This window comes from Melitaea cinxia, chromosome 17, assembly GCF_905220565.1.
Source record: "Melitaea cinxia chromosome 17, ilMelCinx1.1, whole genome shotgun sequence".
In the NCBI taxonomy this organism is placed as follows: Eukaryota; Metazoa; Arthropoda; class Insecta; order Lepidoptera; family Nymphalidae; genus Melitaea; species Melitaea cinxia.
The window spans coordinates 7,058,598-7,130,686 of record NC_059410.1 but is presented as its reverse complement, the minus strand read 5'-3'; the positions used below and the strand labels follow the sequence as shown (position 1 = coordinate 7,130,686).

The window sequence follows — 72,089 nt, the reverse complement described above, 5'->3', positions numbered from 1 at the left end:
TAAGTTGGTGTGCGGACACGCCACGGCAATTAGAGAACAGATGTTTTTTGAACATAAGTTAAATTAATTTAGTCTTAATTACTTAAAACAGAAGCCAATATTTTTTTTACAGCTAGGTACGGATGCTATCTAAAATATATAAAAAAGTGCATGATTGAATATGATGATATTACGGTTTAAACAAGCCCGGACACGAAAAATTTGCTAATCGGAGAATGGCCGTTTTTATTTTGTTGATACGATGATTTCGAGCAATCCATTCCTAAAAATATTTAATTAATTTTGAGATAAATATATTAAATATGGGCAACAATACTTTTATCCAGAACAGAGTTTCAGTTAGATGTACACAGCTTTGTAACATACCAAAATAACAATACGTATTCTAAGTAAAATAATTGAAATAACTAAAGTTCTAAATTACGACCATTTCCTGCCATTAGATAAAATCAATTATGCGATGACCACATAATGGATGTATGACAGATAAAGCCAATATTATTAAACCTTTTGGCTTAGCGGTTTTCGGTTCGTGATTTTAATATAATTGATTCTGTTATTTTATATTTCAATAATATTATCTTTTTAATAAACGAAACTTATTAGTATTCTTAAAATCCTTCGACAGCCGTTTCGGCTTTGTAGTTCAATTCAAATTTTATTTGCTGTGATGCTGGTGTTGCGAGCCTACATAGCCCGTTTTTGTTGACCCAAGGGAAATTCGTTATTCTTCTCTGGGCTGGAGAGTATGTCAGACTTGTACCAACTAAAACCCCTGGGGTGTTCCTTCGATACGCCTGGGCGAAATCACGGGGAGGTGGTTGCACTTCCGTAATTCCGCCAGCGTTTGCCCTTAGAGCCCGTTGAGATTAGCAATTCCTGAGAAGTTTCCTTGAACACAAAGCTGCCTCCCTCTTCGATATCGTGAGCGAGTTAGAGTCTTGTTTTTGCTCCCGTTCTACCGCTTCCTTCTGCAGCAATATGGATTTATAGAAGGCGAAAACTACATTCCATTTTCTTCACTGTCGACTATGGCCCTAATTAAAGCCGACAGCAAGACCGGTCCAGCAACTGCCGATAAACTCGCCCCATACTGGACGCATGTATTTGCGCGCATGTGCTCTGCCGTATCCTTGGCGCCGACATTGCAATGGGACACTCCAACGTCGGTTTTCGCCCCGGTACTCAGCACAGATAGCAGACGAAGCAGCCATGCCCGATAAAAATCTGTGCCGAGTGAAAAGACACCGCACCGTGTCTCCTTTCAACCCAGCTAAGCAGGCAGGGGCGAATCTCCGTCACCAGCTCCCGGCTGGCATCTTAATTTTCTAGGATGGCCGACCATTTCCGGAAAATATCGCGAGCCACTCTCTTCCATCGCACGATTTATTGTGGAAGAGGCGATTCATGCCGGCGACCTTTGTGAGGACTTTTACCTCCAATTCCCACGGAGGACTGCTGGCAAGAAGACACTGCACGAGCATACTGCACGGTGTAAGTACACCTTGCGGTACGCTCGTGTAGTTTACAGAGCGACAGCACGTTGCGGCCGTTTTAGCAATAGCACATTTCTGGCAAAATCGGTGTGCCATAGAGTGCCATTGAACGCACAACTGCAGCTTAAAAGTGTCTACATTTGTCGCCGAGCTTCCATAGCCTGCGGTAACCATCAGCTATACCGGACTACTTGACCCTAGTGGTTAGAAATCTCGTAATTAAAACGCCTTGTACTTATTACTTGTACTTATACCTTTCTAATAGGTTTCCAACAACTTTTTATATTAATAGTCCTATAAAATATAGCTTATGATGTTAGTATGTACTGTGTGGCTACGGTACTAAAGAATTTAGCCACCACCTCCCTTCCCATGAGTGTCGTAAGAGGCAACTAAGGGACATCACAGTTTCACTACCACCTTGGAACTTAAAAAGCCGACCGGTGGCGGGATAACCATCAAACTGCTGGCTTTGAAATACACAAGCCGAAAACGGGCAGCAGCGTCTTCGGTGCGACAAAGCCAGTACTGCGGTCACCAACCCACCTGCCCAGCGTGGTGACTATGGGCAAAACACATGAGTTCACGTTATTTTTGGCGTAAACTTGTGGAGGCCTATGTCCAGCAGTGGACTGTATAGGCTGTAATGATGATGTATTATATTTATTGTTAAGTGTTAGAGTTTTGCTAATGATAATTTATACTGTAAACACATATAAACAATCCTTTTGTAAATTATTATAATAAAATAAAAAAGCCTGTAACTTTAATTTCAAGCATTATAATAACAAAAATACATTAATGCTAATTTTAATTATGGATTAAACTCTGCAAAAAATGTTTTTTTTATGAAGAAAATTGGGGAATTAATAATAATAGCGTCTGCGATTTTTTTCTCTTTTCGTTTACGTTTTGCAGAGTTATTTTGTTACTTCATAGAAGTATATTTTTCAACGAAAAATATTAAAACCCTATTAAATTGTAACATTATAATTAAATCGAGAGACAAACAAATCAGACTTAGCATTCAAGAAACTCATTATAGTTTAACGTTATAGAATAAACAATTGTGTTTGCTCGCAAACGAAAAAACCGACTCCAATTACATAGACAAGTTAGGCAACGTAAGTAGACGAAACAAATTAACAAATGCACTCGTCATCACTACGATTTTCGAGAGTTTCCCCCGATTTCTCTGATATTCCATCATCAGATCCTAGTTTCCTTATCATGGTACGGGGTGGGATATCTCCTTTCCAACAAAAAAAGAATTATCAAAATCGTTTCATAAACGACGAAGTTATCCTCGAACATACATAAAATATATACGGTGGAATTGAGCCACCTCCTCCCTTTTTGAAGTCGGTTAAAAAGACAACATCGAATCGTCATACAACCTAATAATTATTATTATCTAATTTTTAAATATTAACTGACATTTAACAAGTTACAGGAGTAGAGGTGCAGGAGAGGCTGAATACATTTAAATCTAATTAGGAATATATTTAAATACTAAATTAATGGAAATCCTCATGTCAATGAACCTTCAACATACATTCATGAAATAAAAATATAAAAATGTAAGCCACTAATACACATTTTACATGTATTTACATAAAAGTAAGGTATGACCCGGTATGACTGATCACGGAAGTGATGCGTATATACAGGGTGTCCCAGAAAGAATGGATAACCCTGAAGCGCCTAATAGTACGGCTATCAAGCGCTCTAATAAAAATACACAAAACAAAAAATTCCAAGTGGTGCCAAAAATATGAGGTTTTTAAAAAAAAATACATATTTATTGACCTTACTCTACTTTCATGTACACCACGGCCGCAAATTAATGAAATTTGTTGTGTTTTTGGTGTTATCTTTTTCCTCATAGACTATACTATTAGAAATGCAGTAAAAAGTATGAGTATCTATTGTACTTTTTCGGAAAAAAAATATCAACTTCAATTTTTAGCATAAAATTTGATAAGAAAATAATTTTGATAAAGTTTGAGAGCCCTTCGTGAAAAAAAAAAGTATGAAGACCTAAGCGGCCAACTATTTCAAAAATATGCGCAGTTAATACAGATTACAAAATGGTATAATACATGATTTTATTTAACGTTAAGATGCAAAAAGAGTAAACTCGACTGAAGAAAGAAAAAAATAATGTTGTCTTAAATTGTTAAAATAAAAGCGTTAAGTTGTACATAAATCAATCTTTATTTTATAAAAGGTGTTCGAATTGTCTGCCACCGACTCTGAAACAAGCTCGACATCTTCTAATAAATGCTCTTCTAAGAAGTCGTGCGTAGCGCCGTTCAGTTATTATTGAAGCGGCTTCCTGCACACGACATCGTAATTCCTCCAAACTTGAAATAGGCTTGAAGTACACCTGTTCTTTTAGACAGCCCCAGTAAAAAAAATCTAGTGGATTTAAGTCCGGGGATCGCGAAGGCCACAAAATGGGACCCAAACGACCAATCCATCTATTTGGATACGTGGCATTTAAATACACACGGACGTTTGCAGCATAATGTGCAGGACAACCATCATTTTGTAGCCAGTGGGATTGTCTCACTTCCTCAGGCACGTCTTCCTTTTTTTTTTTATGTCACTAGGTCGGCAAACAAGCGTACGGCTCACCTGATGGTAAGCGATCACCGTAGCTTATAGACGCCTGCAATACCAGAAGCATCGCAAGCGCGTTACCGACCCAATCCCCAATCCCCCCAGGAGCTCTGGTCACCTTACTCACCAACAGGAACATAATACTGCTTGAAAACAGTATTATTTTGCTGTGATCTTCTGTAAGGTCGAGGTACTACCCCAGTCGGGCTGCTCCATATTTTGAGCAGGAAATTCCTGCTGTGCCCTACCTCAGTTAATCCTTCCTACCTTACCTTCCTTCAGGCGTCGTCTTTTTACTGGGGCTGTCTAAAAGAACAGGTGTACTTCAAGCCTATTTCAAGTTTGGAGGAATTACGATGTCGTGTGCAGGAAGCCGCTTCAATAATAACTGAACGGCGCTACGCACGACTTCTTAGAAGAGCATTTATTAGAAGATGTCGAGCTTGTATCAGAGTCGGTGGCAGACAATTCGAACACCTTTTATAAAATAAAGATTGATTTATGTACAACTTAACGCTTTTATTTTAACAATTTAAGACAACATTATTTTTTTCTTTCTTCAGTCGAGTTTACTCTTTTTGCATCTTAACGTTAAATAAAATCATGTATTATACCATTTTGTAATCTGTATTAACTGCGTATATTTTGAAATAGTTGGCCGCTTAGGTCTTCATACTTTTTTTTTTCACGAAGGGCTCTCAAACTTTGTCAAAATTATTTTCTTATCAAATTTTATGCTAAAAATTGAAGTTGATATTTTTTTTCCGAAAAAGTACAATAGATACTCATACTCTTTACTGCATTTCTAATAGTATAGTCTATGAGGAAAAAGATAACACCAAAAACACAACAAATTTCATTAATTTGCGGCCGTGGTATACATGAAAGTAGAGTAAGGTCAATAAATATGTATTTTTTTTAAAAAACCTCATATTTTTGGCACCACTTGGAATTTTTTGTTTTGTGTATTTTTATTAGAGCGCTTGATAGCCGTACTATTAGGCGCTTCAGGGTTATCCATTCTTTCTGGGACACCCTGTATAATAGAATATACTTAATTGCACACCACTCAAACAAAAATTTAGAATACTTTCTAGAACTATTTGAAGTTAGTTTTAGAAAATTTCTTTTTATTCATAAATGTATAGATTTATTTTTAGCGTTAACAGTATTTTTTACTTCTCTCACCTTCTCTCACCTCTCTCAATTCCTATTTATTACTAGTGACTGGCAACTGGGGGTATAGAGATATATTTTTCATAATAAGCTGCAACTAATTTCCCGCTATATTAAATGTACCGAAAATTGTAACTTAACGTGACCACAGGACAAAAACGACTTTCGATTGAAAAAAGAACCATCAAAATCGGTAAATATACGTAGTAAAAACTAAAAAGTTACGAGGTAAAACACATTAAAACACATATTGAGATCCTCCTTTTTCTTGAAGTTGGCTAAAATTAAAAGGCTAACTATATATTATATGTTTTGTTCAGCTAAGTTTTAATATAATTTTCTGATCTGGTTAAATTCGTGCATTTTGATTTCTGATTCCGTGACTTTTGCGCCAAAGCTTCGGTTTATTTACGTTGCTACGATACAATCTAATATATAAATTTTAGTTTTAGGATTTAATATTTGAAAATGGAGTGAAAATCATTTTTAAATAATTTTTAAAGAATGAAAGGGAAAATTTGTAACGCAAATACTTTTCATTTAAAATCGTGTCTGTCACTTCAATTGAATAAATAATTGAATTAATAAAGAAAGTGACACATTAATTAACTTTGAAACATTTAATATTTTTCACAGCAGATTTATCTCAAAAATTTTAGTCTAATTCTTATTAGCTTTCACTATAAATTCATATTTAATTTATTATAGAATTACTGCGAACGAATACTCACGAAAATAATTAAACTAGACTGAATTGAACATTGCGAAAAAATCAAACTAAAGCTTTAAATAGAAACAAAGTTAATTTAAGTGAATGAAGCTTACATGTACATATATCCTATAAAATTGTCGATTACATTGCTTTTTAGACACGATGGAAGTTTGACGTTTTTTAAAACCATGTGGTTTTTAACCAAGCGGTAATCACACATATATTTGAAAAAAAAACATAGCCCATATTTTAAGGCAATTTTTAATTTTTTATTCTCAATGAAAAAAATAAAAATAATATACAAGCTTAAATCGTAAATCCACTTCTGGGAATCCACTCGTTAGTCTTAAAGGATGACAATCTACGGGCTCTTATTCGTGTACTTCATAAATTGTACAGAACTACTTGACTACTAGGCCTATGCCTCTTTTGGATTGGCTAATAATTTTTCTACCATGAGAAACAATCGTTATCAGGGTTTGAAACCGACGGCGTTACTTGGTCTCTGAGGCACGTTGGGCTGACCTACAAGGACCTACAAGGATATGCAAGAAAAAAAGGTTTTCTTTTTATATAACTTGATCAGCAAATAAGCGTACGGCTCACCTGATGGTAAATGCAATCGCATCGCAAGCCATTTCCCAATCCTATCTCCGTTTCCCCCAGGAGCTCTAGTCATCTTACTCAGCAACAGGAACACAACACTGCAAAAAAAAATATTTAGCTGCGATCTTTTGTAAGGTCAAGGTACTACCCCCGTCGGGCTGCTCCATATTTTGAGCAGAAAATTTCCTGCTGTGCCCTAACTCAGTTAGACGACCCCTATTGTTTCACCCGCTGCTGTCACATTAAAGTATGCGCATCACTTTTAGCGCGTCATTTGGCTTTATACTTCCCAAAATTCTTCAGTAAGAATGATTAAGCAAACAAATATATATATATATATATCACTCATCACTTCAGCCTATCGCAGTCTTCAACCTGTGTATGTCAAAGCCAGTAGTTGGATGTTTATTCCGCCATCGGTCGGCTTTTAAGTTCAAAGGTAATAGTGGACTGTGTTTATCCCTTAGTCGCCTCTTACGTCAGCCACGGGAAGAGAGACGGTGGCTATATTCTTTACTGCCATATAGTATCGTATAGTATCCACGCAGCTTATATATATATATATATATACTATAAATGTACTATTATATATTTATACATAATACAATAGTATATTTTCATTCCATTTTTTTTCAAACAAGAACGAAACTCTGTAAATAATATAAGATACACACGAACCTTTTCTACTTGCATATTATGTTTTATATTATTTTATATTATTGAAGATTACCAACTAACGCTGCGTAGACATGTGGGGTGTTAGCTAATAATAGAGCTACAGGTGTTCACATCGATCGATAAGCACTATAATAAAAAGATACATAAATACATACACAATGGTTACATTCTATGGCCACATTTATTGCTATTTAAGTGAAAAACATTTTATAACAAAAAAAATAGTACTTAAACTGGTTACATATTGTGTACTAGTTGTTGCTCGCAACTTCGGACGCGTCAATTTCTGTTATTATGATCGTAATTAAGAAGATTTAAAAGTACTTCTGCGTTAATGATATTTTTAGTTTTATTTTTTTGTGGCAGAAAATATTCTGATTGTCCCTGCAACCCAATCTTGACAACGGGAAATATAGTTGGCCGTATGAAAAGCAGTCTTGACGTAAATTGATTCCTACATATTTAAATGTTTGCTCCTGTGCTTTATTTATGGTTACAGCAAAAGATAACTTAACGGGAAATTGGATTATTTTAAAATTAAAAGGTAAATCATTTGGAATCATTGGGATGCGAGGTATAAGCATTGTTTGACCAACTGCTGGACCAGTCAAAACTATTGCTACGATCACGTTGTTGCGCAGAAATTTGACTTAAAGTCGGGTCCCGTTACATAAATTTGGTGCTTTAAGATTTAAGTAAAATTATTGGGGCACCTATTTTTAACTTGAGAGAATGTGGGGGAAGGCCACTCGCTTTCAAAGAATTAAGAAACTCCTGTGGATGGAGTTAATTATGTCGTTAATTTCGTCAACGCTACTGTTTCTCGCCGCCAATATTGCCCTTTGACACGTACATTGATAATCTTTATTTTCTATTTCGACGATATCAGGGTAAACTAATCCTAAATCGCGATCAATTTCAATTTTATTTTCAAAACTAAACTACTAACTTTGAGGGAAAAATTGTGATACCTCCCCCGAAATGTGCTCTCTCGTTGATAGTTTTAAGGTATGAAAAAACTTCCCTAATGGGGAACTTTTAAGACAAGACTTTACAATGTCTGCTCTAGTTCCCCTTACTATTAGCGGTAAAGTTTGTCGAAAATCCCCTGCAAACATAACAGGAATCCCACCCATGATTTTATCACAGCTTCTAATATCTCTAAGATCTTCTCTATATAGAGCCTCTACATGAACTCTATGGATCATGGTACATTCGTCCTAGACTATCGAAGTGACATCTGATCATCATCTTTGACTGCGACACAGTTTTATACTAATGCAGTTATTATCGTTACAAATAGTTTTTGTTATGTACCAAATATTTGAAATAAATAAATATTATTATTAATAATATTATTATTACATAATAAATATTATCATTATTATTATTATTATTATTATCTTGCAACACTTTTCCCAATCTCTCTATCTCTCTGTAAAGAAACAGAGGCAGTTTATAAGTGGAATAAGCTGTTCGTCCACCTGCTAATAAAGTTGTAGCCATTCCTGACGATGTTACTGCCAATACTATTTTTCTCTGAGACCTTACTTTTGCTATCAATATCATATTCTTAATCAACAATACATTTATTTGGATAGGCGTTAATAATATGTTGATAAAATTCTTTGGCAAATAATTGGCATTAATGCATTAATTTCGACCAAACTGATTACCATAAAAAGGTTATATGAGTCAATCTTAAAAAATAGATATACTATCGAGGACATTTTTTTAGATCATTTAAAGAGGATAATTCTTTCACATATATTTTTTGGGGAACTTGAACCGTTGCAGCGCACGCAACAGAAGCCTTCAAATACGAATAATTTTCCCCGTTTTTTGCAACATTTTTTACTGATTCTTCGCTTCTATTGTTCGAAGCGTGATATTATATAGCCTTTAAGCTATTTAACATCATGCTATTATAATCTCTTTATCGAGGAAGGCTATCTAACACAAAAATAATTTCGAGTTTCGAGTAGTAATTCAGTAGTTCCTGAGATTAGCGCGTTCAAACTAACAAACAAACTCTTCAGCTTTATAATGTTAGTTTAGATTAAATACTTGTGATGAATAACGTATTTATTTAGATAAGGATTAATATCATGATTATAAAAACACCTTCGCAAATAGTGCAATATTTTAGAACAAATTTGGTTAGTATAAAAAAGGTTATAGTGAGCCAACTTTTAAAGAGAAATAATTCTGTCATACACGATTTTTGCGAAACTTTAACTGTTTTCGCAGCGCACGCAGCGGAAGCTCTCAAAAGAAAAAAAAAACCCCCGATTTTGAAACATTCTTCATTGGTGCTCCGCTCCTATTGGGCTTAGCGTAAAGATATATAGCCTTTAACCTTTGTCGATAAATGAGCTATCTAACACTAAAACAATTTTTTGAATCGGACCAGTAGTTGAGGAATGGTCTAATTTTGGTATGTAAAATGTTTTGGTGATAGAAATTCGTTGTAGTTAAAGTGTAAAACAAATCGTAATGTATCTGTGAACTGCTGGACAATTTTTGTATTTTTACCCACATAATATGTTGATAGTTTCTCATGTAAGTGACTGTGTGTTTTCAATGAGAAAATAAATATTCTTTCTTTAAACCTAGCTTCTGAGATTAGCGCGTTCAAACAAACAAACAAACAAACAAACAAACAAATAAACTCTTCAGCTTTAATATTAGTATAGATGTATGGTTCCGATGTAAAATGTAACTATGCAAATGTCCTGCATTTGGTCCTTGTTACAATTTCGGAAGAATCTACAATTTACATTTTAAATAAAGAGGATTCTTTTATAAGATAATAAGTTCAACCCCTAATCTATTTTCAATTTTTTTTACTTATTTTACTTTGCTTGAATAAAATAATAACTTAAAAGTCATGGATGAATCACGTAAGTACTAGGTACTGAGTAGACAGAAGTATCTAAGATTACCTTCCACGATTCAGTAAAGAAAATTTGAACACTATTAAGATAATCCTTAAACTAGTAATACAAAGTAAATAAACGAAAAATACTCATTAGGTATGTAGACAAAAAAATGGGAAACATGAAACGCAGTAGCTTTCAATGAAAAAAAGAATCATCAAAGTTGGAACACTCAGTATAAATTAGTAAAAGTGTAATATAGTATAAAGTGTAATATAACGTAGGTAGAATAAGTAATACACACTTATGCCTATCGCAGTCCACCCAGTCCTCCCCAAGCTCGCGCCAGACATTATGACGTGAACTTGGGGATGTGTGTTGCCCATAGTAACTACGCTGGGTTGGTGAATGCAGGGCTGTTTTGTAACACCGAAGGCGCTGCTGCTCATCTTCAGCCTATGCACTTAAAAGCCAGCAGTTGGATGATCATCCCATCATCAGTCGGCTTTATAAGCTCCAATGTTATCCCTTAGTCGCCTCTTACGACACCCACGGGAAGAAAAGGGGGAAGAGAAATCAAAGTCCTCACGGTGGTCGTAGTGACTAGACACACTGACACCTGTGTCTATTACACCGACGACAAGGACGACGCAATCGGCCACTTCGTCAGATGGGCGGTGGAGGCAAACCGTAGGCAAATTCTCGAGCACAGCCTCAAAATGGCGATTCATAATAGGGATGCGAACGTTATTGAGGATGTGCTCGCGAAGCTGGCGGCGGGGACTGTTTTAGAAAAATGAGAGTGGCCGTCGACAATGCAGTAAATTAACATTGTAGAGTTACACATGTAATGTATAAAGCATGTAGTGTGTTATAAAATAGTAATGCATAGAGCATGTAGCATAAAAAAAACCATTGTCCTAAATAATTCTTAATTATTAACCTACATAAATATATATGTATATATAGGTATATAAATCTGTCACAGTCAGTTTTGGGCTTACCATCGAATTAGAGAAAACAAGATTTAGTTCGCAATTTGAAGCATGCAATGTTGAAATTAATACGCCTCAACGGTTTGAAAATTAAAATGTAAATAAAAAAAAACATGGGCACTTAAGAGCCAATTGGATGTTAAAACTTATAAACCTATATAAAAATAAGAAAAAAATAAAAGTCACCCAGTTAAAAGTTCTGAGGAACACATAAAAACACTTATAATGATGAAGAGTAGAATAACTTTTAAAAAACGTCGATATATCAATTTTTCGATATTTTATCTAATTTTTATTTATAAAAAAGAACTTTTAGCGTGCCCTTTTAGATTTTCCTGGTTTTCGCGTGGCCTTTTTTACCGCGGGACTGTGGGCGGTGCCCACACAGCCCACGATTTACGCCGCCTTTGCTTCAAAGCAGTTTTGCTGTTACGATTTGCGTTAATATTGTAAAAACTTAAATACAACTAAAAATATTACAAAAATATAGTAATGAAACAAAGAGTATGAATACAAATACAAAAAGTTGACGAATTAGTACCTTACTTATGGAAAAAATCTAAATAAAGTATTTCGTTAGTGTGTGCGTCTGTTTTTAATTTGAAGATTCAATTTCAAAATAAAAATAATTAAATAATTAATAAGTATGAAAAATTAAATATAAATATTTTTTCTAAATATGTTTGAAATTAGAGTAAATAATTAATTTAATAGTATTGATTAATCAATATTAACTAATTTATTGACAATCTTTTTACAGAAAGACAAACGAGAATAAATATATTATTACTTTCCAGTTCTGGAAGATTCGACTTGTATAGTATTTTTATTTTAACCATTTATTAACATCGCCCACGAGTGCAACCCACAAGGTCTATTCTACGTTTTTACTATTAACTTTAAGTAGGTAGATCTTAGACAAATCAAGTCTTGTTAATTAAGTAAATTCGTAATTGAATTACTTTTTGACGTAACCTTCTATAATGACACAGGAAAATGAAACATTTTATGCTTTAATGAAAACCTATACAAAGCATTCTTAAATATTGGCTGTCTAATTAAAAATGAATTTTTAAAACAAGTGGACAAATACTAATACTAATACGTGCAAGCGCACATTATTTCACAGTTTTTTTTTAATGTCAATTATGAAAATTAATTATTTACAAAAATATATAAAATTTCTTTTTTTACAAATGAAAAAGTAAGAAATTATTGTAAAGCTTTTGCGCAGTATTCTTAACATTTATAAATAAGTACATAAGCATCCAGATATTATGTATCTTAATTAATTTTTAGACATAGGGATACATAAAGTTAATATTTGCTTAAGACAACCGAGATTTCGTACACATAGATCTTTAGATTATATTACTTAAAAGGTAATTTAACCCATTTCAAGTTCCACAAAGTTAATCTTACGTTTGTTTCAGTAATTGGAGTAAATTATCTTTTAAGGACGGCTACAGACAGATTAATTATAATTCAAACATTTGGAAGAAAAAAAAACTATTTAATGACAAATATTTTACACACAGGTCACAATTGTTTGTCGTGGTCTAGTAATTCCTGTTTCCAAAACCGATCCCATGCGATGTCTTTCCGTTTAGCTCTAGAAACAGTTTCATTACAGCTATTCAAATTCAGGTGCGTTAAATATACCACTTCCTTATTAATTAAATTAGTTACAGGTTATTTTTCAGTTACAGTCAACTGAATCAGTGGGTACTGGCAGTATATAAATGTTCGATAGCCCCTACGTTGTTTCCTCACTCACAGTCCTACGGAACTGAAATTGGAATTTGAACTCATTCATTTCATTATTATCACTTACAAATAAAAAAAATGCAAGCAATATGTTATGTAAATCTATATAATACTATTAAACGAGCAATTCTTGTATATATATATTATTTTATTCAAGCAAAGTAACTAATTTAAATCACATAACTAAATTTTGAAAATGGATTAGGGGTTGAAGTAATTATGTTATAAAAGAATCCTCTTTATTTAAAATGTAAATTAAAGATTCTTCCGAAATTGTAACAAGGACCAAATGCAGTACATTTGCATAGTTACATTTTAGATCGGAACCATACATACACAATATGTGACCAATTTAAGTAGTATTATTTTTTTTTTTTGTTATAACATGTTTTTTACTTAAATAGCAATAAATTTGGTCATAGAATGTAACCATTGTGTGTATATATTATAGAATCTGAATCTCGGAAACGGCTCCAAAGATTTTCATGAAATTTTGTTTGCAGGGGATTTCGGGGAAGATAAATATAAATCTAGCTAGAATTCATTTTTAGAAAATGTCGTTTTATCCCAGTTTTTAGACAATGAAAAAATGTCTACAATATCGTTAGAATACAAAGGTACATTTTGCACTTGTCAACAAAGATGTAACAGGTCAAGTGGGAAATCGGCCACGACCACGAAAAGACCACGGTTCAAATCCTCAAATTTCCAGATCGATTATTATTCTTTTTTTTCTAATTGCACTCATTATTTTGTACTTAAATAGCCACTTATTATTTTTTATTATTATGTCGGTTTAATCGAAAAATATTATTCATATTTTATCATTATTATTTTTTAATTATTTTTTTATTTTTGATTCTTTTATTTATTTATATTTTTTATTACTGTCGGTAAAAAAAATATTATTCATATTTTATAATAATATAATTCGTATTTAAATATAATTTCCAAAAAACACGATTTACTAAAAATACCGAGCTAAGATCGGTCACCCAGGTACCAATAGATTAATTAAGAAGACTACGCCCATTCATTTACAAGATTTTTTCCTAAGGTATATAAACTTCATTTAGTGTTAATATCGCACTTCTGAACAAGATAATTTTCCCCTTTTAAGGATCAAAAGAAAGACTTTTCAAGTATGTGTCATCACTGTTAATTGGAAGATATAAATAAATTAGAATTTCTCTCTCGAATGCAGGTTTACCGCGCGATGTTTTTCTTCGCTAACGCTGGTATATCCAACTCTCGAAAGCACACCGGAGGCACTGGAAAAATCATAAATTACTTTTGAATTTAACTTCAACGTCGAATAACTTTGAAACGAGTGAATTGAATTAAAAAAATATAAGTAACCTTTTTTGTAGAGTATTAAATTGCCTTTGAAAATGAGTGTTATGAGCCGTAAAAATATTGATATTTCTGATAGTTACAAAAATCCAAAATCGAAACGCAAAATTGAAAAAATAAATCAATGTTTAAGGCAGATTACAAGGAAACGGCTTGTTTTACATTATTTTACTAAGAACGAATTTTTCTAGCAAATTTAATTTCATTTAAGAATACGCATCGTTCAAAGGCCACGGGCGAAAATGGGCCTGAACTTTACTGTCCGTTACATCATTGAAATATTTATCAATATTCGTTTCAAGTTTTTTCATTACCAATGGCGAAACGATTCGTTATTTTACCATGGGATAGTAAATTGATTAATAAATTGAAACACTTTTGTTTTCCTGTGTCCTAGTATATTTTTCTGTCCTATAGACACTTCAAATGTTGCTAGCTGAGAAAAACGAATTATTGGATTGCTGATTCGTTTCATTTGTCTTTATTTTTAAGGTTTTTTATTATGTACTTATGTTGCATAATAAGAGTATGCAATGCTATCGTGATTTGCAATGGTTATAATAGTTTTATCTAAAAAAGAGATTAGTATAAAAAACGACTACCTTTATTTTTTAAGGTGGCAATCAAAGGTGTAAAAACATTAAGTCAGGTGTAAGTCAAGTGTCAAAGCCATTCACTCGTTTTGTTCTCAGCTTGTGGCAGTGAATATTTTTGTGTTTTGTGCATTTCGTTTGATCTTTTGGTTTTCTTTCACGACTTTCGCTACGTTTAACAACAACAGCACAACAACAACACACAACGACGTTTTTTACATATTAGTTGACAATTCTCGAAGAGGAAGGAACGCCATCCGAGTTTATTATTGTAATTGTGTCTTAGGTAGACGAACAGTAGGTTGCTGTTGCCATTAATGTCCGTAATATGGTATCTAGGCTGGGCAAGACATCAAGAAAATCTGATACCACCTGCACAATTTTTTGATAACGTTCTAATAATTTATGATGATGAATAAATAAATGTTAAAATAATTAACCATTTTTTATTTAACTATCCCTTTATTATTGACAAATGAAAAATAACAAATACATAGATTCAATTGTAATAAACATGCTTTATCATTGAACCGTAGGTGTCCATAATCGTGTAATTGTACTTTAAATAACACAAGTACTGAGTGAATATAACGATTTGAGGTTATTTTTTTACTAAACAAAGTCATCTTGTAACTTTTTTCTCCCATGAAGGATTTATGCAAAATGTTCTGTATTTGATAAAGGACTATAGTTTCTATAGAATAACACTAAAATTATCAATGTAACGTTCAGGCCCAACTTTCTATGGACGTTCGCCCGCCTCCTTTTTCACATTTGCTATTGACGAGTTTTGAGTACAAAAATGCGATTACTGTTACAAAACCAATAGTCGTAAGGATACACCCTTTAATATAAACCTTATTATTAAGGGCTCACACTATATATATTGTAAAGAAAACACTACACTCATATTATATTTCGTGGTTTTCTTAAGTTAGAACCTTTTTGATTATTTTATTGTCAGGATAGAATAATGTGACGTCTGTCGTGATGACGAAAATATCTTATATTCAGATTGTAAGAAAATCAGTTTTAAGTAAAGGCTTTAAATGTTGTTTTCCTTGTTTGAGGTAAGTGAATATTATAATTATATTGTAGTTTAAATTCTAAAAATTGTAAGAACGTAATAATATGAATAAATTTCTTGTTTTAGAGAAACGCAAATATCGTCTTTATTTTGCAAATAAGAAGAACTCTTATCAAATAATAACATTTAGGTACCTACGTCTCTTGAGGAAGACATCACATTCATATTACTTCCGCTGCAGTGAGCTGGGTTAGTCTTGAAGAGAGCCTGGTTTAAATCATATCTCCAATAGTCAAGTTAAATAATAATTTATTGTCAGTGTTCACGCTCTCATACACTACCAAAAAATACTGTTTACAGATCCACAATTTTTAAGCTACGTGCTAATAAGAGTAAAGGTTAATTTATTATTATATTTTTTAACCGACTTCAAAAAAAGGAGGAGGTTACACCGACGGTCGCGGATTCTATTCCAGCTCGGAGTGTATATTTATGTTTTTATAAATATTTATTTTTGGTCTAGTTGTTAGTCCTTGTGGTTCTCCCAACCTAGCCTCGGAGAACACGCTAGGCTGTCAGTCCCGGTCGTTATTACGTACACCTGATAGCGAACTTTACTCATAGTATGTCGACGCGTTAGCGCAGCGGTCACAGCACCGGCTGTTGCGCTGGCGTTAGTGGGTTCAATCTCCGCGCACGACAGACATTTGTATTGGCCATATAGATGTTTGTCATGATCGGGTGTTTGTGCTTGTGTTTTGTGTATGTTTCCGAACCCCCGACATAAGAGAAAAAACATCCTTCTTAGGTTTACCCATCACTAAAAATTGTAAAATAAAATATTTTTTAATAAAAAAACCGACTTCAAAAAGGAAACTAAAAAGTGAAAAATAAATTTACTTAGTACAAAGTAATTCGTATTTTGATTTAGTTAATCAGAAATGATTAAATAAATATTTTATAATTTTGAAGTTGGTGCCAAGTAAATACTACAACAACCTGGCTACAATAACAAATACAAACAACACACACACAACAAACAAGTACAAAAAATATTATTAGATATGTCAAAACAATAACAGAATAATAACAGTATTCAACCTAATAGTCAATGAAACAAATTATGAAAGAAAACTGAATACAACTTATGAGTATATACTAGAGTAGTTATTGTTCGTAGTTCGTTTCGTAGAAATTTCTTCTGTTTATGGGGACCAGAAACACAAATAATACACAAGTACAAATGCTCAAACATCGACAAACATCTGTATGACCAATACCGCGTGTGCGGGGATCGAACCTGCGGCCACCAGTGCAGCAATCAGACGAAATAAATGTTTATTACCTTAAAGTAATTGTGCGTAACCGTTGTGGCGATGTGGTGACAAAAGTTATTTAAAGCGTCGACATTTTTGCTTCTTATCCCACCTGGAGCGGATACTTGTGTATTTACGAAACAATTTAATACAGTCTAGTTACAATTCTACTAGACTTGTTAGAGCAGTTTGTAGTAACTCTGCTTTCTACTACAAGGATAGTGGGTTAGATTCTCGTCCCGATTCCTTCAGGTAATATCATTACATAGTATAAAAACAAAGTAGCGTCTGTATGCTGAGATCTATGCATAGTTTTCTTTAGTAAATAAAGTTATTCCATAGGAAGGTTTATATGTATAAAATATGCATAATAGAGGAACACTGATAGTTTATGCAACCGTGCGAAGCCGGGGTCGGTCGCTAGTATATTTATATAATTACGTATTATCTAATTACAAAAAAAAAATAACTGTTACCTACAACACAAAAAAATAAATTGTCTAACGTAAATACACACGACTGTGTATGTATGTTAAGCATATTTGTTTATTATTTGTTAGTAATAAACTTCCCTACAAATTATCGCAGGCGTTTTCGCCGTATACTTGTAGAGGAAAATGTTCCACGCCCTCGGGGAGAAACTAGATGCCGAAAAAAATACACGATTTATAAACAAGAGAAAATAAGTTACAAGAGACAAAGGACAGTTTGTGGTTTTTTTCCTTCAAAGTTGTATTAAATTTTCGCCCTTTTTATATGTAGATATTTAATGACATGAAAATAATAACATTGGAAGGAACTTCGTTTAGAAATATAGATATAATTATATGTAAATGCCCTTTTTTAGTGACAGCTGCTAAGCATTTGAAATTATTTTATGAACAACGCCCTTTACAGTAATTGAAGCAAAACATTTCTCTGTTTGATTTACTAATTGTCTGATACACAAAAAAAAAAAAAAACTATTTAAAATAAAATCCTTAATAAACTAGTTCATAGGTTTATAAAATAAAGACAAAACCAGACCTGAATTTTAAGAAAACTATTTCGATTCGCTATTGAAAGTAATGATGTGATCATTATAATGCAAAAAGTATATATTAATTAATTAAAAATATAAAATAAACACAAAAGCTTATAAAAATTATAAGTTTTGAATGCATAATCTGCGATTTGATTTACAATTATACTTGTCATTTTGACAAGACACAAAATAAACACAATCTTTACGTTTTGAAGGATGGTTTCCATAACCGAATTTCTAATTATACTTTTTTTTTTAAATTGAGATACGTACAATTTTTATACTACAAAGTATTATAATTTGTATGTATAACGCTACCCCTGGTACCACTATCACACCTCAGAACCCCATGGTTATGGAGATATCCATGGTTAAAGTTTTGAGGTTAGAAGAAGAATTTCGAAAGTTAGAGGAACGCTTGGCTCCAGCGCTGCGGGAAGTGCAGCCCTTCCGCCCTTGCGTGCGAAAGCACGCTCACTCATGCTCCGTTCCGCAGCGGAGGCTGGTCGCCGAGGGCGACCAGCCTTAGCCGCTCCTCTACGCATTCGTTCGCGCGCTTTCGCGCGGCGGGCGAGGGCTGCCCTCCCTCCGCGCCTCCGCGGCATAAAAAAAACACTCTAGGGGTAGGACAGACCAAGACCACGTGGACAGTGGGGTGCTCCGATTCGGTTTTGGGTATTTTTCGAATTTCTAAACCTATATTCTAGCACGCAATGTTACTAATTTTATTAGAATATTATGTCTGACGCGTTATTTTGTTTAAAAGTGTCGATTTGTCACACAATGCAAACAGTACGAGCTCAAAGGTATTATAATAGCTTTAAATTCTTCTTCTAACCTCAAAACTTTAACCATGGATATCTCCATAGCCATGGGGTTTTGAGGTGTGACAGTGTTACCTTGTATAGATTCCCGTACACCCTCCGCCCTCCACACCCAAAAACCCCATAATTCGGTTTTTCTAATTCGGTTTTTACTAGTCTAGATCTTAGCCAACTTTGATATAGATTTATTGTTATTATTTCTTTTTATGCTTATTTATAACACAATATAAAAGATATTCCATCACCTTTCTACCATCGAACCGCAAGGCATTGCATGAATCTGCACCGCTACGTAGTAGAAGTCCCGCGATCTCGCAAGTTCTCTAAGCGCTTTGCTTCCTCGTTCCTAATAAGCACCGCGTAAATTTGGAAAGCCCTTCTGGCTTCCGTTTTTCCAACTAATTATAACTTAGGTATCTTTAAATCAAGAGTGAATAGGCATCTTCTAGGCAAGCGCGCACCACCATCTAAGGCTGCATCTTCACTTACCATCAGATGAGATCGCAGTCAAGAGCTAGTATATATATATATATATATATATATATATATATGTGTGTGTAATTTATTTTAAAATAAATTCAAAAAACAATTTTAAGAATGATATGCCAGAATGTATATATATATATATATATATATATATATACATTCTGGCATATCATTCTTAAAATTGTTTTTTGAATTTATTTTAAAATAAATTACATCCACGAGATCTAAATTACCCATGCCTTTTGTTGTGACATCATGATAACATACAACACATTGTTCTGCTTACCATAGAGGCATTTTTTTTTCGTATAGTTCTTAATAATAATGACCTTTTCTATTTTATCACATCTCTAAAAAGAAAATAAAACAAAAACAAAGAAAATACACTGCATTTACGGTTAAAGAACTAAATCTTCAGGAGTGAAATTGCGAGCCGTTAATTAAATTTCCTCGTTAACTTTGTCACAATTACTTTATCACTTTTTTACAACTAAACTCACTGGAACAACCATAAAATTAGCGATAAGATGTCACTGATTTATCTTTGAAAACATTATTTGCACAAAGCTAACATAAAAAATATATAAACCTAGTAAAAGCGTAATGTCTAAACTAATGAACAGTGAATTTAGGTTCATACTCATATGAGGTGGTTGGTTATGTGACCGCATAACAATTAACAAAACAAGGTAGAACGAAGTTAAAAAGATAAATAAAAAAGAGAATAAGACTAACTTCTTAAAAGTAGTTACTTATAACTACTTTTTTTTTTAAGTATATTATTATTATATTTAGTGATATTTAGTACTTTAATTGTCTAATACAGCTTATCCAAAAATAAATGATACATTTCGTCATTTCAAATTAATAAAACATCTCATTCCACCTACTATCTAAACTATTTATAATATTTTTTCTTTTTTGTATTTCCACAAATAGATTCATCCCACTACCATTGTAAATGATAATAATTTAAATCAAAAATATAGACAAAAACAACAAATACCCTTTACTTTTTAAGCGTTAAAATTGAAACAAATAATTTCCAAATAAAGCAAATAATTCTCTTTTAATAGACATAAATGTTTGCGCAATAAATAAATTTTCCCCATAATATAAATTCACAGGCGTAAGACTGTTTTAAATTTATCGACTTCATATTTCGCAATATTACATTTTATAGTTAATTAAATCGTTTGCCAATCTGAATACGGATTTTATTGTTAAATTAATATAAACATTAAACGTGTAAATAATTTATCAAATTCAATAACAGTGGCTCCATTTCAATTGAGAAAATTGCTGTAAAAATATTAGATTCAACTTTGCAATCACGTATACTATTATCTCAATTTAGTTCAACTACGAGAACCGAAAATAGGAACAGTGCAGTATAAATCTTTAGCATTGCAACAATTACAGCCAGCGCTTTAAAGATAGCATGACTTGCATTTTCAAAATTCAAAAGGTATCGTTGGAAATGGTAAATAGAATATCGTATTGAATTCGAAATAGAAACATCGAAGTGATCCTTGAGATAGTAGTATCGTTTTATGAAACAATTTTCTTGTATACACAACCATAACAATTTCATGATAAAAACGATGTGTATTGCAAACTGTTTTTGTTTACTTTTAATGAGATTTTTATATTATAGGAATATAAATTTTGTTTTTACTATTTCCATAGCATAATCTAAGTAGCTATAATATATAGGACTATCACAACTGTTAGGTAATATTCATCAAACATAAATGTTTAGGATAGTTGGATGTATAACTTGCCTATCAAAATCTGCTTATTCGCTTAACCTAAAGATTGAAAGTAGAGGGAGAAAAACTTTAGATTTATATTTTTGTTACAGAATAAAACTTTAACGTTTAAAATAAAATCAATATATCATTATGCATAATATTACGTGAAGCAAAAGGAGTCCTTGTTACGAAAATTGCGCAGACGGAGGAGTATGAAATTTCGCACACTTATATATAGTTTTATAGGATAACATACATGAGTTCACGCCATTTTTAGCGCGACGTAGCCATGTGTACATATACCAAATTAACTTTTTTTACAATTTTTGTCTGTCTGTCTGTCTGTTTGTTCCACCTTATCTCTGAAACAACTGGGCCGATTTTGACGGGACTTTCACTGGCAGATAGCTGATGTAATTATGAGTAACTTAGGCTACTTTTATTTTAGAAATTTATTTATTTAGTAACTCTGCGAACTGATCAATTTTTTTTTAATTCCACGTGGACGAAGTCGCTGGAACAGCTAGTCAATAATAATGTTTTGTGCAATAATGCACTAATGAGTAATTAAAATTATTTTAAAAACTGTTCTACAAATATAATGTATTATAAACTTACCCATATCAAGTAACTAATGTTACATAAATATTTAAATAAAACTGTTAATAAAGTATACACACTGTCTTTTATTCTCACGACCCCACTTCACCAAACCCTGAAAAAGAATGTCTCTCTCTTTTCTCTTCACAAGTTTTTATAACTATTAAACAAATTAAAATGATCGTCATTAATGGATGGTAAAGCTTAGTGAACATAACTAGACGTTAACAGTTTTTCAAAAGAAACCCAATAATACCTGTAGCGTAAACGAAATATTAAATTAAAACAACAATTAGAAAGCAGAATAAATACTTTGAGATTTGTAAATTCTTCATATATCTAAATATATTCGTATAACGAACGTTAATGTATATTCGGGTCGCAGTATTAATTTTTTCGCCTGTCAACTACACTAAAACTACAACTTCAAGGTTATAGTAGTGAATTTCATAGCATCACAGCAGCTTCATACTTACATATATTTTCAAGTAGTTGAATTCCGTATTCCTACAAATGTATTTATTTAAATGTAAAACTGGAAGTAAAACAACGATGTTACCTCATTAAACTTTCATAATAACAGTAACACGATGCAGAACAAAATAAGTCGCTCCATGCATTATTATCAATTGTTCGCTGTAGCTTTCGCAAAAATTCATTTCTGTATTTCACATGCTACAGTTAAAATGAATACTTAAAATAAATTTTTATTTATCAGAATAGTATACCTTTCAAAAAAGTCAAAATTAACTTTCATTTTCAATGTTATGTTAATACGAGTATAACTGAATGCGCATCTTCGCTCGCGATTCCCGTTATATTTATTAGTGTTCGGTATAACGTAAAGCATTCAATTTAAGGTTTTGCGTAATTAAACAGTATTTTCTTAACAATTATGTAAAACCTTAAATACAAACAATTTGAATGGATTAAATTTATACTGAATCTTTTGACGGTTTTTCGTAGCATTCTTACTATCAAAAGTTAAATTCACATTGAGGTATTTTAAAAATATTAGGGTTCGTTATCGATAAAATAAACACCACATTACCACATAGTTTAATAACTCATATAAATATACAATAGCAAATTATAAAGTCTATAGATTGCTTAACATTTAAATTTAAATTATGCTTACATTTCCGGGTAAACCCAATATTTGACCAAAGTGATTTATCTCAAATAGGGTTTAGTTGGCAACATAATATTATATAACTTTTAAACACACATTATCCTTCATGAAAATTAATATATATCATCTCGTTTATGTAAAGTATGCGATGAAAAACTCTTACGCTATTCTCATACCCGGTTTAGGATCTACTTAGTCATATAAAACTCATAAGGATCCTCCACAAAGATGCTATTAGCATAATGAATGTAGTAAAGGATCGGTATTATCCACACAATGCTATGTTAATCTTACCTAAACCCGTGTCAGCGATTTTGGGGACATTCGATTCTTTGACCTAATTTCTTTACTTTTTATACATCCGAGTAATTTTGTAAGAAATTTTTTAAAATTCGGAATAAAGAAAGTAAAAATTTCCCGTCAACTACGTAAAAAGACACTTGAAATTTTCATAGTGAGGTTTCAAAAACATACGAGGACATTCTGTTTTAACGGTTTATTATTTACTTATTTGTGAAATAATTTATTATTATCAATATAAGTTGCGCTTAACTCTACCTAATAAATAAAGTCTTAAGTTAGTATTAATTAATGCTGACAGAGACAATCAACAAACAAATTAATATGTGTATAATACCGGCATACAAAATTTAATCAAATCAATTCCGTGGATCATAATGTAGAAAAGATTTCTAAAATAAAGTATAATTTTTAAATGATATATTTGTGATACACGTATTTTTAAAATTCCAGTGGCAATGGGAAAAAATATCTTAAAACATTTTGGTAATTATGCTTGCCCATCGTTTGATCTAAAAACTATACTATTTATTATAAAACCAAAACATTAAAAACGTGTTTAATTTTTTCTAAAGGAAATTTCCGTCCATTATCTACTTAATATCTTATAATTATTTTTTTAAACCACTGACTGATACGTAATTTTCCCGTACTAAATATAATCCAACTATTTTTAATAATAAATATACACATGAATATGAATATTATGAATTTCTGATTTTTTTTTAAAAGATCCTTCCATGATGCACTTAATTTTTAACATCTTAATAGTATTAACAATCGTGAAACTTGGTTATTCTAACACTGAATTACATTAACATTTCATTTCCACATATCATTAATTAAGCACTTTACGCATTTGTATACATTGATTTAAGCAATATATGTATATTAAATCTACATAAACATATATACACTACCCATATAATTATATGTAAATATTTTAATGTACGCAAAGTGAAACATACCATTCACATTCTAATAAAATGACAAATTTTAATTTCAGCGGCAAAATATTACTAAATATGGAATGCTGTATATAACTTATATTTCGTTCTTCAAATTTACAGAGATGTTTTCATGTTTAACATTTCAAAAGACTTTTAGAAGCCCATTAATAAAAGCTTAATGGCATCGTTAATCTTCATTTCCTAGAAATAATTCCATAGAATATTTTTTACTGCGTGTTAGAAGAACAGTAACACCGCAATAGCGAATGCTTTTCGTTCGAAGTTTATTCACTAAATTGCTAAAATTATTTTACACACATATAATATGAATAATTTACTCATTACTATTTCGTAGCTTATAGAAAAACTTCTTCCATTTTAGTTTAATTTTCCTCTAACTTGTTGTTATTTTTAAATATGATTGTTTTGTTTCATTCTCTTTCATACATATGTGGTTTGTAACTCTGTATGAGAGCTGGCACGAGGAGTCGGAGAACATCGGTTCCAAAGAATTTGTCTGAAGTTTGTCCTGAACTGCTTAGACATGGAGCAGTATAGAATGAAATTGATGGCTCCGTTGAGGAGAGCGAGAGCGTCCATTAACTCGCCGAAGAGATCGTAGCATCTCTTGAAGAAACATCTGCCCAACAAGCCGCTCATTAAACCTGAGTCAGAAAAGTTCTAGATTAAGTACATTCTTTAAATAAATTCTTTATTTTTTTTTTTAACGTTTCACATAACTATGTTTATTTGTACCGATTTACAGAATAGCTCCACAAAGATATAATATGTATAATTAAAATAAAAACGTAGTCATTTTTATTTTTAATTTGTACTCCATAATTATCTGTGAACCAATTTCAAAACAACTGTAGTACATTAAACACTGTAAACATTGTCGATTCGTAAAACCAAACACTTGTAACACTAAACTTCTAATTCATGTTTATATTTTTAGTTTTCAAACAACTCATATTACTGACTAATGCATTAAAACCATCAAAAATAACAAAACCGGTAATGTGTTTGCGAGGTAAATGTGATACTGCATCAAAAGAATATTATTTTTAGAGACAAAACAATGTCTTACTTTATTATATATTACACGAGTAAAATTGATCAAATTGTCAAACTTCTAAAATCTAAAACAAATTAATAAAAAAATCATTTTGAAAGACATTACTTATTGTATTATATGAGCGATAAAAAAGACAAGATGTTGCGACGTGACACGGCGAGATACGATCAATTCTGTTTCGGAGGCCCGAAAGTACACTTATTACAAAGAAAAACACCCAGACGAGAAAAAAAATATAGTCTACTAGCTGACCCCGCAAACGTTGTTTTGCCATATATGTTATTAACCCGCTTAATCCCCCCCCCCCCCTTATAACTTAGGGGTATGAAAAATAGATGTTGGCCCATTCTCAGACCTACCTGATATGCCCACAAAATTTTATTAAAATCGGTCGAGCCGTTTCCGAGGAGTTCAATGTTTAACACCATGACACGAGAATTTTATATATTAGAATATAATTATTTCTCATAAGCGTCAATCTGCAAACAGTCAATACTGTCACCGCTACACCAACGAATCATTAACGATAGATAGACTACATAAAATTATATTGCCTTGTTAAATTTCGCTTACCACGACATAAGGTGTCCTGATTTTACTACTATGAAATTTGTTAAACTCTAGTAAAACATTAACAATGACAATCGAATCGACAACAAATAATATCGTTTGTACTGCGCAACTTTTATTCACAAATACTTTTTACAAACAGCGCTTATCCCCACCGGTCTCGCTTATTCCCCGAGGTTATTTTTGACGATGAGCCAACCAAAGGAAAAAGGGAAAACGTGTTCCAGCTGGGCTGAACACTATTTTAACAAAATCGTATCAGACGTCATTGTGATTTATATTGAAGTTCGTATAACTGACAGATGTTACGTATTATGAGCGAGAAACAGGCGCTATTTTTTATCAAAACGTAGTACAAACTCTGATTTTATTTCCTTCTAAGCAAACATTTTATTAAATACAGATTTTAATAAAAGTTTTTCTTATATTCATCGTATATGTACGAATACAAAAGAAGAATTTCTTCAACATTAATACGTTTCAGCCTGCAATATCCCACAGTTGGGCAGAGGCCTCTTTTCCCATGTAGGAGAAAGATCAGATCTTAATCCACCACGCTGCTCTGTTGACGAATATATTCTATGAGTAACTAACGATCGCTATCAGATATACAGGATAACAACCGGGATGGTTTGACAAAGTTAATAGTCATCAGTATTTTTATTACATTTATTAAAAAAATTATAATAGATATGAAATCCAAATAAATTAAACTCAACTTTAATATTTTATGTATTAAATAGATTTAATACTTAATAATTATGTTTACTGTATACCTCACAAATTAAGATACCTAAAGCCCTTTTTATTAGTGTTTTTCTATTATTATTAAAGATTTTTTTATTTTAATAATTAGCCTTTATATAATAATTGGGTTTGCTCGCAGACGACAAAAAACCAACTTAAATAACGAAGACAAGTAATACAACGTAAGTTGATAAAAAAATTAAAAAACGCACTAGTCGTCACTACGATTTTCGAGGTTTTCCCTCGATTTCTCTGGGATTCCATGATCAGATCCTGGTGTGCTTATTATGGTACCACACTGGGGAAATCTCCTTTCCAACAAAAAAAGAATTATCAAAATCGGTTCATAAACGACGAAGTTATCCCCGAACATACATTAAATATATATATATATATATATATATATATATATACATCGTCTAATTGAGTAACGTTCTCCTTTTTTGAAGTCGGTTAAAAATGACCTTTCTGAATCATCCAGGAAGATGTTTGAACTATTTTAACGATACAATGATGATTATAATACATTGAAGATTTCTCGATATAACACGCTTTCTGGCGCATTGTATCCAAGTTCATTACATCATATGTATACGTAGATTTAATGAACTTATTTAAGATGATATTTATAAACATTCAAGTATGTTATACCTTCAATTACGTAACAAATTTACTTTCGCTAATGGAAATATAAAACATTCTTCGTAAAAGATTATCTTGAAAAAATGTTTTTATTTCGTCGCTTTTTTTCGTCGTTTTTTTTTAATATTATTAGGTCTCCAAACAAGCGTACGACCCACCTGATGAGATGAGCGAGCGATGATGAGATGAGCGATTACCGTAGCTTATAGACGCCTGCACCACCAGAAGCATTGCAAGCACGTTGCCGACCCTACCCCCTAATACCCCCAGGATCTCTGGTCACCTTACTCACCAACAGGAACACAACACTGCTTGAAAACAGTATTATTTAGCTATGATCTTTCATCTTCTATAAGGTCGAGGTACTACTACCCCAGTCGGGCTGCTCCATATTTTCAGAAGGAAATTTCCTTATATGCCCTACCTCAGTTTAGAATTTATATAATAAGAATTATATGTATAATATGTTTATATGAAATTTAATATAATAAGTTCTACGGATATTAATCTAGCTATGTAATAAAAAATAAGAACTTATAAAATCAAATGAATCCCCATTTCCTCTGGTCACGCTACTTGAGAACGACTTTACTGATTTACTTCATCCTTTTAAAAAAAATTAATACTTTGTAAAAATTTCTTTCGGAATTAAAATTGAAATTGCGCATAAGATTTGAAAATTACAAAAAAAAAAATTAACGACTATTTAAAATTCGCGCTTATTATGACGCTTAGTAGACTCAGCGACTACCTGCGTCTAGCTCTGCGTGTAGTTTAGTGAGTAAACCAGACGATGTTGTTCGTGCATGAGTTATGGCGGACATGTTTCGTGTAGTTAAGCGTGAAAAACAAATAATATTCAATTTGTTTAAATCATTTCAAGATTCTGATTGTTATAGATCACACAATGAAATTGCCCAGACAATATGAAGCTCAATAGGAATTCAAGTCTACGTTGTACACGCCGTTATTTCACGATACACGAACTGTTGAACTACGTAAACATTTTTACTTGATTGAAAATAATATTATACTGTACATTATTTATTAGAAATAGATAGTATAATTAAATACAGCTTAGTAATGATGAAGTTCGAAATCTTTTGTTACAAGGAGTAGCTAAGTGAATATCCAAAAATGTCATGTGTCAATCATGTGATAACCAAGATCGAAACAAAAATATAAGAAGTTGACAACTATCTAGAAAATATGTTAGAGCAGTTTATTATCCACGTGTCTGCAGAAAGGTCATAAGAAGGAAGTGGTAACAATAGTTTTTATTAATAATTATTATAATCAGTTAATATAATCATTTTATACTTCAAGAGTCTGAAACAATTAGTGCTCGTTACAACTTCTGGTACCACAATACCCAAGGCGCACCGTCTCAGCACCTTCAATTGAGAATTCCCACTGAACACTCCCCCCCCATACTAGATTCTAATCGGTTGTTTCTCAAACCACTAGGAAATAAGAACGAGCCGGAAATTAATTGAGTGACTGAATTCCTATAGTATATTAAAGTGAATACTAAAATCAACCATAAATTTATTGAAACATTTTTACTGTGCATAACAACAATATTAGCAAAAATCACAACATTCAGCAACCCAAACATTCGGCCAATTTACGTAATAATATTGTTTGCTCGGAAACGAAAAAAAAAACCTCGACTTGATTACATCGACCTGCGTAGGAAGAAGAAAAAACTAATAATTGTGTTTGCAGGCAAACGAAAAAACCGACTTCAATTACATCGACAAGTAAGTAACAAAAGTAACAACGTAGGTAGACGAAAAAATAGTTAAGTAAATAGACATTGTCAGTCACGAGTTGTAATCAGATCTCGATGAAATTTAAATGTGACCACATGATAAACATCGGCTTTCGAATAAATTAAAAACCATCAAAATCGGTATACCCAGTACAAAGTTATGCGGATTTTCGAGTTTCGCTCGATTTATCTGGGATTCCATCATCAGATCCTAGTTTCCTTATCATGGTACAATACTTAGGATATCTCCTTACCAACAAAAACAGAATTATCGAAATCGGCCCATAAACGACGGAGTTATCCCCGAACATACATTAAAAAAAAACATATATACGGTCGAATTGAGTAACCCCCTCCTTTTTTGAAGTCGGTTAAAAATACGCGAGATCTAAGTCAAGCATCAACGTCAAGTAAATATCAAAGATTCCTCAAAAAGCAGTCATTAAATTATCGATCGAATTTAAATAGAACCACATGACAATCATCACCTTTCGATTTAAAAAAGAATTATCGCAATCGGTCCACCCAGTAAAAAGTTCTGAGGTAAGATACGTGAACTAAAAGACACACATATATATATATATGATTCAAGTTAATTTTTTTATCGAAAAATGTTCTTCGCGACCTTTGATATCGTTAAATAAATTTAGCGCCACTAATATCGTCGTCAGCTATTCGCGTTTATTTAGAACACCAACTGAAGTTTAGACAGGACAACATTTTTTCGATTGGTTTTTCAAAACTGTACTCTAATATAACTAGTCAAATTATATAATATAAATTAACTTTATTAAATGTAAAAAAAACACAATTATTTTATTAAATTCATTGTCTGTCTTTTACGTTTATTACTTTTAGGTTAATCTTTATAAAAAAAAATCTTAGCAACTATTCGATACTTCAAATAATTTTCTGCTAAAGTAGAAAATATTCTGTCAACCAAAATATTATAGTATGATTAATCGAATACTCAATCAATGTTTTCTTAGATAAGCCAAGCGACTATTGGAGTATATAGTCTAAAATCTGGAACGAAGAAAATTGAATGAAAACACGGAAACACCTTCAATATTTTATACAGAGAAATTGTATTTGGCACAATTCGTTTTGATCACAATCAAAGAATGAAACTGTTCCAAGATAATATTATGGTATTCAGTTTAATATTTTGAAATACGTAATATAGTAGTATTTCTATGTATATTATATATATTTTTTCAAATGATATTTTCTATTTTCTTAAGAACTACATATTGATAAATATTATTTCTTAAGAACTATATATGTATATAGTTATATTAACTAGCTGTAGCTTATGATTGCGTACTTTGATAAAACTTGAGATTAAATTAAAAATTACTTATTTATTATTATTCATAAGTTCACTTTAATAATATGTTTAAACCTAGCACATTTTTATTGAATTAATTTATGAAAAACAACAATTTTTGTAATTCTTAATCGAACCAACGTCTAAATCTGTGCATCCTGCGATGAGTGGATTGAAGTAAGTAACCTTTTTTGCGATTTTAACCTGAGCATTATCGGAAATAAAATAACAATTTTTTGGTCTAATTCAAGGTTCAAGGTTCTATTTGCTACAGTAACGGATTTTTTTTTCGAAAAGTGCTATAAGTCTATCAAAAAATTCGTGTATAATATATATATTTCACAATTAATTTTAAGTACACTCAGTTACAGTCACTTTTCGTGTATATTAATGTATAGAGTTATATCCTTTTGAACCTAAACTTTCGTAATCTAGCTGAATTCAGGTAAAGCATGTAAATAGGAGAGTGATAACAAACAATTACGAGTAAGTCTAAGGCTAAAATTTCTTCATCTTTTGTTTGAGGAACATTCCGCTAGGAACATTATTCTCGAGTTAACACAAAGAAAAGTTATAGGTGTAATTGATTTAACTGTACAAGTATCACTTATCACATAATTTAAGTCATTAACAATTGTGTAAAAGATATAACTCAAATGTTTTTTTCGTAAACTACCTTTAAAATTAAATGCTTACCAAAAAAGAAAACTAAATAAAATATATATCGAAAGAAAAGGTTTTACTCGACAAAACAAGATATTTCCTCAACAAGAAATTTTTGAAATCTTGTTTTTGCTCTCCTTTAAAATTTCTCCCTTATGATCTTCGACTTATATATATCACTTGTCACAGGAGGCAAAGAAATACAATATGTTTCTTTTATCAATCAACTAGCTAAACCCTGCGCACGTTGCTACGCTTTTTTTTTGTTGGTCGTACCAACTCAGAAACCTTTGTGGGCTCATGCACAACACATTGCTGAAGATCCATGACATGATCGAGTCTATCAAGGACATACAGACAAACATTTATATATATATATGGTGTCAGTAAATCGTAACAGTACGTTTAATTAGAATTATACACAAATTTTAGATACAAATAACGAAATTATTACTATTTGAAATTACTTACCCAAAATACCTTGTGGGAATTCTGTCAATAGGAACAAAAGAAGTACTGCGACAAGCATTCTCGTGGTTCGGTCTGTCCTCCTCTCGGCTTTAGATCGCTTAGTCGACTTTCTCGTGAAAAGATTCCCGTTGCCATTGACGACGGTACTTACTGGGCAAGCACTATATCCCTTGAGTGCTTTTTTCCGGCTATTCGCTCGGTATAACACCCGGATTAACCACGCACTAATCACTGTTAGGATCACGCAAGGCAGTAACTTAATAACAACAGAGTGGACCCAAAAGTTCATCTGATAAAGGCTACCGTCGTAATTCGAATCCACATAGTAAACCTTCGACGGGGGCCGGTCTAAAGTAAAGTCTTCGTGTATCGTGAATACCTAGAAAGAAAATATATATGATTAAAAAATATTCCATCATAACTATAATAGATCACAAACGGTAAGGTAATCCATAGCTTAAAAATAATATGGGCTAATAAAGTATTAGTATAATTATTATTTGGCTAAAATTAATATCTCAACTAACTTTTGAGCTAAAAGTTTTAAAGGATACTAAAAATAGTGGTAGATTAATTATACCAGAACATTCTACAGAATCATCGGTGTATTAAATGGAAAAAACTCGCGACTCGTTAAGTTTCATATTGAATGTATACAAAGTTATAGCTATATTTTTAGCACTTTGTGAATACGAGTACATATTTTATATACATATAATAAAATGGTAGGAAAGTCAAAACTGTACATTGAATATTTTTTAAAAGAATACTTGAGGTGTGATCTACAATCGATACCGAAGCCAAAAATATAGTTTTTAGAATTTTTGTCTCTTTGTCTGTTTGTCTATATGTATGTCCGGGATAAACTCAAAAGGTACCGCATGGATTTACTTCAAATTTGGCACGAATATTATTAAGAAATCGGGACAACATATAGGCTACATATTATTATGCTATCACCTACCGGGAACGAGCAGTGAACCTTTATTTCCTCAACGCATTCTGTAACAACGTGTAATCTAACGAGACATATTTGAATGCTGTTGTTATTATGTTGATAACCATGCTATATAAACTAGCTTCACACTATAAAAATCACGCAATATAAGTAACTAAGCCGATAAACATAATTAAATGAATTTATGTAGACAAGACAATTTTAAAGCAGCGCCATCTATGAGATTTTTCTGTAGATATAAAATGTAATGAAGAAACGAGTAAATGAATATTATTTAGAAAGGTATAATCGTAGGTATTTTTGGTGCTGTATAGCGTTCACGCAGACGACGTCGCGGGCAGCAACTAGTTATTAAAATATTCCTAAAATAACTTCAAAAGCTGTGACAAAATAGGATTTTGATGATAAACAACTTAAGTATTCATAACCCTATCTCACTGTTTTTAGGTAGGTATATATAATAATAAATATAATGAATATTTTATCTCGTATATCATTTCTTTTTTGCTTTTATCACGCTAATAACACGTAATATTCCGTTATCAATTTATTACCATTATCCAATGTGATAACTGCAATAAGCAGTCGCTTGGTCACACAATTGGTATCAATCTGTGATTGTTACATCATATTGCAGAGTCTATTCACTGTGTGACACGGCTTTGTACAACTAAGACGTTAATGGGCTGAGAGGAAAAAACAACAATCAATGTGTGTTATGTTCTTTGATGACAATATGATGTGATGACTATTTGAATTGCATAAGATCCATTAAGTTATAGGGATAATCATGACTCGTACATACATCGAAAATCTAAAAATATATACGAAATAGAAGTAGAGACCAGAAACTTAATTTAAAGGTTTTTGTTTAATAATAGGCCGATAGTTAAAATAATGCAAAACAAAAATCGATACGATTTCTGAGTACGGAAGGTTAAAAATAGCATCATCGATCAATTTAAGGTGTGAGTGGAAACCTTGGCCGATAAACCAAGCTCCATTAATTGTTCTGTACCGCACGATTCCGCCCTTAATCAATCACTTGACTTAGATGTATTCGTTCTGAATAATTTTGTCTTCTTTGTTGTGTTGTTTTATTGTATCGCATTGTTAAATTTTGTTAAACATCTATGAACATACATAACGATAAATTGTTAAATTTTACAATAGATTAATCATCATGTTATTTTATATGATTTCATTTTAGTAGGTACAATATAAGATGCCGATGGGATCGCAGAAATGCTTAGCGTCAGAGATTTTAGTCTGTGTGAATCGGACATACTCTCCAGCTCACCCGGGCTGGGGGCATCCGTTAGAGATTTCCTCTGGGTCAACAAAAAAAAATTTGTGCGCGTACAAAGTACACACGTCAGAAGTGCAAGTTCTTTGCCAAATTCATTAAAAAAAGTGATAAAAAACAAATTGAATAAAAAAACAAAAAGCTAACGTCACGGGGCGTTCCCAGGCGTTACCCATCCAAGTACTGACCGCACCCGACATTGCTTAACTTCAGTGATCGGACGAGAAGAATCGGTGTGTTCAACGTGTATGGACGTTTAAAAATTTGTGGCTCGTGACGCGGTGCCGTGACTCGTTTGATCCGTAAAGACCCCTCGTGCGCCTAAAGAAGTTTCACTTCGAAAAAAGGGTACAATTTAAGATATAAAATTCTCACAAAGAGAAAAGACATTTACATTACATATTCTAACCACGTAGAATTTGAAGCAACTACGTCAAATGTCTCTGAAAAGATGAAAATTATTATAATAACGTTTTATTTTCAACAACCGCTCTGATGTAGTGGTGCGAGTAGTTGCCTAAAATATCAACGGTCTGCGGCTTCGATTCCCACTCGGAATGGGTGTTTGTGTTTGGACAAATATTTCTTTCCGGTTTAGATGTCATGTTCATATGTTCATTCCTATCTTAGAAATTATCATTCCTATTTTAGGACACTTTCTTAACTATTTTATCACTTGTTGTAAATTTCGTAATGCGTTGAAGGATGCACAGATTATCCCACTTCCTAAAAAGCTAATGCTGCCAGTCTTTCTGACTTCCGGCCGATCTCCATCCTTCTTTTCCTTTCAAAACTCTTGAAAAGCTAGCTTTTCACCATTTAAACCTTTTCCTCAACAAAAACTAGATTTCATTCCTATTCAATCTGTCCTTACTATAAGTCTGCCCCTACCTATAAAAGAGGCTAGATCACTTTTGACTTTTAAAAACCACTTTACGGATCACTATATTAACCCTAAACTTGGCAGCGTATCTAATAATGCACATTTTATTTTAAAAAATCTGCTGGGTTACAGCGATTGCTTTATAATATATTTTTTTCATATAATGGTAGCATGAGTTATAAACTTTCTACCAATAAATATATTTTTGTGCCCTGGTTACACAATTTGACAGTAGCTCGCAAGATCTCGGACCCTGCGCGTGCGGCTACGAGGCTCAAGGCAAGAATTCACTAAATTTTCTTATTTTGCTTATTTAGGAAGTAGCTAATGTATTTATTTTATAGTTAAATAATTGAACTATAGGTTTTAATTTGTATCTGATAGTAAATAGTTTAATTTCCTGGTAAAATACAGACGTCTTTCCTGATGTATCCATAAATGCACATTGCCAGGTTCATTGACGGACTACATTGATTTTGTCGTGTGCACTTAGAGATACATTGCCATGTTACGAATATTATTGCTTGGGAGTGGTAATGTGCATTTTTGGATGCATTGCCAGTGATTCGGTGAAATAAATAAATACATTTTTTTTATCTTTTTCTTGACATAATTAATAAAATAAACACTATTTAGTTAATTAAGTCTTGTTTGAATCTTCTACGTTGTTTTATCATTAAATAATTTCATGGTTTGCAATCAATCACAAGATCTCAGCGAATTTTGGCATTAGTAACTAAGCCAAGAGCAGATTCATATTAGAAAAAGCGAAACTTCGGAAGACGAATTGAAACTTCCTGCACATATATCTGATTCTGACAGCTCACCTGTTCCATCTAAAGCTCCATCGTTAGAAAACTTACATTTGCTTTTAGACAATGATAGCGAAACAGAAGAAAATGTAGTATCAACTAAAGATGGAAATCAATCAGTCGTTCTACCTACATCGACTTCGTCTTGTCCTGATGTTACTACGTGTAGTCCACTGGCTCCAACACATTCACCTCTGACTCCATTAGTACAGTCTAATTCTCCAGCTGCTCGAAATGTACAGTTCCAACATAATGTAGCAGTTTCTGACATAAATCCACACTTACCATCAGTTGCAACAAATAGCTTGAGCAGTTGTCCGGCCGTTTCCTCTTCTAATGCAACTCAGTCCGGATTGAAAAAAATCTACAGGTGTCATAAAAAAACCTTCAAACAAAAAACCTAGAAAAAAAATGGACAACCCAACATTTTCGTGGGAATGCAGAAATCGAAAAATATTTAGCAAACCTCCTAATACACAGTCCTGCAGAATATTTTGCTATCTTCCTATCTGACGATATAATACAAATGATGGTGGAACAAACGACCTTGTACCATTTCCAATTAAAAGGTACATTGTTGGCGTACAATACTACTGACTATTGGTCAGCCTTTTTAAGATTCGATAAAGTAGCTGATGTAATGAGCATTAAACGGTTCCAGCAAATTCGAAGATATCTGCATTTTGCAGATAATCTACGAGACAACGGTGATCGATATTACAAAATCCGACCATTTCTTGAAAGTGTTCGTCTTAGTTGTTTGATAGTCGATTTATGACGGAAGGTCGTAGGAAGAAGGAAGGTAGAAGCCACAGAAAACCCATTTTAGGTGTGCCATGATATAAAAAAGTACGTTAATTTTTTAAGTTTTGTTTTGTAATTGTTCTGACGTGAAAAAAGATGTTAATAAGCATTATTATTCTTCATACTTCATGTTTAAAAAGTCATGTCATATTAAAGTACTTTGTCTTAAAAAAAAATATTTTTCTCTCTTCCCTAGGCAATGTATCCTTAAGGACACACATTGATTTTAAAATAAAATGTAGAAGACTTGGCAATGTATCTTATAAGATACATGCTATATATCATAATATATAAAAAATATATTTTTTTTAGATTTTTCTCATATATTATTATACCTTATTAACTATATAGATTAAAAAAAATATAATAAATCGATCACTTTTATCGCTGCCAAGTTTAGGGTTAAGGTGGAGACGATTAGTACATGATAATTATCATACAATTCTTTTTTGGTTTTATTTTCCTTTTTGTTTATGGACATGTAAGTTTATTATACAACTACACCACCTACCCAATCTCGATAAAGTTTTTTTTTTATGTTTGGGTTGTCTGGAAGAGATAGCTAATTAGCCATAAGTCCGCCCATTGTACTACATGATATGTAACTATCCTTAGCTTTGTTTGTAATGTATTTGTGGTGTACAATAAAGTATAAAATAAATAATGAATAATATATACAATATATAGAATTAATGGAACCTATTATACCCGAGTTCAACAAGAACTCAGTCATATATTTTACATCAATCTTCATTGACCCCAATTAAATTGAAAAAAGAGTATAAAGTCAATCAATGTCAACAACACCACAAAATGTAACCCCATTTTTGAAGTATTTTAAAATTAAAACGTTTTTCATGTATGTATATAAAGACGTATCTTTACAGCTATCAATTATATGACTGAATATATCACACACAGAGTTTACCTACTGTACCACGCCTATATGAAATATGTTTGAGTATAAATTAGATCGCTCTGCTGGCTGCCTAAAGAATAACAAAAAGAAATAACAAAATTTTAACTCCAAGTTTCCGACTGCGCAAAGTAAACGTCCTTTCTGGGTTATGGTATTCGCATGTATAATAAAATCCCACAAAAATTTTGGAATTGTCTCAACATAAAATAAAGTTTTTATTAAAAAAAAAATAGATAAAGCTTATTATTCGGTGCAGGATTACATAGTTGATAAATATGTGTGGACTTAGTGACCCTGTATTTTATGCAACGTGTTACTAATTTTGTACTAAAACACAGTTTATATATTATTTTTCAAAAGAGTAACTGCGGAGTTTTTTGCCGATTCTTTTCTGCCGAATCTAAATACCGAATCGGTGGTGCTTGAGCTTAGGTTAGTGAAACTTTGCTTTTACAAAAATAATAATTTATTTTTAAGTTTTAATTTGTAAAATGACGATTCGAAAGTGCTCTTGGGGCCTATTTGAATAAAGCTGTTTGATTTTGAATCAAATCTTGGTGACTCAATGTATATTCACATCCAACTAAAGTTTTTTTTTATTATTTCGTTATGATATTCGGAAAGCACTGTTTATTTCGTTTGGCTTGCTCTATTTTAGTACAATATATTATGTACATAACAAAAGTTTTAAAGTTAATTTTGAGACAATTTTTACGTATTGACTGTCTATTATCTTCTATATTGATCTTCGGAATTCTTCATTACATTATTTTTGGAAGATCTTAAATACGACAAAGATATAAATAAAAATTTGAAACGTATTAAAGATTATAAAAGTAGTGACAACATTATATATATATATATATATATGCTAAAATATGTCAGATAGCTTAGAAATCTCAAATATATCAATATATTTATTTAAATACTAAACCATACAAAACCATTCCACCAAAGTTAATTAACAAAAAAGGAGACTATATTTCCTTTGTTATCGCTTAAAATTTGTTGAATTCTTTTTTTATATTTATTTTTTTTGGAACTGGTTACTTGGCGATAAAGCCCAAAAGTCCTTCCAAGTATAAAGCCCAAAAGTATAAAGAATAGAGACGGAAGTTTTATATTTTATTGAAATATTAAATGGTAAATTTCTGAATAGATTTATAGAATTGCTTTAAAAGGAAAATGACATAGTTAAAAAATAAATAAAATGTTTCTGTATTTTAAGAAACATATATTTATTATTTTTTTAAGTTATATAATATTAAGAATAATTAGAAAACAAAATATTCGATGCCCTTTTTAACAATCAAATCGTTCTTAGTAAACAATAAGCTAATTGAAGTTTGACACATGTTAACCTTATTATATCAGTATAATTTGTGTTATAATTCATCTCAGCGAAAGTAAAAAATAAATAATAGTTAAAAAAAAAACAAAAAACATGCTTTTATAAATAAACCAAACTAAAAAGAAATAATCTTTTGAAATTAGTGTATTGGCTTCGGTCCTTGATAAGTCTACTAAGTTTAAATTAAATCTGAAGTTTGAAATGGGTCAAAACGAACTTCAAAGAAGTTGGTTACAAACATACAAACATACATGTGAAGCTAATAAAGTGTGTAAAAATATTATGACAGACAGAACATTTTTTTTCCATTTTATTAGCTTCAAAACGGTTAAATGTTATTTTAACATTGACTTAAATATATGTATATTATTTAATACGTTATATTTGATATAATTACATTTTTTTGTATTTATGAAAAAAACTAATTAACTTATTACTTTATATAAAATTAATTGCGTTATAACAGCACTTCCACGGTTATAAGTAACAAACATCGTTATAAAAATTGAATTTCTCAAAGAAGTCAATAATTTACGCTACAAGCCACTTTTTTAACAAACTACAATAAAAATATTCTTCGATACAAAGCTACCATTATTATAAATTCATTAAAACATCCAGTTACACTATAAAAAATAAAAAAGAATAAAATGCCAATATTGGAAAATCTAAAACTTTTTTTAAACTATTGTTTGTAGCTTATACCTACCAGTTCTCTCTAGTATCTTATTAAGGAACTAATAAATATAAAAATAAACGACCATACAACGATAATAAATTCGATAAGTTGATTTGGTCTCTGCAGATAGGAGTAAGCGTTCTCCGTATTTTTCATTTTGTGAGAGTAAAGTAGAACGTCCTTTGGAGGCGTGCAATCGTTTTTAAACGCTGTACCAAAGTGTCTCCAAGGCATACTCAATACTTAATGAAGCGGGTCGAAACTGTGCATATTTACTGCCAACTCTATACTCTCATGCCAACGCAAAAATGTATTTAATTTTATCTAAAAAAAAACACATTTACACTTGCCCTTAAAATAAAATTACAGTGAGGTAAAAGAAGATTAAAAATAAATAAAAATATTCGTATACGCTGTGTGTTTACGGCAGTAAAGAATATAACCAATCATCCAACTACTGACTTTCAAATACACAAGCCAAAGCCAGCCCGGGCTGGTCACCAACCCGCCTGTCCAGCGTGGTGACTATGGGCAAAACACCATATGAGTTGAGGCCTATGTCCAGCAGTGGACTGCGATAGACTGAATTGATGATTAAGTGATGTATAAGAAAATTTCACAGACAAAATTAGTAGAAATTAAAATAACCGTTCAATTGCTGTCTGTAAAAATATTTTAACTTTATTGTTAAATATGTTGTACTATTTTTTACTTATATTGCCAAAGATCTGATTGCTTTCCATAGATATATTTAATTCATGTACCTTATATTTAACTCATATTCTCGTCAAATAGTATTTTTTCCACCAAAATATTTTTAAAATCGTTTCATTAAGCGAGTTCAAATAAATCAACAAACAAATCGCTTAATTACATTAATACGGATTTAATTTTGATTTAAAATAGCGAGCTCTCAGCTTAAGATTGTCATCCGTTTAGGAATTCGAGGAAAAGTTCCATTAGATTAGACTTCTTGTTCAAATAAATTCGTCGGGGCCTGAATCTTTCAAACAGGATTGACTATAAATAGAAATACAAACAATATTACGAGTTAAAGTTAAGACCGTTATTATTAAAAACATTTTTGTATAACAAGCAAAATGTTTAATTAATTATTATTAATTTGAAATTTTCAGGAGTATTTATCATAAGGCAATATATCCATACTCCAATATTCCAATACTTATTACTGAAATAATTAAATTGACCGAGCTTAATGAAATACATACGAGACAGGAAAATAAAAATGTATTTATAATACCAATGAATTCAGCCTATAATATCCCACTGCTGGGCATAGGCCTCTTTTTCCAATTAGTAAAAGGATTTGAGCTTAATCCACCACGCTGCGAGCGTCTTCGGTGCACCAAAAACAACCCGCCTGCCCAGCGAGGTGACTGACTATGGGCAACACATACGAGTTCACGCCATTTTTGGCGCGAACTTGTGGAGGCCTGCGGTGAACTGCGTTAGGCTGAAGTGATGATGATGATGATCCACCACGCTGCTCCACTGTGGGTTGGTGGATAAGTTTCCTTCCGGGACCCTACCGGGACCGACGGCTTAACGTGCTCTCCGAGGCACGGCACGGCACCTAAACTGTTTTCGTCACACCTAAATATTTTACTGTGACAATTTTTCAAGTTTGTAAAGTAAGTAATAACAAAAATAAAAGATTAATACTAGTGATTATACGATGACATACACGTTATTTAATTGTACTCTTACAATTTCGTAAGATTTATAGTAATCCGGTACTGTAATAATAATTAAAAACAAGTAAAAAAAATATTATTATGCTATTGTTGAAAGTTTGAAGCTATAATTATTTACTCTTTGTTTATAAATATTGTTCAGTTATTCAAAAATATTTCAAAATCGACCAAATGTATATTGAGCTACAACCAATAATATAGCATACATTTGTGTAAGAAAATTAGGATAGGTAAAATGAGACAATGAAAATTTTAAATTAAGCATGTTATTCGCTTATTACGCTACATTCATAATTAACATTTGTATTGGCCATACAGGTGTTTGCCGTGGTCTGGGTGTTTGCCATGGTCTGGGTGTTTGTGCAGTCATTGTGGGTCTCCCCACCGTGCCTCGAAGAGCACGTTAACCGTAGGTCCCGGTTGTTATCATGTACACCTGATAGCGATCGTTACTCATAGTAGGGAATATACCCGCCAACCCCCATTGGAGCAGCGTGGTGGATTAAGCTCTGATCCTTCTCCTACATTGGGAAAGGGGCCTATGCTCAGTAGTGGGATATTATAGGCTTAAGTGATATTTGACAAATTTTTCATGGAATATTTTAATGTTTACGTCCGCAGTATTCATTCTAGTAAATGTGTTTGAACAAACAAACATGTCCATCCGCTAATTATGACATACATTAGTAAAGATCAAGAGTGTACGTCTGTATCAACTTCAAGTTGTAATGATTGAACGTTTCATGTCAACGTGATTAATAGCGTTTGTGCTACTCCGGAAATAACATTCTAATATTTCCTCTTTGCATTAATAGTTAGCGTGATATATATGACATACATTTATGTAACATTTATGTTTTCTACAATTATATTTATAATTGTTGGCGCAGTGTGATATTTAATATAGATATATATTTGATAACGGCAAAGTGTACAAACCGGATATCCTATTCATTAACTAATTAGAGTTCCGTAATCAAAGTGTGTGGCTTTCTTCCATTTATCTGTCACCGAACTAAATTTTTGGAGTACCACCATTACTCTTGAAAATTATTCTAGCAAATATTGTACAATGAAACAAAAATATTTGTTGTAATTAAACAACTTTTTAGGATTCTATCGCTGTTTATTAAGTTTTTTAGATGATTTCGGTTATTTTACAGTACCATAAGTGACCATTCATAGGAGGACTGATGAGGAATGAAATTCACGTAAACATTAGAAAAAAATTATATGAGATTCATCGTAGTAAGTATTTACTATTTTGTAAACAAAATATAAAATAATACATACGAGTATGTATAATATAATATAATATAATAATATTTATATATAAGTAGAATGTGCAATATTAGATATAGGATTCAAAATCTTATAAGCGACATCTAGAAATTGTGTGATCTGCATAAAATACTAAGGTATTATTATATTTTACACATGTATTTTATTTATGCTTCGTCATAAATTGAAAAAAAAATTGTGATACTCACTAAATACGATGGAATGCACAGTATCGGAGGCAGCAGAAAGCTACTTATGATAGCTAGAGAACATCTCTTTTCAGTACACAAGGACGGTCCGAGTGAGGGATACCTGTGAAAGAATTTACACAACAATTATAATTAATAAAATATAAACATTTTCTTATGTATAATATACACAATGGAGATATCATATTTCTTTAATTTGACCAACAAACAATGAATGTTACCTATTTTTCGCTTAAATATAATATACAAAAGTATAATACAAAAGGCAGACTTTATGTATAAGAGTATAACTTTTACAGGAAGCCTTAGCATTTTAAAATAAACAAATAAATATCTACACAATACACACACGGTCGTCTGTTCCTAAAGTAAGCAACTTAATGCTTGTGTTATAGGTAAAAGCCGACTGGTATTGCTATATTTTTTTTTCATAAATATATTTATGAATATATAAATAAATATATATATATATATTATACCCAGACTCGGGGTGGGAATCGAACCCATAACCCCCGGAGCAGAAAGCAAGGTCACTACTAACTGCGCCAACAGGCTAGTCAAAATAGAAATACATGTTACCAATACACAAGAATTATTTACAAAATATAGGTTTAACAGTATGTAGCTCATAATATTACTTATATCTAATAATTTCAACTACATTTACAACAAAAAAACTATAAATAAATAAATAAACTATTTGAAAAAGATATAAAAACTTCTTAAGATAAAGAAAAACAAAACCACATAAAAAGTAAAAAGTTCAAACATTATGCGTATTTAGTTATGTGTTATTGTATCGACTTAAAGTTTAATAGAAGCTTTTTATTCTTTATTCTAGTAAAGAAACATTTAGACTTTGGATTAATGGCGGAAGAAAAGTCGAAAATTATTAACTCGTTGAGTTTAATCACCACTGAACATTAAGTATCGGAATCACTATACATATAATGCAAAATGTTTCCACGATTCACGGGCACATAATCGATTCGAATACAAAAATCATACATAAATTATTATTTGTTTAAGTCTTGTATTATAAATACGTAAATCAATGACAGACCTAAAACTTTCATCTAATTCACAACCAAAGCTTAATGTGACGATTTCCATTTTTAAACTCTAGTTTAACGCTACCTACTAGCATAAACTCTATGCTTATTTTATTATAATTACATTAGAAAAAACTGACACAAAGCAGGATCATCATGTTTTCAGCCTATCACAGTCCACTACTGGACATAGGCCTCCACAAGTCTACGCCAAAAATGGCGTGAACTCGTGCGTTTTGCCCATAATCACCACGCTGGGCAGGCGGATTGATGACCGCAGGGCTGGCTTTGTCGCATCGAATATGCTGCTGCCCGTCTTCGGCCTGTGTATTTCAAAGCCAGCAGTTGGATGGTTATCCCGCCATCGTTTGGCTTTGTAAGTTCCAAAGTGGTAGTGGAACTGTGTTATCCCTTAGTCGCCTCTTACGACACCCACGGGAAGAGAGGGGGTGACTATATTCTTTACTATCGTAGCCACACAGCAGGATAATTATATGCAACATTTACCTAATTTCAATCAAAGACATAATCCTGTAATCAACGTAGTCTTTACTTCGTACCCAAGAATTAAATATGTAGGATTAAATATATAGATTTAAATCTATATATTAATACGTGAAGCAAAAACTATGTACCCCTTTTTACGAAAATCGCGCGGACGGAGGTGGGTGAAATTTTGCACACGTATAGTTTATATAGAGAAGGAGTGCAGAATGCGAATACTTTTTTTAAATTATGCATAAAAATACATTAAATCAATATTCAAAACATTACACACACTACCCTGTATTTGAAACATACACGCATACAAACTCTTTTGTTTATTATAGTCTGTGGTTAAATGTGGTCGAATTTCGACTACTAGGCGACCACTAGTATATATTAATATAAAATATTTTTTTGTACATATGTGGTTTTTAGGAAACGTAAATTCATCATATTTGCATACATAATGTTTTACTTACAAATAATACAGATAATTACACTGCTGCATCTACGTTTTCAACGCATATTTTCCTCTTTGTAATAATTGTCTGGAAGAGATCGCTACTAAGCGATAAGACTGCCTTTGTGCATTACTAACTCAATGTGAAAATAATTGTTTTATGTTAATCTTTTCTGAGTGGTTTGGAATAAAGTATATTCTATCTATCTATATAGCCTATAACTACATCTCTATCTCATAAAAAATTTAATGTCTAAACGATACTACTAAAAAAATAAATCGTAAAAAGCGCTGTAGGATTTCGTTGAAATTCAATAAGTTCAAAACTAGAATTTGCTTTCAATACTATGTAATCAAAGCTATTCTAAAAGCCTCTTGAGTAATATAAAATGACCGTCACATGGACATGGTAAATTTACCGCCTTACATTTAAATCATAGTAACAATTTAATTTTCTGAAAAAGCCTTTTTTTTTATGTCACTAGGTCGGCAAACAAGCGTACGGCTCACCTGATGGTAAGCGATTACCGTAGCTTATAGACGCCTGCAACACCAGAAGCATCGCAAGCGCGTTGCCGACCCAATCTCCAATCCCCCCAGGAGCTCTGGTCACCTTACTCACCAACAGGAACACAATACTGCTTGAAAACAGTATTATTTTGCTGTGATCTTCTGTAAGGTCGAGGTACTACCCCAGTCGGGCTGCTCCATATATTTTGAGCAGGAAATTCCTGCTGTGCCCTACCTCAGTGAACTGTGCCCTACCTCAGTGAAGCCTATCTGTTTAAAAAATATTCCTGCTATATTACAATTAAATGAAAAAAAAAAAACTTAAACGCAATAAGTTCATTTTATGGCGAAAATAACTTAAATCATTTTATAATATAACTGTTAACTCTTCAAACTGCAGAAAAGACTAACCGAACATAGCTAAAATCCACCACATGGTAACTCACTTTCTCAAAAAAAACAACCGTGTGGTGTCGTAGGCCACCGTATAGGAACGAAGTTCCTTATTATAAAATATTAATTTCAAGTTTTATTCGAGTGTAAAGAAAATAATTATTCAGGTATTTTTTTTTTTTTTATGTCACTAGGTCGGCAAACAAGCGTACGGCTCACCTAATGGTAAGCGATTACCGTAGCTTATAGATGCCTGCAACACCAGAAGCATCGCAAGCGCGTTGCCGACCCAATCCCCAATCCCCCCAGGAGCTCTGGTCACCTTACTCACCAACAGGAACACAATACTGCTTGAAAACAGTATTATTTAGCTGTGATCTTCTGTAAGGTCGAGGTACTACCCCAGTCGGGCTGCTCCATATTTTGAGCAGGAAATTCCTGCTGTGCCCTACCAACATACAGGTATACATTTTTATTACAATTTTTTATCGATAAAAATAAAAAAAAAACAACTTTACAAAATTATCTCAACATCTTTATTTTATTTACAATGATTTATAAAAATATATAATAATTATCGAATAATATAATAATTATCGAATGATATAATAATCACTAGAACTAAAACAGTCATCACTAGACTATACATTAGACACTGTATAGATATCACACATGTCATGACAATCTTACGCTTTTATTTAACGTTACGAAGATTTTTGGCGGCTAGTGTACCCCTCCGAACGCCCCATTAGGAACTTCGTTCCAATTTTTTTTTTCTTTATCGTTTTCGTTAAAATACGATTGGAGTAAAAGTAGTCTTTGTTTTCAACGTTATGTATGTAAACCAATGCCGCTTGAGTAATAAAACTATTTTTACATAGTTTATGACGTACTGATTTTTAATCTGATGCTCTGTTTGTTATTAAGAAGCGATGCACGAGTAATGTGTTTTTTAAGAGATAGTTGTTTAAACCTTTAGGGAGTTTATTATGTTTTATTTTTTTTTTTGTTTATATTATGTAGTTTATATATGTAAGTTTTATTTACAAATTATACAGATAATTACGCTGCTGCACCTACCTTTCCAATACATATTTTCCTATTTCTAAAGATTGTTTGGAAGAGATCGCTACTAAGCGATAAGACCGCTATGTGTAAATAAGTGTTTTTGTGTAAATCTTTTCTGAGTGGTGTGCAATAATAATCTAAAAGTATTAAATATTAATATTATTGCAGTAACATGAATATATCGATGTAATTTATAAATATGATGGAGTAGTAAATCTCTTTTTTATGAGTTTTTTTTATGAATATTGTTATAAAACTAAAAACAAAAAATACGAGTAGGTATATAATTTCTATAAGTTTTTGGTGAAGTCTGTATGTCTATTCGAACACACATCACTGATAAAATACTATGTTTATGAGTAAAAATTGTAATATACATTTTAGGTAACATGTTGTTCATATTTGATCAAAATGTCTCCACTCTCGAAGGGTTTGTGATTTGAATGAATGCTAGGGGCTTAGTATTTTAATTTTATATATAATTATGTTATCCTAAAAAAGGTAAATGAAATATTTTGTAATAAGTTCACCTAAACAGACTCAGCCTAAATGTCCCAATGTTTGGGCAAAGCCTCTTATTCAAGTAGGAGAGAGGGTAGAGCCTAAAGAGATTAAGCCATGCGGCACCACAACGACTTCGATCAGTAACGGTTGCTATCAGATGTTAGCACAATTTTATAAGTTGCTATGATATAATTTTAGAATAAATTATTTTGTATATAAGTTGTATGTTAAAATAGAATAATCTGTGAAATTGGTATAATATAAAGGATCCTTGAAAGCGTTTCGAGAAATTGCTCTTTATGTACATAATAAATTGTTTAATGTTTTTAATGTATAAGAGCATTGGATGAATAATTTATTCAAACCATACATGTTCGTCTTTGAAGTAAGCGAGATTGAAAAGTTTACCCAGTAAAATATACTCTCATACGTTTTCCTTTATAAGATAGCTTGAACTGAGGTAGCTTGGCAAGACGCCCGGGCGACTGTCATACTCGTACTCTTTACAAACAGAGATTTGTGGTACATAAACGTTATTCTTATTTAAACATATTTAATATTCAGCACCGGACGTCTGAGTTATGATGTCGCGGACCTCATAAATCTCTTTCATGTCTTTCATATTGTTTATTCTTACTATAGTATTTTTTTTAATGTTAAATAAAAGAAATACGTGAACATTTTATAAAGATCTCTAGAAAAAAATCTATTAAAATACTTGTTTTACTTCTCGTGTTTAAGTACCAATTAAAAAGTTAGTGATTAACGAATTGGGCGTTCCATTTCGAGAGATGAAAGAAATCTACAAAGTGTTACTGTAGAAGCTTTACGTATTTTACATTATTCAAAATACATATGTAGAAGTAGGAACACATAATATTTTAGAACTTTGAAAAAATTATATGAAATACAAATATAACACAACTATTAATCAAACAACACACCAACGACCAATCATGCCACGATTAATGAAAGTGGATAATTAATTAGACCAATCAGTAATCGTCCACTTAAACATTTGTTCAATGTAATATTCTACTTACTTGATAGCGATGTACCGCCAGATGGCCAGCGACAGCGTGAGTAATATGGAGGCGGTGTGCAGGATCTGCGTGAAGTGCATGTGGAACAGCATGTACACTGCCCAGGAGTAGGGCCTGTCCACTTGACCGGGGAATAACTGAAATACAAGAAACGAGTTATACACTTATTTCAATGAAATCATCTTAGTTTGCCTAAGAAAAAAAATTGAAAACAACTTAGGCAAAATAGAAAGTTAAAAATATATATGTACAAGAAATAGGTTTACCGCCTAGTAGAAAACCTCCCAAGAGATATTCGCTAAAGGAATTAAATTTATAAACCACGTCACTTAACTCCTTTTAAACAAACGTAAAATTATATAAATACACACAAAAACGTTTACTTTTTAAGGTAAAGAACTTTTGTTTCAGGCAGTATTTCCGTGTTTAATACCCACGGGAGGATGAGTTTTACGATTCTTTGGATAATTGTGAGAGTATCAAGTATTTACTGATCAGTTCTTTCAATCGTTAACATTATTACAACTCCTTTTAGAGATTAGTCTATAGATTATTTTTACACGTGTAGACTTTGGCTTGCATACTGCAATAAAATTCAACCCAATATACAAAATATTTCATAAAATTTAATGATCAGAAACAGAATTAATAATACTTTCAAAAATAAATAAATCAAATTAAGTAAATCAGCCGTAATCTTCTACCCAAGAAAGTAATGAAATAAAGAAATGAATGTGGAAAGCATATTTTTGGTTCGAAAAATATATTTTATAAAGTCATCCCCGGGCCACGTCTGTTACCTTTTATATGAAAATAAGCGGTAACGGTTAACATTTTTATTGAATTTATGATACTTGTTACGCGAAAAAAATATGGCATCAACAAAATTAACTTGACCTTCCCTTTATTCCGAGCACTGTAACTTAACATGAATTACAATAATAGAAACAAATGAGAGAAGTTAATATTTTTTTAAATATACCTGTTACACTCAAATTTGTAATTACTTTTATTTTATTAATAAGTTTTGTCATAGAATTTGCAAATAGAAAATTCCTTACAATTATATTTAAAAAAAACGTAGTGATTAATGTCACGCGTTTGGCAGCTCACGAGATCTGACAACATCTTTACGGGCTATATTATACAGTTGCTACTGGGTTGTCACTCAGGCAGGTTGTTTCTAGGTAGCGTGACATTTACAGTTGATACGGTTTAGTCTATCGATCTATTCAGTCTATCTATACCAAGTTGTTGATTTATTGGAATATTTTAAAATAACATAAGTGCAAACATGTCAAACATAAACGATGATGATTGATTATTTGAGCGAAGAATTGGATACTTAAACGAGATTAAACAGTTTCGTACAGTGGTCAGAACCTCTAGAGAACCTCCTATTCAATATGCATAGCCAATTAGTTTACCTGAATAACATATCACTAGATGAAAGCGTCGAGATACTCCCAATGATAACTCATTGGTCTTTTATTGAAATGGATTATGATGATTATGAACAACAATTTTGGTACTTAATGTACCAAAATTGTTGTTCATCATTACAGCCTATACAGTCAACTGCTGGACATAGGCTTCCACAAGTTGACGCCAAAAATAACGTGAACTCATGTGTTTTGCCCATAGTCACCACGCTGGGCAGGCGGGTTGGTGACCGCAGTACTGCCTTTGTCGCACCGAAGACGCTGCTGCCCGTCTTCGGCCTGTGTATTTCAAAGCCAGCAGTTAGATCGTTATCCCGCCATCGGTCGGCTTCTTAAGTTCCAAGGTGGTTGTGGAACCTTGTTATCCCTTAGTCGCCTCTTACGACACCCACGGGAAGAGAGGGGGTGGCTAAATTCTTTAGTGCCGTAGCCACACAGCACAAAATTGTTGTTATTGATGTATAACTGTTTGTTGCGCATTTTCGTAATATCACATTTTTAAGAACAATTACTAAAAATGTCTCTGAAACTGAATCAGTTTCTTTGATTCAGTGAAAATAGCAGGAATTGTTTAGTATCAAATTGGTATTGAACGCTCATATGATTTCAAAACATACATTCAGCAAGAATCTGTGTGATCTTTCAGAAGCTTTTGGGTTGTAATTGAAACGAATTTCGCAACTAACACATTTTTAATAGCCTTTAGTTCGGCTGCAAAGTGATCTTGTACGAAACGTACACAGTTTTATTAAAATTTTGATAAATTTCAAATATATATTGCTAAATTAACCGACAATAATAACATGCTGGGAGGTGTATCAATTGAAACTGTACAATGTAAATGTACAATGAAAATTGAAACTGTAAAGATATACGTATATATAGTAGGCACGAAATGCTGACGTGATGTTAATATGCCCTTTGCGAATAAGCTGCTACATACATATAACGTAGTAGTATAAGCAGCCCTTTAAATAAGTACCAAAGCGGTTACACCTGAGCAATTTCAGTAAATAATAATCAACAACTAATCTCAAAAACGATTGTGATTATTTATTCATTTATTCATTTTTATGAAAATAAACAGTACATTATAAATTTTATACACAGCACATATTTAAACACATACTATAATATTATATTATTTATAAAATTTAGTAGATTACGCAGTACGTTTACTACGCGACGCGACGCTACGCGACTTTTTTATCAGGTTCTGACGTGAGAAAATGAAGATCAGATTACCTAAACCTTTTTATACATATAATATGATACACATGAATACCTAGATCTTTCAATTCAATTTTTATTTATTTTTCAACCTACTTCTAAGCTACTTTTTGCTTTTCTCTAGAAAATATGTACATTAAAATAAAGGGTTAAAATGCAAACACTGTTCTTTAAATAAATACAATTTTGGAGTTGAAGTTCCAATTTTTGGATTTTCTCGCGGGAGTTCTTTCATTTGTCGGGATAAATTGACTCGAAATGGAATTTATATTAACAACGTCAACATTCCCAAGATGCGTACTGTGTTCTTTCTAAATATATTTCAATACAAAATTTTTATTACACAATAACTACGACTCTGTAAGCACATTATATGAACGTATTGTACGTTTTTGATCTAAGTATAATAATAGATCTTTCGATTACGATGTCAATAGTAACTATTATTTGGTTATGATCTGTCATAGCGTTATTAGTTTGTAAACTTTAGTGGTCATCTATGTTTTATATGTAACAGTATATACTAGACTTTCCGCCAAGATATTGTAACGAAGGCGATCGTATTATAGATCCTACAGTCTATTGTGTACAATTTTTTAGGCCTGTCACAAGTTGGAGGTATTCAATTTCCTTGTTTTTTTACCTACTTACGATTTTTAGGTAAAATAAAAATAATAACATCCAAATCTTAACAAGATTTTCAACAGTTTTATACTTGAATTATTTATATTATGTCAACAAAGTATCACTAACAACGTCGTTCATCATAACATACATAAAATAAATTTAAACTATTTAACCTATTAACTTTTATTATTACACAAAATTGATGTCATTGGTCGAATCCAGGTCTCGGTTTAATGTAATTAATCCGATAATACAAACAAACTTATCACAATAATAAATACGCAAGCACATATGAAAACAGTTATTTATGAATGGTACACAATTAACTTAAATCTGCAATTTAAAATGTTTAAAATGACAAATGAAGTCCATTGTATTATAATGCTAAATAAAAAATAAAAATAAAAACTGCGTGCTTACAAAGCACGCGTCAGTAGCATAACTTCTTTGGAAAACTGATTGAAAAAAACTAATAAAAAAAAAGAATTGAAAAGCGGTGTTCCCAGTCGGTCACCCATCCAAGTACTGACCGCGCCCCACGTTGCTTAACTTCGGTGATCGGACGAGAAACGGTGTATTTGTTGCAGTCAAAACTCTTAACCAGTCAAAAGCACTATTGACTAGCAAAATCAGTCAGAAGTACTTTTGACCGTTTGCATTAGTCAATAATACTTTTGACTAAAATAACAGTTAAAAGTACTTTTGCCCAATGGAGCTGGTTAAAAGTACTTTTGACTAAATGATTCCGTCAAAAGTGGTTTTGACTGGTTGTATCAGTCAAAACTCTTAAAAATTTAAGGTGGTCGATAAAAATAACGACAAACGCACATATAAACTTTTATATTACTCATTATTAGTGGAGAACGTGCTGATATTAGAACAAAAATGAGTGACTACGAAAAGAAAGAAGGCTTTTTGCAAAAAAATTTAGCAATTGAAGATATTAAAGATAGTCATTTCAATGTGATGACAAAAGAAAAATTTAAAAAGTTTGCAATGGATGTGGAAGACGCGAAATTTAATGAAAACGAAACACCATTACAGTACAGCAGACTACAACGCTTTAACACATTGAAGTTTGTGGTATAAAATTACAAACACAGAACCTGTCAAATATTTTTGCCGGCTGAGGAAATCTACGACATTATTGATGCTGCTCATATTTCTAAAGGTCATGGTGGTCGCGATAGACTTAAGAATGAAACGGTAAAAAAGTACACTAATATTACAAAAGAAATGATTAATATATATTTATCAATGTGCGAAGTATGCCAAAGGAAGAAAAGAATGGGTCAGGTTTAGAAACCGATCCTGCACACTGAAATGAACAGCCGCTGCCATGTCGATCTGATTGACATGCAGTCGCAAGAAGATCGTGGGCATAAATTTATTATGGTTTATCAGGATCATTTGACTAAATTTATTCACATCTAACGAGTTAATAGTGCTTTTGACTGACGCTTTTTTGCAGTTAAAAATACTTTTGACGGAGAGCGTCAGTCAAAAGTATTTTTAACCGCGAATTTGCAGTCAAAAGTACTAATAACCAATAATTTTCAGTCAAAACCACTTTTGACCAACTTGTCCAGTCAAAAGTACTTTTGACTGATTTCGCTAGTCAATAGTACTTTTGACTGGTTAAGAGTTCTGACTGCAACATATTCAACGTGGTATGAACGTTTAAAAATTCGTGTCTCATGGGCCTAAAGAAATTTCACTTCAAAAATATAATTTGATTACGATAAATCGATATGATATTTTTATATAGTAAGTAAATAAATGTAAGGTCACTCACCAGGTACCTGTAAATGGCAAACGGTACATACTCCATCATCACAAACACGTCGGCCACCGCTAGCCACTTTAGTAGTCTGTTGATTGGAGCAGCCGCAAGGTCCTTTCTCGTCAAAACCACTACATTTAATACGTTAGCTAAACTACCGAAGAGACATATCTGTGGAAAAAAAAACCATTGACACTATGATCAAAACCAAGTTCTGGCCGAACTAGTTTTTCTTAGTCTATAAAAGAAATAAATTCGTGACGCCTTCGTCACGAATTTATTAAAATTAAATTTAAAATAATATCGTAGTTAACATAGACAGATAAACTTTCAGACTATACTGCATACGTTCAATAATAATGATGACTATTCATATTATATATGCTCCATCATTAACATGATGGAAAATATTTTAAGGAGAATATATTTAAATCTGAGTAGTGAGTGTGGACCAACACTTAGAATGTTTTTGCAAGCAAGGAGCACTCCTAGCTACCGTAACAAATAGCAGACACGATGCTGGAGACGTGAGCCTGTCTGCGTTTTATTACTTGGAGAGAACGGGACAGATCCCTTGACACTTAAATATTAGTAATCTTGTAATTGAGATTTAAGTATATTTCTTTTAATTTCCTGTTGTGTAAGTCACTGGATCCTAACAGTTTTATAGATAAGTGTACCAAAGAAAAACTCGTAGCCATTCGATCAATCTGACCTAGGTCAAAGAAAAAGAAAGTTCACTAAAACTAGTTCAAATATCCTAACACATAAGAGGTGCATTTGGCCTGAAGTAGAATTGGGTTAATAACGTATACAAGGACTTATATAATCTTATATTTAATCAAAGAATTCTAAATGATTCAGCTTGTAACATCCCACTGCTGGACATAGGCCTCTTTCTCCATGTAGGAGAAGGATTCGAACTTAATCCACCACGCTGCTCTACTTCGGGTTGCCGGATATGTATATGACTATATATATGTACTATGAGTACCGATAGCTATCAGATATTAATGATAACAACCGGGACAGACTGCTTTACGCGCTGTGCGAGGACTGCACAAACACCCAGGCCACGGCAATCCATCCTAACATACATAGTTTTATATACGAAATAAGTTTAAGTTTATACTGTATAATCATAAAACAATGGGTTATGTTTTAGAGTCAACGACCTTATAAAGATATCGCTATTATTTATCGTGCATACTTGAGAATTACGTATTAATGCATATTATAAGCTTATGCAAAACCTATTTACCTGTTAGCTTATTGTTATCTAAACATTCAACTTAATAGCTAACTCACGTTGGTACTCCAATTCACCCATTCATACATTATGTACATAAATCTCAGGTAGACACGAACACACTTAAGCGATTCAATAAATGAATTACTTACCAATAAGCTAATGTATCCATGAATACTATTATACGAAACTATTAAGTTCCTTATTTCTCCCGAACAATAATCAAAACGGTCGCACTCTTTTACTACAGATATATTATATTTATTTCTAAAATCTTCCAACGTTCTCAACCATTCTTCTAAATTCGAGCTCTTGTTTCCTTTATTTTGTAGGAGAGTTAACAATCTCGTATCGTCGAAGTAGCCATAGGTGTTATTTATACCGCCGTAGCTAATGTTAGTATGTTTCTGTCGTGTGACATCGCCCGCTAGCATTGTAAAGGAATAATGCACCTTTGTTCATCACTTAACACTAACACATGATCGTATTCCATACACCGCTCAGATGTCAATCCGTTTCTTTATACAAACGAGTTGCCTCATTTATTATTTTACTCGTGATGTCAAATCCCTCATCGTGCACCTTTAACAAAAGATAATACAATGATTATTTTGTCTGAGTAAAATAAAAACAATGTTAGTAAAAATGTTTTGTTTTTCTAGCGAGTCATTAAAATAACCTCGGTTGTACGTCAATGCGTTGCCAAAGTTCAATCACAAAGTTATTAGACTTGACGGGGATTGGGAAAAAAAATAATATATTCCACAATAATAAAATAAAGAAAATTTGATATTTGTCTCGCTAAAATAAATATAAGAAAACGAGATAACGCGTTGTCAATAAATATTCAATGTGTTTAATTGTATGTATGTATGTATGTATGTATGTATGTATGTCTGTATGTATGTATGTATGTATATCTGTATATATATATGCAAGGTTGTATCTGTTTATGTATGTTTATATTTTTATGGTATATATATATATATGAATTTATTTGCTCATGTATATACTAAGCCACTAACTTTACTTTATATTTCCTCCCTTTTTTCCTTCTTTATCTGAATTTAACTAATACCCGATTTTGCACACCTACAAACCTCTGCTCTTGTACGTCCTAAGGTTGGCTGGTAAAGAATGCTTTTAGCATTAAGCTCGCCTTTTGTGCATTTATTTAATGTATTGTGCAATAAAGTCATCATTACAGCCTATACAGTCCACTGCTGGACATAGGCCTCCACAAGTTTACGCCAAAAACAACGTGAACTCATGTGTTTTGCCCATAGTCACCACACTGGGCAGGCGGGTTGGTGACCGCAGTACTGACTTTGTCGCATCGAAGACGCTGCTGCCCGTCTTCGGCCTGTGTATTTCAAAGCCAGCAGTTGGATGGTTATCCCGCCATCGGTCGGCTTCTTAAGTTCCAAGGTGGTTGTGGAACCTTGTTATCCCTTAGTCGCCTCTTACGACACCCACGGGAAGAGAGGGGGTGGCTAAATTCTTTAGTGCCGTAGCCACACAGCAATAAAGTATTAATAAATAATAAATAAATAAATTCAATGTTTCATGTCGTGACATTTATGTAATAAAATATATGATTTTTTTACATTTTACCAAAACATAAAGATAGGTATTCAAAATTCATGATGTATTTAATGTGACTTACGAGATACGTGAATTTTAGTTGTTTACAAGGACAAGCCACAAACATTAATATTAAAGACGATGGTCTGTCAACAAACAGAAAGATGAAAGGTTGCCTTATGTTTTATTAATTTAACATTCAACTTATGACACGATTGAAGTAATGACTTTATCCGTACTTATAACAAAATTGTAAAAGAACCAATCCAAACCAAGTAATTAAGAGGATTCTATTATCGATACTGAAAATAAAACTGTATTTTTACTGGGCTCGAGTCTACTAAATGCAGTTAAATAAAACTTGCTAAGATTTAAGAACGCACATACTGTGAGCTAAAATGTTGGATGCTTGTTATCCCGAAATTCAGTATGGTGACGAAAGGCAAAACGTCTAAAGCACAGCTTGACTTCCATACATTTGTAACAAAATGAAACATTAAATTTTACTACAAATCTAAATCCAATGTTATAATATAATTATTAAACTAAGTATTCGTAATTTTATCCATAATTATCTATAAAAAAAGTAATAAAAGTGACTACTAGAAAATATATTTGATTTTTAGCGTAAAAGAGTAACAAACACTAGCCATCTATCCATCGACTCTCGACCCATTTATAATCTTTATTTGGGTACGGATGGACTCGTACGGATGAAAAATAGCTGACTGCAATCAGCTATTTTTTAGATGCCCGTATCGGTTTTAACAGAAGAAAAATATTATCATAGCAATGCAGATCTTACGATAGTAGTAGACATATATACAAAGACTAATGAAAATTATGTCATACTATTCTGAAGATATACTCGTAAAATAAACAAAATTATCATGAAACAAATTCACGAACTACTGAGATTTTAACATAAATAAACAAACGTTTCGTACTTATATCTGTAACGTTACATTAACACTTATAAGATATACAATTTTGATTAAAGTGAACTGAAGACGAAATTATTTTTTGAAGTTGGTAAACAAAGAACAGCCTACTAATTGATTTATGCGACTTCGCTTGCGTAGACCCCACTCTACTCTGTAACAGTTAACCTAATTTTACGTTAATTGTGACGTTAAAATATAATACACATTTTAGATTCTATGAATTCTTAATGTTGTTTTAATAATGTTCACTTCAATAAAATTAACTCTTTGCATTTTTGATTTTTATAAAGAAATTGTTTGATTCTTTAATAACGAAAAATATTTCATGTACAGACACGGTTCCAATTTTTATTTAAATAATATACGCTAGTAGCTTACCCGTGCGGTTTTACCCGATTTCACTTTAGTGATTAATTACTGTTTATTTGTTTGTATATAGGACAAAGTCCAAACGGACGCAAAAACATGCTGTAATATAACTTGCAAAATATACTGCTAAAGAATATCAAATACTCTGTTTGCTGAATCATTTTTCGAAAAACTAATTTGCATTTTTTGTGGTGTTCGGATAAATTTTACATAAAACATGGAGTGACCTGAAAAGCAGGTGAATGGGGACAGCGCGCGAAACAAACGTAGTTTTTTTACGCTAATTCTATATTTCAGGTGATCGATTGTATTTAAGGTTGTTTGCGATGTCTCAAGGAAACAAACGTTCGATAAACAATCAACAGTATTCAGTTCTCGTAACTTACCAATTTAATTTTTTCTCCCTTTTTTACATATTTATTTTTACTGCGTTTTTTTTTTGTATCTCTTTTTCGAAACTCCAATATACTATACGATATTTCTTTTTAAATTAAGCATATCATCACCCCTTTTAGAAAATAAAAGTCACATTAATTACATATTAAAACTATAAAATAACGCCATTGAAAACTTCCATACGATAAAATAAGCATTAATATCAGTTTATTAGTTTCACAAGTGTATGCCTGATAAGGCGATAAAGGCAATAATTAAAAACGTGGTTTATTGGAAATATCTATGTAAATATGTACAGTACGATTACATGAAATTCTCGCCTAAAGCGATGACAACAAAGCTTTTGCTTTGAATCTTTGTACTTGCACGAACTTTATTGAAATTCGCATTGTCGATATCTGCTTTAAACGAAAATTGTATGATTCGAGTGTAATTTGTGTACCAATATTCGCAGTAAAATGAATTTGAAATTGTAATTTATATACATATTTAATGTGAATTTAATTTCTTACACGATATTCATCGTGTAACCGGTTTTTCTATCTCGACTGATAGCCCTTAAAACTCTCTATACCATCCCTTCTATCCTTCATCGTTTCATTAAATGAGCCATAAATAGTAAACGGTAAGCTTTTCAAAAATTTTTACAGCAAACAAAAGGTTCAAAATAAATAAATAAGAAATTTGACTCTCTACAATAGTGGTCTCAATAACATTTGTTCAAAATTGCATAGTTTCCGTGATATCGGCTGAAAACGTTTTTTCAAGATAGCGCTTTTAGCTTCGCCCGAATTTATCAGCATTTTGTGATTTTGTGCTCAGTAAATAATCCTAACTTTATAAAAAATGGATCAGACATGCGAAGTTGACCAAAAAACGGCTAGTAATACTGGGCTCTAGATAAAAATAAAAAGAAACTAGTGTTACAGACATGCAAAGGAGCTTAAATAATACTATTATATATTATTGGTGTAATATATTATTGGTGTAATATATTATTAGTGTAGTCACACTTCATAAATTGTTTCCCGGCAAGCTCACTTTTAAGGCGGGTGAAATAAGATCATAATTCTAAAATATTTAAAACTTAACTTTTACTTTTATTAAAATATTTAATTATTAATAGTCGGTAACACAATAGTGAATCATTTTTCGTTTCATTTTCGCATACCACTAAATTTATATTTGATGTAATGGTTATATATTGCAATTTTGTACATTTCTGTAAGGAGTCGCTGTACCGACGATCTACGTATGATTGGTGGTGTAGGCTGGATGAAGATTGCGGAAAACCGGGAGCGATCTTGGGGAGGACTATATCAGCAGTGGAATATGATAGGCTCAACTGGCTAATTAGCCTATGTCGGAATACAGCTAATTACTTTTAAAATATCCGTATTTTCACAGAAGTTTACATACAGGTAAATTCATTTTATAATTAATTATATTCATGCGTAGTCCTTGAGTTTGCCTCGTTTAATATTTTCGTAACAGCTTCTGGTGTTGTTATACATTCCATTACGTGTATATTTTTTTTATTTTTATTTTTTACATACAACAATATTCAAGTTGAAGTGGATCTAACGTTATACACATATTAGTTATATTTTGGCAAGTTTTTTCATAATTAATTTAAAGACACTATTTTTAATGAATAATATATTTTGATGCATTAATAATTAATTTGATCCTACTCTTATCTCGTACCATCATTCAAATTATAACTTTGATACAGTGAAGTAATTTTGAGTGAAATAAAGACTAAATGTTACCTCAGGATAAGCTCTACAATTTTCATCTGATCATCATCATCCTTTGATTTTTTAACAGAGAGATAGACTGACTTTAAAAATAAAATGTCAAATTGTATATAATTATTGTTTTGGCGGCATTCACGGACATTATTTCTTAAACTTACTGAAAGCCATTCATTGATAAATACACAAAAGACAATGAATCACGTGAAACCGAGGAGAAAACCAAATACCGAGGACGTTTTTGCAAAGGCTTTTACAAGAATGTGTCTATATTGCACTTAACTTTCAATTTATTCTATCCAAACCCACCTAATCCTAAACCTAATACTATTCTAATTCTAGATCTAAATTAAAATCTTAATTATATATTTTTTGATATTAAAATTATATCTGTGCCATAAATATTAAATATTAAACAACATGTGTCCATATTTATTTATTAAGGCTTGATGATAATTAATTATTCTAGAGATTATTGTATTAACAAAACTTAAAAACGAAAAAAAAACCGACTTCAATTACATCGAAGAGTAATACAACGCAGATCGACGAAAAAATAATCAAGTAACTACGCGTTATCAAAGATTACTCAAAAATTAGTTATCAGATCTTGATAAAATTTATATGTAACCACATGATAAACATCAGCTTTTGATTAAATTAAAAATTATCAAAATCGGTACACCCAGTAAAAAGTTATTGCGGATTTTCGAGAATTTCCCTCGATTTCTCTGGGATCCCATCATCAGATCCTGGTTTCCTTATCATGGTACTAAACTAGAAATATCCCCTTTCCAACGAAAAAAGAATTATCAAAATCGGTACATCCAGTAAAAAGTTATGCGGTATAATAAAACGTAGGTCGACGAAAAAAGTGTCAAGTAAAAACGCATTATTAGATATAACTCGAAAAGTAGTTGTTAGATCTCAAATAAATTTAAATGGGACCAATTGGCACACACCACCTTTCGATTAAAACAAAATTTGTCGAAATCGGTCTACCCGGTCAAAAGTTCTTAAAAAAAAAAAAAAATACAGTCGAATTGAGAACCTCCTCCTTTTTTGGAAGTCGGTTAGAAAAAAAAACATTTTATGCAAAGCTACCACGGCACTTGTTCATTTAAATTAACAAAAATACTGCTAAATGCATAGTAATGAAAAATTTACATATATATTAAAATAATCTAATAAAAACCTACATGATACAGATTACGTACGTGGAAAGATGCGAAACATTTTTCGTTTCCCTAGGTAAATAATTTTTATTAAGACCAAATAAGAAAAATATGCTCATTATGTAGTCTGATACAAAAAGCGTCTATTTTTATAATAAAATTCGTTAACAGCTTTGATATATATCAGATCTGACTCTATAAACAGATTATTTTACCAAAAATAGATTATTTTAGATTCTTTCTTATGTTGAGAGCATTTTCGAAGACGAAAAAATTCGTAAAAACAACCGCTCTATTATAGGGCTGCGAGTAATCGCCTGAAACACCGTGGTTTGGGGGTTCGATTCCCGCTCGGAATGGATTTTTTTATTTGTACAAATATTTGTTTCCGGTTTGGATGTTTGTCCTTGTGGGTATCCCCACCGTGCCTGGACTACACAAACATTCAAATCACGGCGAACATCTGTATGGCCAGTACAAATGTTTGTCATGTGCGGGGATCGAACCCGCAACCGCCAGAGCAACAGCCGTTGCGCCACCGTTGCGCCAACGCGGGATCAAGTAGATTATTAGTTCAGGTGAAAAATGCGCTTAGGGCTTGTTTGACCTCTCGATATAACATATGTATTGTATTCTGCGAGTATTATCGATATGTTTATATAGGACTTTATCTGTGAGATAAATTTTATCAACAACCGCTGACCATTGTTCTATTATATCTAGATGGAATGTTTAAGATAGCATTTTTGTTGATATAATTTAGTAATAATCAAAGCTTATCCATTAATATTAGTATTTTATAGCTTACGAGAATATAATCTGTTGGTAAGAACATTAAAAGTTATATAACGGACATAATTGTTTTATTAAGCGTACGTCAAGTTTGTAGCGTCTCAAAAGCTTTGCCTCTGAAGATAAAACGATTTAGAGTACAGTTATAAACTCACTCATCGCTTGACGCCTCGTGAAACTTTACATAATATTAATAGCATTTGCAAATAGACGTATATATAAAGTATTTTTGCTAACAACCTACGAGCAATGTCGTTTATTATTGCAGACGCATTAAATAAAATAATTTTTGTGTGCTTTAATTAAAGATTTGACATCAGAAATAAAGTTTTTATTATTTTTTATTTATTTAATGTTCAATGGATTTGTTTTTAGCCTGTGCGTTAAAAATAATAACTTACAATATTTAAATGTTGCCATGAATATTTTTATAAATAAAAAATAATTAAAATGTTGTGTCTATCACTATTTAAACACTACATAGTATAAAATGAAGTTGCTTTCCGCTGTATGTATGCTTAGATTTAAAACTACGCAAGGGGTTTTGATGCATTTTCTCTTAGTAAATAGAATGAATCCAGATGAAGGTTTATATGTATGATACATGCATAATATAGTAGCAGAAAACTGATAGTGTTAGAGTTTTCTAATGTGTTATCGTAAATTAACACATCTTTGCGCATTTATTATATTTAATTTATTTTATATTTTATATTTAGTATCAGCAATGCAACTATGCGAAGCCGGGGCGGGTCGCTAGTAACTTATATATACATACATTACGATTCATATACATTATGACTCATTTTATATTGATCAATAAGATTTCTTTAACCTGCGTAATTTTTCTCAGGTTCTAACGAAACATCTATGTAAATAATTTTTTAGTGCATCTTAGATATGTTTAGAATTTGTTGATTTCATTAATTATCGTTATTGTTGCTTGAAAAAATAATAATAATAATCGCTCGCCCGCCCTGTAGCGCGAGAGCACTGCGTGCCGACCGGGTTGTTCAGGGTTCCCTGGAGCTATGCTTGGTTGCTAGGTGTGATCCGGCAGACCTGTGGGGTCAGATGAAGTGAACACGAAATTGCGGAATAATATGTGGCGCCGGGGAGGGATGCGGAGTTTAGGATGCGCTCCGGGTACTGCTCTGGTTTTTTCAGAGTGGATCCGTAAAGCGTGACTTGTGGGTGCCGCCCCGCAAGGTGCCGGGGCTAGAGTATTCTCATTCAGGCCAACCGCCAGAGCGAGGTGTTGCATGCTAGCGCGACCCCATCTTGCCCCACTCAGGCGGAGGTCTGCTCACACGTGATGGTTTTTAGTCAGTAGGAGTCTAGCATAACCTCTACGGTGGCCCCGTGCCGGAAAGTATCCATGAAGATTGCATGAATTTGCAGAGTTATAAAATAAATAAATTTCTAAAATAAAATTATCTTAAGTTACTCCTTATTACTTCAGCTAAGTCCCGTGAAAATCTGTCCAGTCATTTCAGAGATTAGCCGGAACAAACAGACAGACAAACAGACAAACAGACAAAAATTGTAAAAAATATAATTTTGGTATATGTACCGTGTATAATACACCCATACCATTTAGTAAAAAGCGTTATTTTAATATTAAAAACTGACACCTCAATTTTATTTATTTGTATAGATTAGCATTAAACGTCATCTATTTCGGTATTAACCTTGTCACTGAGACGTCCGTCATGTATGTATATGTTTAATTTGACGTATGTAAATGAAGTTTTGTAAAATGATAGGTACGTTAATTTTGAGGTCCGACAGGCCGGCGCCGACTGTTTCATCGATAAGGAAATATCAATATACGAATGTTTTAGTGTAATGTGTATATCGAATGAAATATGAAAAATTATAAGGTATTCGTATTTTCAAATATTTTACTAGTATACTTCTTATAAAATTAATAACAATTTTTGAAGATAAGTATGTACATATTAACCGCGTTAAAAATTAAAATTATTTAATGTGTGTTTAATTGTAATTTTACATAGTGTGAATAATCTGTCGTTTTTTCCTTTTATATTTATAAATACGTTTTCGATGTTCCCGTTAAAGACTAATAAAAAAATAATTCCAAACCTTTTGCATCTGAACGCCTTTAAAGTTTCACAAAATATTTTGAAATAAAATTTCTTTATGTATGCTTGACTTGGGGAGTAAGCTGGTGAATGCGTGACGAGAGCGTTAGGAAAAGTGTGATTGGACGAGGCGAACGGAAGTTGAGAGGGCATTATAAGTTAGTAAGATAGAAAGAGAGAGAATTGCGTTAAGTTTGACTGCAGTCGTGTGGTCTAGCACACTCGTTCTAAGTATTTTTTTGCAGACTTAAGGATTTACAAGTCTTGAAAATCTGGATATATACAATTTGTTATCAAAATAATTAGAAGTATGATAAGAGTATAAAAATTAATCCTTATCTCATTTAAAATGTAATAATGTCAGTTATTCTCTCAACCGTGTACAGAGGGTACAAGGTAGATAAAAAAATAATTAATTAATAACAAAATCAGTACTTAAGTGCTTATTTCGTGGTTTTATTTAACCTGTTAGCGCTTTGTTTCGCGATCACGCCGTTTATAAAACCTTACGTGTGTATGAAACATTTGAAAGTCTGCGGTTTTCTTTGAAGCTTCCTTAAGTAATCTTTGAGTTTAAGGCTTTTGACGGAAAATTTGTTTGAAGACATTTTTAAAAACTGGTTTTATTGTTGTACAACTAATTAGCCAAAACCATCTTTTTTTTTATGTCAGTAGGTCGGCAAACAAGCGTACGGCTCACCTGATGGTAAGCGATTACCGTAGCTTATAGACGCCTGCAACACCAGAAGCATCGCAAGCGCGTTGCAGACCCAATCCCCAATCCCCCAGGAGCTCTGGTCACCTTACTCACCAACAGGAACACAATACTGTTTGAGAACAGTATTATTTTGCTGTGATCTTCTGTAAGGTCGAGGTACTACCCCAGTCGGGCTGCTCCATATTTTGAGCAGGAAATTACTGCTGTGCCCTACCTCAGTTAATCGATTTAATCGAAATTCGTTAACCACGTGTGACAGGTGTACTTGACTTATTAATTTGATTTGTATATATAACAACATATAATAACAATGATAATGCTGCCTCAAATTTAACTTAACGTCACTCATAGCTGTCAAAATATTAATGTTATTGTTATTAATTATTATTTTTTTGTTTTTTTTTTTTATTATAATATTTTATTATAATAATAATTAGATAAATTATATTAAACTAAAAAAAACCTTAAATATATATATATATATATATATATATATATACATATACATATATATATACATAATATAATAACTAAAAAATATAATTAAAACCCCTTAGGCAAGGTTCCGAAGATACTGGCAGCGTTCCCCCTTTGAATAGCTAGACTAATTCTTCGTCCGAAGTAGCTGCCAGCTCTTCGGTCTCCTGTGACGTCGAATAACCTTTTTGGTATTTCCTTAAAAAGTGTTATAGCACTAGGACCCAACGCCAAGTGTCTCAACATCGAATGGGACAAAATCATATTCGGAGCCTAGACCCCTGTATTTGTCTGCTTTTGTTTTTTCAGCCGCTTCACAAGCCGTACCAGCTCTGTTGTTGGTTCCATGTAGATGGGAAGAGGCAAGCGTGTCTGAACAGGTTGCATCCCATACCAGCATCCGGCCCATCTTCCATGGAATCAAACTCATACCGTCCGGTCTCTTGCCATCGTCTCTTGCAATACCAGTCGGCTCAAGTAGACTTGGCACGTTGACGGTGGCAAGGGACCGGCGTATGATATCGTTAAGTGCGGCATGTCTCGAGAAGCGGCCTGCACTTTTTAGGCATGACAGACCGTGATGTCCTAGCTTGTCGACATCACTGCCACAGGGACATTTATGAGGAGCGCAGACCGGAACCCCAAGCCGTAGACAGGTTGCGATTCGGAGCGTGTCAGGCTCAAGAAATGTTCCTGTATTTGTCGAAGGGTACGCATGAAGCCAGTAGCCGGCCTCATGCGTACCCACGGCCAAAAGCCTAGCACGCGCCGAGCCTGTACTACAGCTTAAAAGATTGTCATAAGTCGATTTGCAGTTTATGTCGTCCCAGCTCCTCTGTGAATTTGGAGAAACTAAAAAATTTGACCTGGGCATGCAATTAAGAGTGTTTCTAACTTCTTCCAAACCAGCAGTCTCAAAGTTTGAAGGGATGCCCTTAAAATTTTACTAATGCGATTTGCTAATGATAATTGTATAAAGATCCCTTTTACTATATCTATATGCCTAAAGCGCTACAAAAACGAGGCAACTACATTAGTTTCAATAAATCATATTAGTTACCTACTGTACGTACCACAGCTGTAGTTAAAAAGTTACTTAATAATCTAATTGTGATACTAACAAAATTATACAAGTGAGTAATTTTTAAATTTATATATAAATACTAGCTGACCCAGCAAACATTGTTTTGCCATATATATTATGAAAATTTAAGGTTGTGTGTATTTTTCAACGCCAAATCATAATAAAATAAAAAATAAATAATTTATCTAAAAATTAAAAAAATATTGGGTGTGGACTACCCTTAACTTTTAGGAGGATGAAAAATAGATGTTTTTCGATTCTCAGACCTACCCAATATGCACACCAAATGTCATCAGAATCGGTCAAGCCGTTTTGGAGGAGTTTAACTACAAACACCGCGAAACGAGAATTTTATATATTAGAAAAATATTGTATTTGCTGTTACAAAAAAAAAACTACTTTGTTCATTGGTTACATTTGTGTCATCTTTGTGGCATGCAATAGAACTGGTTCTTATTTTGTGTATTTTTTTGTCATCCCCATAGACCATAACTACACTCTTTTTCAGACATCTATTAATCTACGCCTTAATAAATTGTATAAATGACTATCAAACTGATTACCGAAAGCCATAAATTGTTCGATTCTCTAAATTGTTGTTTGATGAAAACCGGGAAGTTTAACCCGCAAAGTTGTTAAGTTGATTTTAAGGGACCCTTTAAGATAACAACTACAATATGGCTCATCTGTTGTATCAATGTTGTTGCAGTGTTCATTTAAAATTTAGATTAGGATTCAATGTACAAATCATGTTAATTAGATTTAGTCGCCACGTTGGCGCAACGCTCACAGCCATGGATTGTGCCGGTTGCGCTGGCGGTTGCGGGTTTGATCCCCGCACATGACAATCATTTGTATTGGCCATACAGGTGTTTGCCGTGGTCTGGGTGTTTGTGCAGTCCTTGTGGGTCTCCCCACCGTGCCTCGGAGTGCACGTTAAGCCGTTGGTCCCGGTTGTTATCATGTACACCTAATAGCGATCGTTACTCATAGTAGGGAATATATCCGCCAACCCACATTGGAACAGCGTGGTGGATTAAGGCTCTGATCCTTCTCCTACATGGGGAAAGAAGCCTATGCCTAGTAGTGGGATATTACAGGCTGAAGCGTAGATTTAAAGATATTGTGTTCAGTTTTTCTAAAACGCCAATTATTTTCATTTTCTTTAAAGTTTATAATTTCAATTTACCTCCTGCGTAAATGTCGCTAAGAAACCTAAAGTTTTTATGGAAATTTAGCAGAATGTACGTTTCCTCTCTTAAACGAATAATATTTTTTCTGCAAAAATTAAAGCGTCATATAATGATTATTTTTGGAAACTGAAGTGTTTAATCCTTTATTTACAAATAGATAAAATAATTAAGTCACAATACGAGATTTTGTAACAAAAATTAGAATATAGACAAAAACTGTTAATGAAATAAAATACAAATAATTAAATAACCATGTATAAACGAGTATCTAATCTACATAAATTATTTTAACACACACGCTGGTGGGCTTTATATGCGAAGAAGAAATATACTTTATTGTGCATAAAAGTAAAAGTACATAGGTATCTTAAAAAATAAAAACTTACAAAATAATAATATGCACAAAGGCGGTCTTATCGCTAGGTAAGCGATTTCTTCCAGACAACCTTGGGGTAGAGGAGATTTTAAAACAAAACAGAGTAGGGTCATCAAAAGGAAAATCAAAGTGAATCCTACAATCTAATAATATAATAATAATAATATAAATAAATAATAAACATAAAAATAAATAAATAAACTAATAAATAAATAAATACACAAATGAATACATACCCATTACATTGTGTTTTATCGTAATAATATAATTATACATATAATTGATAAAAAATATTTATTGCTTTATTTTCCCATACCTAGTTTTTTTTACCGATGTTTATAACTATTTTATAAATTTAATAAAGTATATCTTTAAATAATGCAGCATCATGGTTACATGGTTCCAGAAATACCTTCATAATATTATTATAATACACAAGTTATAATACTAAGAAAAAAATATTGTGATTCTACCAGCTTGTAATTAACTCCGGTAAATCACAGGAATTTTTTTATTGTGATATTGCTTGAAATTCTTCCATAAACAAATGTAGCTTTTAAATTAACAAAACAAACGAGTAAAATTAATACATATATATGTAAATACATACATTGTGCAGATAACATCCGCAATTAATAAAATTGAAACAGTTGAGAGTACCAGGTATTACGAGTACATAAAAATATATAATCAATATGAAATCTGAAATAAACTATAATGTTTATCAAAACAAATCTGTTTCATTTCAAATGTCTGAGATAAATCTCCGTGTACGTATAAAAATGAATTTCCTAAATGTAGGTATGTAGGCGCTTAGCGACTGCGCCAAATTAGATAATTAATGGTTGTGTTATGTTCTATTTTGTAAAAAAAAATTATATATAAAAAATAAAAAAATGAAATATATTATTTTAAAAAAATGACGGTGCGAGGTCGCCGGGTCCGCTAGCATGATATACGAGTAAATAAATTGCGTATATCTATGATACAATCGTTTGCATATGAATGTTGAGTAAAATGATGACATTTAATGCTTTACTCCAGCCGACAACCGCAAATAAGTATTTGCTTATTTGCTTCATATAACTGACTGACAGGCAACAGACAAGCTGAACTAAAAGCAATATAATATATAGACATAAAATAAACAACTTACTATATTCACGGATTTCTTATATATAATTTATATTTAAAGAGAATTGAAGTTCGTGTATCAGATCATCAATTAAAAAAACTATATAAAATAAAAATATTCACAAATATTAAATACACAGCTTTTTAGTGAACTTCGCAAGTCGGTTTCAATGAAAATTTCAAAATAAACATTTCAACGAGAAAAAAAAGCTAAATGTAATTAATGTAAGCTAGTTTTTTTTTATGTTTGCGATGAACACTTCTTTATTAATTAGTTAACTTCTTTTACTTTATTGAATAAAAAAATGTCCTTCATTAAGCTTTATGAGTTTACACATAATTTAATGATAAATTAAATTAATTAAATTAATTTTACTTATTATATTTAATGTATTATTATAATTAACTAAAATATTAATTATTTCAATAATATATCATCCACTCTGCGTTAAAATTTATTATCCTACCTCGCTTCTAGAATGCGTAACGTTTTGTTTTGTCATTTATAATTACAAAGTAGTGAAGCGTGACAGACAAAAAAAGTTTTTTTTTTTTTGAGATATAGATTGTTTTCAGTCTTATACTTTATTTCATTTTTTAAATGCAAGAAAAACTTACCATATGTTTTTCTTCTGAGTCGAGTTCTCAAGATTGATTTAATATCCCTTGATAAAGCTTGTACAAATCAAAATGAGGTTTATTAAAAACCTAAAACACCAAGGGTTTGCGAGTTCCTATCCCGCTCGGGATGGATATTTGTATTTTTATAAATATTAATTTCCGGTTTGGATGTCAGTTCTTGGTCACCCCACCGTGCCTCGGAGAGCACGTTAGGCCGTCGGTCCCGAATGTTATCATAACTGCCTGAAAGCACAGTGAACTAAGCTCCCATCCTTCTCCTACGTGGAGAAAGAGGCTTAGGCCCAGCAATGGGATGATACAGGCTGAATGCAATGAATACAAAAAATTAGACTAATATATAAACATTTCAACGACTACAATTGTTTTTACTTTGACTGAGCAGTATGTACAAGTAGCTCTTCAGGCGATTTCGTAAACAATTGTACAATATGTTCTTCGTCCCTTCTTGCAATTGTACCGTTCTTAATTTCGATATAAAAACTACCTAGTACGGGTCTTGAGTAGAATGAAAAATAGAAGTAGCTTTTGTATGAAAGAGTAACAAACACTTTACACCACTTACCATGGAATAAGAATAACTAGAGGAAGTGTTAACCGGTGAAAGTGAAACCGGTGTCGCCAAACTCAAGCAAAACAGTCAATAATATATTGAACTACAACGAAACAATTGTGAGGATTGGCGGGTTAAAATTGAGTCCAAAATAGTTTAAATTATGGAGCGAAAATAAGCCTACGTCCGTTGAGTTAGAGCTTTCTTTGCTTTCGTACAGGAGTATTCGCAATTTTCAGCTATTCTCCAACTGACGTCGTTTCTTCGAAATTAAAGTACCTGATATTGCTACAAATATAGTTGACATTGCCTTAACCTAAAATATTCACTGCTATTCGGGTAGTGATTGAGAAAAATTATTGTTTTTATCGATATTGTAATTTTAAGCACATATTGTCATTATAATTTTCATTGATCGTTATTATAACGCTTCAGCCTCTAACATCCCACTATTGGGTCTCTTTCCCCATGTAGGAGAAGGATCAGAGCTTAATCCACCACGCTGCTCCAATGCAGGTTGGCGGATACATTCTCTTCTATGAGTAACCATCGCTATCAGGTGTACATGATAACAACCGGGACCGACGGCTTAACGTGCTCTCAGAGGCACGGTTGGGAGACCGCATAGACAACATTCCAGAATAAAGGCTTATGTGTTTAAACCAACATATATTAAACAATGATAACGTTTATAGAAGAGTTTTTTTTTTATCCTAAATAAATAATGTAACGAAAGATCGTTTTAATTTATGTTTCGATTTGTCTTTGAAATTATTTAAAATATTACATTATTCCATTAAACATTAAACATTCCAATTATTCCATTAAACAATTCTTAAGATGTTTCTATTATTATATTCTTTGATTAATTTACAAAGTATAAGAGAAAATAAAAGCTTTCAAAATATAAGTAAGGATTCATTTATCAAACTAAAGAAACAATATAAATCAAACACAATTAAAACACAATTAAACAGTATTTTTTACCTGACGTTTCTGATCATCGACCCTTATGTTTTCAATGTAAATTCAAATGTTTGAGAACAATATTTTTACGTTTATTTTTATTTTAATACTAGCTGTGTACGCGACTACATCCGCGTAGAATTTAACAAAAAGTTATACTTAGAATTCCTAAAGTGTGGGTAACACAAAAATAAAATCGTAGATATTAAAAAGTTATTGTTCAGCGTCTAGTAGAGTCGAGTCTAGTAGAATCTAGAAAATCGAATAGAATCGAATAGAACAGAATAGAACTAGATAGAACGGAATATAGTAGAACGGGATAGAACGGAGAAGCGCTATTATAAAATAAATAAATTTCTTATATAAAAATAGCTTAAGTTACTCCTTATTACATAAGCTATCTACTAGTGAAAGTCCTGTAAAAATCGGTCCAGTCGTTTCAGAGATTAGCCAGAAGAAACAGACGGACAGACAGACAAAAATTGTAATAAAAGCTTTTGATATATGTACCGTGTACATCCATAAGCATTTAGTAAAAGCGGTTATTTTTAATATTACAAACAGACACTCCAATTTTATTTAAGTATTTGTATATATGTATAGATAGATACTCTTTTAATTACCTTGCAGGTATAATGTGGTTATTAATTAGGAAAATACAATGACCAATGTAAAAAAAATGTTATATAACGTTTATGTGTTTTTTTTTTATTGTACGTGGGAGGTATCTGATGTTGAGTAGAGCCTTTAACTTACAGGAATAAGTTCTGTAAAAGACATTTGAGAGACTCGTGACTGAAAATATTCTTATTTATCCTCGATTTCGATTAAAATAATATCTTCGCATTAATGTAAATTTTGTCCTAAACGTTATAATTGAATAAATAACATGTACCTACATATATTTAATATATTGAAAAAATAATAATTACATAGTATTCATATTCATGTGAAAACATAAAGAAAAACTGGCGCACAATATATTATACATTTTATACAACGCTTAAAAATAGATAAATCGAGGGCGTTATTTTGATTCTAAATGCCATTTAAATAATAAATTACCGTAACGAAACTATGTAAGTCCGAAAATGTACATACCTACTTAGATTATTTACGCGACTACTTCTTAAACACTTTTTGATACTATTTTTGACCAACATTAATAATCTATATCGTTATTACAGGTCCAAAGATTTTTTTAGGAATTATTAAGTTCAATTTTAAATTATGAAGACAAAAATCCCTCTTTGAGAAATGATGGTGTCCTCTATAATTGAGAGAGCGAATTTTTCAAGGCAAATTTTAGGCAACGACATACTCGTTATGTTACAAAAACTCATAAAAATGTAGTCGTATCATAAAGGTTATACGAATAGAGTCGGTCTCTGAAATTGAACGCTGTTTTTACAAAATGCGGCAAATTCTACTATGCATAATCGTTTCCACCAAGAAAACACGTAACAATATATTGTAAAGAATTTTCTATACGTTT

The 72,089-nt window shown here is 32.1% G+C and overlaps 1 protein-coding gene and 1 long non-coding RNA gene across 2 annotated transcripts in view; one reads left to right on the top strand and one right to left on the bottom strand.

Moving 5' to 3' along the window:
• LOC123661578 overlaps positions 1–8,960 on the top strand; it is a 21,425-nt gene extending 12,465 nt beyond the window's left edge. Inside the window, exons 2-3 of the long non-coding RNA XR_006744359.1 lie at positions 1–3; positions 8,895–8,960. The exon at positions 1–3 is cut by the window's left edge and continues 2 nt beyond it. This is a non-coding gene — a long non-coding RNA (uncharacterized LOC123661578). The remainder of the gene's footprint in view (positions 4–8,894) is intronic.
• A 15,661-nt stretch (positions 8,961–24,621) lies between these two features.
• On the bottom strand, positions 24,622–54,766 carry LOC123661835 (G-protein coupled receptor dmsr-1-like). Its single transcript, XM_045596775.1, has 6 exons — positions 54,485–54,766; positions 53,096–53,254; positions 48,002–48,138; positions 42,486–42,588; positions 31,569–31,947; positions 24,622–24,958 (listed from the first exon to the last, which is right to left on the bottom strand). The coding sequence occupies exons 1-6, from the start codon at positions 54,764–54,766 to the stop codon at positions 24,735–24,737; spliced, it is 1,284 nt and encodes a 427-aa protein (XP_045452731.1). The 3' UTR covers positions 24,622–24,734.
• Between the last annotated feature and the right edge of the window lie 17,323 nt (positions 54,767–72,089).

Excerpts from the sequence above, each read along its gene's own strand:
- LOC123661835 (XM_045596775.1), bottom strand. The coding sequence starts at position 54,766 with ATGCTAGCGGGCGATGTCACACGACAGAAACATACTAACATTAGCTAC. Across the intron at positions 48,139-53,095 it reads TTGCCATTTACAGGTACCTG|TTATTCCCCGGTCAAGTGGA; the intron begins GTGAGTGACCTT and ends CTTGTATTTCAG. Across the intron at positions 31,948-42,485 it reads TGTGCATTCCATCGTATTTA|GTATTCACGATACACGAAGA; the intron begins GTGAGTATCACA and ends TTTTCTTTCTAG.